This window comes from Sander lucioperca, chromosome 8 (assembly GCF_008315115.2).
Source record: "Sander lucioperca isolate FBNREF2018 chromosome 8, SLUC_FBN_1.2, whole genome shotgun sequence".
In the NCBI taxonomy this organism is placed as follows: domain Eukaryota; kingdom Metazoa; phylum Chordata; class Actinopteri; order Perciformes; family Percidae; genus Sander; species Sander lucioperca.
The window spans coordinates 1,462,052-1,520,935 of record NC_050180.1 but is presented as its reverse complement, the minus strand read 5'-3'; the positions used below and the strand labels follow the sequence as shown (position 1 = coordinate 1,520,935).

The following is a 58,884-nucleotide window of genomic DNA, read 5'->3' as shown; positions in this document are numbered from 1 at the left end:
TCAAGAGCATTAGTGCGGTCTGACAATAAAAATATGTTGGCTGATGAAAGGGTCACACAAAGTTTAGTCTATATCCTTGACATTCCACTTGTCATGTTGAATCAGACAAGGGGCTTCCCCAATTCAATTTTATTTATAGTATCAAATCGTAACAGTTATCTCAATACACTTCACAGATAGAGTAGGTCTAGACCACACTCTATAATTTACAGAGACCCAACAATTCCAAGAGCAAGCATTTAGTGCGACAGTGGGGAGGAAAAACTTCCTTTTAGGCAGAAACCTCAGACAGACCCTGACTCTGTGGGTGGCATCTGCCGCTGCCGCTTTGGACACAGACACTGATACACATATAGAGATATAGAGAAATATAATTCATGATAATCATAGCAGTTGGTATGATAAACAGTGGTAGTTATAGTAACAATAAAGATAACGCAGCTATGGCTAGCAATAATCTCAGCTTGAAGCAGACGGGAGAGGAGAAAGCTTAGCAATTTTTACACAAAAGTATTTAGGAAAAACAGTATGGTAGCTCCTTTATCGCTTCTGGAACTAAGCTCCATTTGGTGCAGAATACTCTTTTACTTTGGACAATGAGTCTTCCTCTTACTGTCATGATTATGATGCTGTAGTTTACTTTTAAGAGGCCAACAATTATAAAAGATGGACTTTGGAGTAATATTTAATAAGTTACACCGAGGAGTGTTGTTATCCATTGCAGTGTAGTATCTTTCCTGATTTCTGGTTATGCACTGAATCTACAGCATAGGCTCTGCGTCGAGCGCTGTGAGAGTCCCGTGAAGGAAAAAAGCTGACTGTTTTCTGCAACAACCTCCAGCACAAAGCACAGTCCCTCTGTCTCTTTTCTTTCTGTCTTTCTCCATGAAATGATGCGGCAATCAAGTGAAGAAGCAGTTAGCTGTAAGCATTACAAGTAAAGCTTTCTGTCCATCAGGAAACTGTAAATCACTGAGAGTCAAGGCAGAGCAGCCGGAGGACATCAAATCTCCATAAAATATGATCCAACTTCACCAAAATCACTGAAAATGTTTAAATGCACACTAATATCCTGAATATGACATAATTCTGTAAATGTGTAAAAGAGTCTCTAAATGCATACTGAGATTTGTGAATGTGTACAGGAATCTGTTAACGTGTATTCAGAATCTGTGTGTGTAATCGGATTTGTAAATGTGTAAAAAACAAACATCTGCAGGCATATAAGAAGTCTTGAAGTGGTTCATGTTGGGCAGACGGAGACTCAAGAGTGAAAGGCCCTGAGCATGCTCAGGAGAAGCTGTTGTGTTGTGGAGGCTTTGAGTGTGATGACACTGAACCCAGGGAAGGGTAAGAGCATGAACAAGACACTCAGCTGTGAGATCGCAACAATTGGCGACCATTATCTTTAATTCTGTTAATATAAAGTACAACTTTTACAATACCTTACTCTAGGTTATAGTTGCTAAAGTTCATTTAGCAAATGTTTTAAAGCAGAGTGGTAATACACTTGGTAATGCATGATGGGAAACATCTAGTCTGCAAAGAAGGATGGAAGTAGAAGGCAAAGACTACGTAGCAGATCAGCAGATGCGGCCATAAAGTTTTTATAGAAGCTAGTAGATAAGGTGTCAAGGTTACATCCTTAAAATCTCATTTTTCTTTTTTTTTTAGCCAGTGGGACAGTTTCCCAAAGGTGTCTTCATTTCCTTATTTCCCAGTGAAGCAGCTTTGTTCAGATTAAAGTATGGACCTATCGGATCAGATTATCTGCAATCAGATCACCTTAGATAATGGCCTTTGCGTGACAGACCTTCACTTATTCACACATCAGGAGCAGAAAGATACTTAAAATTTAATGCGTTTAACCTCAGCCAAGGACAAGTCAGATGAAGAGAAAAAGATAAAAGCTGATGGGACAGATAAAGACTGATAAGAGTCCCTCTGAAGGGCTACCATAAGTATTGAACTGATCTTTCCTCATAGCCCAGCGCTGAGTTAGACATACAGGCAGAACTCTGCACACACCTTCCCTGTTTATGAGAAACGAACAGGAATGTCAATCGCTGCAGAAAGCTTTTCAAGGTGTAGCTTTTTATATATGGTGATGGCGCAGTGGATATGACACGTACCTTTGGTGTGGGAGACCTGGGTTCGACTCCCACTGCGATACATCAACCAATGAGCAAGACACTTAACTCCTAGTTGCTACAGAGGCATGCGACCTCTGATATATATTGCAATTGTAAGTCGCTTTGGATAAAAGCGTCAGCTAAATGACATGTAATGTAATATATCAGTTTAAAATCACAATTTCTTATGGAGGTATCACTGTAGTACTATAAGTGAATAAGAGCTGGGTGTGAGCTACAAATGCCAAGGATTTATTTGTTTTAATTTTGTCATGACAACGCTTCAGTATGTATGGAATTTGAAAATTATCTTTTCAGGACTAAAAAATAATTCGGAATATTTTTAAGTTTAAACTATACTATATATAGGCAGAGTGCTGCTACAGTGCTGTTACAGTCATTCCCCGACTGCAATGACGTGCAGAGACTCGCAGATGCAGAAGACCCAGAAACGCTGACCAATCAGAGAGGTCTTAAAGAGACAGGCGCTAAAACAGAGCGTTTCATACAGAGGGTGAATACAGGTATATTCAGACGGACAGTATGAGAAAAAGAATGCGTTTTTCGAACATGTAAATTGTAAACATGTTCTAGTAGAAACCCAAAATACATAATATAGGACCTGCCTGGAGAAGATCTATGTGCTTAATGTCAAGCACCAGATACACAATGGAGGCTGTCCATTGGTCGTTTGACTGTCCCAAGCAGCATATTACAAGTCATGTTAACGTTTATAGTGACATCGTCCTATGGCGCCATTGCAATGCTAACAAGCACTCACCCCCCCGTTAGCATCCCATTGACTGCCATTCATTTTGACGTCACTTTGACAGTGAATAACTTTACATCTGAAGCGTTTAAAGGCTCTATTTGTCCATTTGTCCATTTATTTCTAAAGAAACACGATAATGTATAAAAGGCTCCATTACCTTGTACCTCACGTTATGGCTCCGTAGCAGACGTTTTTATAAAAATAGGCTAACGATTGTGTCATAACCACGTGACTTACTGTCGTATAGTAGAGGAATTACCGTATAGTACAGGAGAAGCTCTCAGGCAGTGTGGACTTCCATTAGCTGTTTAAGTTTAATTACTAATGTTAACTATCATTTTAGTGATCAATAATTAGCCTGTGTCTATGTTATCTCCTTACATATACCTACGCTCTCCGTCTCTGCAATATTCGGAATGATTGAGATTTCTCTTAACACAGCTACCAGAAGACTTACAACTTTCAGACAGGTTGCTCACGTCACATTTACGTCGTCTCTCTCAGTTGGAGGCTGCTCAGTAACGTTCAGCCATCACCGGAAAAGTGCTTCTAATATCCTTCACTGGTCTCCATCCAGAGACACGGGATCTGTTGGTCCAGTTTATATACAGTCTATGATAAGTAGGCAGGTTGGGGTGGTGGATGGGTCAAACAAACACACCAAGGACTGTTCTTTTTTTTTTTTCATATTTGCGATATGAAAAAAATATAATGGCAGTTTCTCCATGTTGCATTAGCAGAGAGAAGAATAATCTAGTTTTCTCGTTTACATTTTAAATAAAAACTGATAGCCCACAAAGATTGAAACGTATTTGAAATGATTGAATATCAGTTCTTATGTCAGTCTAATGAAAAATAGTTATTTGAAAAAAATGCAGGATCGGGGCCCCAGTCATATTAGTGTCTAATTAGTGCTGGGTAACATGACTTTAACAGAACCATAAACTTCAAAATCCTCATCTTACCAAACCTTGTCTGGCACAGTCTCAACAAAAACATTTTAAGTAGCATAAAGGTTGTGTAAATTGCAGGGTCTGTTAGTGCTGCAGTAAATTATACAGATCACATCATTTCTTTTATCATGTCCATATTATTTTATGGCATATACAGTAAGTCTAAAAATGTATTCATAAAATGTGACTGACGAGTGGAGAGCCTAATGCTCTTTAATCTTTTTTAGTTTAATCTGCAGACACACCATTGTTTCATTGTGCAGCTACATTGTTAAAATACATAACACAAATTAGTTAGTAACTGCTTTTCCTTGGTTGCTCTTTAACTTTACAGTTAAGCTTTACCCCTTCCTCAGGTGGCAGACACACACTCTTCAAGAGGACCCTGGGAAGGTAAGAACAAGCCAATTGTTTCATTATTTTGTTGAACAATTGGGGGGGGAAAAGATTAGGAGTACAGTTTTTTCCTGTTCTGAGTTATTTGTAGTTCTCGTGCAATTCCTGACTTTGGGCAAACGTAATCAAAGCCGCAGTGTTGAACATGATGCACCTGAATCAAGATGTCTTTTATCACACTTCAACTTTTTTATTGTTTCCACACTAAAATGCCTTTTATAGGTTTACAACATTGAATTAGGGATCGTGGATGTCCTGCATCTGCACCTGGATCTCGGCAACAGTTGCTGTGTACGGTTGTGTTTTTCTTTTCTTTTTTAATAGGCCTACATTTTTATTGTTTCATGTTTTACTCAGTGTTTTACGTATTTACAGCTTAGCCCTGATTGGCCTTTCTCTATGAGGGATATGTACTGTAGGCTTTTCAGAACTTTTCTAATAACCATGTTGCAAATGTAAGTAAGTAAAGTTTATTTCTAAAGCATTTAAACACAGCTTAAGCTGACCAAAGTGCTGGGTCTGTCCGAGGTTTCTGCCTAAAAGGAAGTTTTTCCTCGCCACTAAATGCTTGCTCTTGATATTGGTTGTTTATTCATTATTATTTCAAGCGTCCTGAAAAAAACATGGAAGTGGTCAAAGGCTCCAGTCTAGATTGCGGATCGGGCTGCATTTTTCTGTCCGAGCCCGGCCCGCGTCCGACAGAGCAGTAACCGAACCTGGCCCGAGCCCGACAGGCATTAAGATATTTATGTCCGAGCCCGAACCGAGCCCGACACAGTTAAAATCTTGTTTTTTTCTCATACTAATGACACATACGTTTGTTTGTGTGGAAAGCCCGCTTTTATTAAGCAACTGTAGGAAGGCATTCGGAAATGTCAACAGATGAGCATCAGCGCGCACAGGGTAACAAGCGCACGTTAACACAGCACCTACATAATAAGCTTTTTTAAATTTAAAATGTTCAATGCCTTATCGCGCTGATGTGACCAAGCCCGACCCAAACCCAAACATCATTTCTAAATATCTGTCCGAACCCGGCCCGTCGCGTACCGTCGCGTACCGTCGGGTCCCAACGGGCTCGGTTCGGATATCCATCCTCTACTCGAGTCTTTATGCTAAGTTAGGCTAAACATAGTCTCGCATTGTCAGACCTTCCTCCACAGTGCTGCAATACAATCCTTTATATTGTATAATATTGTGTATATTTAACTGAATTTAGATAAATTGTAGAGACTTGGATTTACATTGAAATGTAAGACGTTCTTCTATTGAACAGTGTCAGAAAATCTTTATTACATCGCCTGCGTGATTTAATGGTTTAAAATAATGAATTAAAGAAAACACGAGGCCATGGAACTTTTATGGGACCTGTGGAATAAAAGACCTTGTCCGTAGGGTGTGTGCCCTAGCTGTCTGTGAGAACTACAAGCATCTTCCCTCCTTACTGGCATTGCAGGATGATGATGCTGCATAGCATAGCTGTCCAATAAAGTTTTAAGAGGCCAAAGGGCAGAAAACGTTGGAACTGTGGCGCTTTCACAATTCACATTTCAGAATGATTCTCTTTTTATATGCATGTGCTTCTGAACACTGACCCCATAAAGTATTGGTTAATTTTTGATTTTTTTTCAGCTGATTTTTCCCCTCCCAGTTGTGTCCGGCTGTGGCAGGGTGGGCATAAAGAGCAGTGAGCTGGGCAGTTCTTGCCACTGTCAGCCATCATCTTCTTGGATATCGGAGAAGGAGAAACTGGTGAAGTTTCGTGGAATCTTAAGAACTACCAACCCCTGAGGGAAACTCTCATCTAGTCTTCTCTTTTCTAATTGGCAGCCACCGATTATCCTCTTCTTCTACCGTTGCATTGTCCAAAATGTCCATGTTAAAGGCCACAACTGTGCCTGCTGCCTGCTCCCCTCTCTCCACAGTGTGCTCCGGCCCAAACTGCCTCGTTCCTCCCAGCAACTTCAACGAGACGCTGGGCCTGGTGCTGAGCACCGTGCTCACTGTGATGCTCGCTATGGTCATGTTCTCCATGGGCTGCACCGTGGAGGTCAAAAAGCTGTGGGGCCACATCAAGAAACCCTGGGGCATCCTCATTGGCTTCCTGTGCCAGTTTGGAATCATGCCTTTCACAGCCTTCGCCCTGTCGCTGGCCTTCGGTGTGCTGCCAGTGCAGGCTGTTGTCATTATCATTATGGGCTGCTGTCCCGGAGGCACCGGCTCCAACATCATCTGCTACTGGCTGGATGGAGACATGGACCTAAGGTAAGAAACGTGCTGGGCCTGGCTGTAGAGCTGCAAAAATGAATCGATCGGTTGTCAACTATTTAATTAATCGCCAACTATTTTGATAATCGAATGAGTCATTTATTATGAAAAATACAAGTGACAAATCAGCACAGAAAACCACGCAGCCTCTCTTGATTATTCAATTTGTTGATGTTGGAACTACAGCTGCAAATATAAATCATTCATTCAATCAAGTGATTAGTTGTCAACTATTAAATTAATCACCAACTGTTTTGATAATCAATTAATCAGTTTGAGTCATTTTGTTAGAGAAAAGAAGAACTTCTCTGATTCCAGCTTGTTAAATATGAATATGTTCTAGTTTCGTCTCTCCTCTGTGACAGTAAACTGAATAGCTTGTTGAGTTGTGGACAAAACAAGACATTGGAGGACGTCATCTTGGGCGTTTGGGGAATACTGATCCACATTTTTCACCATTTTCTGACATTTTAGACACCAAAGAACTAATCGAATAATCGAGAAAATAATCAAAAGATGAATCGATTATAAATGAAAATTATGTGAAAATAATCGTTAGTTACAGCCCTAACCACCTGGCTGGTTTGGCAGGCTCATTGGATTATCTAATGTAAGTTAATGAAGTGTTTGGATGACTGCATGCTGTCAAGCTATTTTAAAAAAAACCTGCCAACCTGACCACACTGGATGGTTTAATGGTTAATAACACATATGTTGTGCAACTATATCTCAATCTGTGTGTGAGAAACGAGATTTGTAAATGTGTAAAATAATCTCTAAAATGCGTACTTAGATGTGTGGATGTGTACAGGGATCTGCAAATGTGTATTCAGAATCTGTGAATGCGTAATCAGATTTATAAAGGTGTAAAAACAAACCTCCAGATCTGTATTCAGATTTGTAAATACATATACAAATCTGTAACTGTGTACATAGATATTAAAAGTCAAAGTATTTTGCTTCAAGAGCTGACAGAGATCTGCAAATGTGTGCGGAGATGTGTCTGTTCCGCACTGTAACGGTTACATTTCTCAACCCATTTCAGTCGTTTTCAGGCTTTATGATGTACGTGGAGTAGAAACAAAGTGTTGTCTCTAATTAGAATCTCCATAGTTAGGCTATAATCGCTGCGAGACCAGACACTACTCTTCTCAGAAGCGTCAGCAGCGGCCATGAAGCCAATACGACTTGGTATAATATGTCTACGCAGCCCAGAAATGTCACACGTAACATCTCTGGGCACCGTGACACAAAATGCAGGACAGGCGAGAGAAGTACACTGTTACAGCCCACCTCTTGGGAACACCCAGCCAATGTATCCTTCTACACCCAACATGGGTTAGTAATAGGACAAAATTTAGGTCCCATTTAGGCTGATATGTGTCAAAGGGTTCTGTATTTGACCCAATGCAGGTTGCTAATGAGGCTAACATGGGGTCAGGCACACCATTAGGAAATTATGGACAGGGAGGAACACATATTCCAAATTGGGCCCTTCTTTCACTACCCCGCCAGCACCATATACTTTTGCGTAATTTTACGAAATATGTTATTAAAAGAAGCTTGCTTGACATAATCTCCCCTCCTCAGTATCAGTATGACAGCCTGCTCCTCTATCCTGGCTTTGGGGATGATGCCTCTCTGCCTGCTCATTTACACCACCAGCTGGACTTCCTCCGACACCATCGAGATCCCATATGACAGCATTGGTAAGTAAGAAGCAAGACAAATCTGTAAGAATTGTACAAATTCTTTATACTTTAAGAGCTTCCATGCCTATTGTTTTATCGGGTTGTTTGATCACTTTGTAGTTTTCTACCAACAGCACTGTACAGGGTTATTATCATCCTATAATCATGTGCTGAAATGAAATCTATGTATCCTCCTATGTATCTAGGTATCACTCTGGTGGCCCTTCTTATCCCAATTGGTGCTGGGATTTTTGTTAAACGCAGGTGGCCCCACCTAGCAAAAAAGATCCTCAAGGTAGGAATCTAAATATGACTCAACTTATTTTGTGAATATGATGTTTGATCAAGGTTTTTTTTTACATTTACACACGTGGCTTTATCCATTGAAACAGGTAGGGTCCATCGCAGGCTTCGCTCTCATTATCATCATAGCTGTGGTTGGAGGAATTCTCTACCAGTCCTCCTGGACCATTGCTCCCGCCCTGTGGATTATCGGAACTATCTTCCCCTTCATTGGTTTCGGCCTAGGGTTCTTCTCGGCCCGCTTTGCGGGTCAACCCTGGTACAGGTATGACCAGACAGTGTTTTAGTGATATTGGCATATACCAATTTTGTCAAATAAATCCTGTATCTGCTTGATTTACATTTATATTTGCTTCATAATTTCTTTTCCATTGTTGTCTAAGTTACTAATTAACAAACATCTTTAAAATTGGTTTCAAACAAACCAGAGAGGTGATTGTTGGAGCAGTGTTTAGACGAAACTAGACTGGTTTTGACTTTGAGTGAAGTGTGTTTTATGATGATAAAAGTGATTTCGGGGCTGTTTCATGTTAAACAAAAAGGATCTTACTCTTTTAACAAAAAGGTCTATCTCTGTAGGGATCCTTTCATAATGTTGTCAGACACTTAGAATAATAATTTGAGCCTGTCAGTGGCAAAACAAGCACTTTTAGTGGACGGAAACTGAAGGTGCGCAATTTCGCATTTATGTTGCTGAGTGCGGCAGTTTTGCTCAATACCGGACCGTATTCAAAGATTGTTGTCCCCACGATTCACTCAGACACAAAAAACATGGGAAAACAGGGTCCAGGTCTAAAAAACAAAACAAGTTTCCCTTTAATTAAATTGTATAAATCCTGAAACCACTTCTGCATCAACAAACCCCAAATCCCTGTTTTGTTCAGATGTCGAACCATCGCATTGGAGACGGGTTTCCAGAACTCGCAGCTGTGCAGCACCATTGTCCAGCTGTCCTTCAGCCCTGCTGAGTTGGAAGTCATGTTTGCATTCCCGCTCATCTACAGCATCTTCCAGCTGGTGGTGGCAATCATATGTGTGGGAGGTGAGAGTTTAGCAGGCAGACGCATACACAGTTCAGGACGGCATTTTTTAAACGGTGGAAGCATTTTAGTCAAAACTGGATGTTATCATCTACCACTAAAATAATATGTAGGTAGTAGGGCTGTCAACCGTTTAAAATATTTAATCATGATTAATCATATAATTTTCCAAAGTTAACTGGCGATTAATCGCAAATTAGTCGCACATTTTTTATCTTTTCTAAATGTACTTTTAGGGATCATTTTCAAGTTTTTTAATTCTCTCACCAACATGAGAGCGGAGAAATTGTTTTATGCAAATGTTTATTATTATTGCATCAATCTAAAACAATGACAAATACTGTCTAGAATATTGTCAAGAGTAACCTCAAAGGTAGTGTTTGCTCAAAAATATGCTGAAAGCATAATATGGCAAGATGGCTCTGAATCCATATGGTTTTTCCTCTGCAGCCTACCAGGTGTATAAAAAGAGATGTGGCGGTGGTTCAGCTGATGCAGACAGTGAGGCTCCATCCCTGGAAGCTGGCGACAGTGACTCAGCAAAAAAGAACGGACACGCTGTGGACAACAGTGCCTTTGAGTTTGATAACGATGACCACAGCGGAGAGAAGGACGTCAAAAAGATCACCCAGCTGTGAGATCACAGACCTGCAAATCACAGACTCTGGACTGATCAGTATGAACATCCAGGGCCTCAGCACTACTGCAGACAGCAGCCGAACACACACACTGTGAACACACACTGCACTCTGCAGGCCGGAGCTGTACACCACAGCTCCTGTTCCAAAACATTTTTCAAGAACCGACAAGCCCGAATGTCTTCCCTAGTGTGGCCCACAATTAACTTCAAGGGGGAGCAGTGACTGACACACTGTATTATATTGTGTTGAATTGCATTGTATGAATATACAAGACCCTCCTTTGACTTAATTTATTCATATAGTATCATTTCTGTCAGAAAGCCTTTACGTGTCTGATTCAAACTTGGGGCAGGGTATCATTCGGGAAAATACCTAATACCGATGAATTCTGAAACACTTTAAAACACTTAAAGGTCATAAAAATTCATTCAGATTTGGCAATTTGATGATGCATCCACCTTAATTACTAAAATGTATCTGTATCTTATCGGCTATACTGGACCTATATTTACTTGGTATCGGATCAATACCAAGTATTGCAGTATTGCACACCACTAGTAAGCGGGCATATGGTAACTTAAGAGGTAATATGGCCTTGTGTGCTCTGATGAATGTGGCATGCAGTTAACACACCAGTCCTAACTATAGCTTTTAAAGTTATTTATTTAAAAGTTTTCTTGAAGGGCTGTGTAGTGGATAGAGACTTTAAAGTAGTAAAAAACTTCTTTAAACATTCATCATTTATCTGGTAAGACTCAGAGTTGTGTCAAATGAGAAGTGTGTTTCGCAGTCATCAGACCCACTAACAGAGCATAATGCTGTTAAGTTTAAAATAAAAGGTGATTCTGATGTAGCAGATGAAATCAGTGGTTACTACAGACCACCTTTGGCCCTGGGGCCCAGATGCAAACTTCTGCTCTGTGTTCTCGGCTCATTCAGGTCCTTTCACTTATTCTATGCCTCTTTTAGACTACAGTAGTCAATACATAGAGGTAAGGGTGGGATCGGGTGCAGCTGATTCTTGGCATTTTGAAATGCATGAGCTTGTGGTTATACATATCCATTCAACTGAAGAAACAGGGATATGCGGTATATCCCAGTATATTTATGAAACATATTCACAGCTTATATGTTAGTCCTCTGTATTGTGCAAATGTAAAAAAAAACAAACACAAAATTCTAAATTTCATGGATTAACATCATATTACATTATAACATTGTACATTAACAAAATATTTTACAAAACTCTGCAAGAAACGTGCCTTCTGAAATGATGTTTTTATCAAAACACTTTTACATTGTGGTTGTCTATTTTGTTGTAATGATTCATGTTTTTATGTAAATATGTGAACTATTCAGCTCAATAAACATATTCAAATTTTGTTAACTTAGCCTTTATGTTGTATGTGTATTTAATGTAGAAATGATAATTAGGAGAATATCATGATATATATATGAATATTTTAATTATTAAAATGACAATGACCCCTATGCAGTGTAGGGTGTAGTGGTAATTGATGAGACGGGTGTACTATAGGTAGATGGGCGTGTTGCCGAGGAGGAAGCGGGTAAACTCTAAATAACTAAACTATATATTCCAATGGCTCTTTGGCTGATAGGCGTTAGGTGTTGGGATGGTTACTGTTAAAATGTATTCCACTACTACTAACTAAACTATAAACTAAATACATGCCCTAAAATTTAATTTGTAACATACTTAGAAAATGTATGCGCAAAATACATGCAACAAAATTGAAGGAAAAAAAGGAAACAGAAATGCAAGGGAAGAATGGTACACCACACACTCCGGTAAACTAACAACGGCAGCACAAAGAGACGAGCCCCACCGAACCCCTGCATTTGGTTTGGTTCGTCACGATAGAATCATAAAAAAGTGCGGAGTACTGGCTAGAAAGTATGTTAGGTTAGTATGTTAATTGAGTGTCAGCCATCACTTTTTTTTTTTTATCTCGGCTGTGTGTTGGACAGTTCTGGCCTCGCCATCGTCCATTCATTAATTAATTCTGATAATGAAACACCTCTTCAGCCATTAACCCGCTTGGTCACTTGCCAAATAACATTTTTTAAGACCATTTACATTTCAATGCATTTTACAATCAAAATCTATTTTTTTCAAACAATAACTGTTTGCCTGGTAACACCTGAGGGTTTGACTAATACCTGGCAATCATTGCAACCATCCTATAAGGTTCTTATGCAATGCAAACATTGTTCACTGCTCCAGTAAATAGGACGTGCCTTAGATACGACTTGCCTACCTTAGCAACGGGAGATATTTATAGTCCGCTCAGCTCAAAGAACCCTTCAGCTCAGCTACGAGCCAGAAAGCTAGCGCTATGCTAACAAGGATCAAAGTCGATAACATAGTGTACGGTTGACAATCAGTAAATATAATTTGACAGTATGTTTAACAACAAGACAAGCTAGCTATCCAGCCATGCCATTGTCCCCAAATCAATGCTTTCACGAAGAAATGATGCGCCATGTGTCGGCCACAGCCTAAAGTAGCGAGCTGAACAGCGAAAGGGATGAGAGATGATCGCTGTGAAACAAATCAGTCCAGAGGGGCAGTGTAACTTACTTCCTGCAGCTTGTGTGTTATTGCCATCCTGTGGTGTTCAGAGGACGAGGCACTGAAGGACTAGAAGAAGAAAACATACTTTTATTAATCCCGCAAGGGGTAATTACTTGGTGTTACACATTACACAAAGGCCCGAAATACACACACATGCCCAGGACCTATACATGCACAAATGGAGAGATGTCAGAGTGAGGGGGCTGCCCATTAAAGGTGACCTGAGCAGGTTTGGTGCCTTGCTGAAAAAGCTGAATTGGCCCCTCTCCAGCTACCAGTCCACACTCTGTACTTGAACCAGCGACCCTCGGGTTCTCAGGCAAAGTCCCTATGGTCTGAGGTAATGCCACCCCCAAACTACACTCAAAAATAACATTCAGACTTTTGTTTTCTTTTAATGTAGCGCATTCATTTAAAAGACTCCTTAGTAGGTTTCCTATATCACTTTTTAATGGACACCCTGCAGCCAATCAGAATTGAGTGTTCTCCTAGACCATGGTATAATTTTGTTACTACACACTACTGCCCAGATGTCCTTCTGAAAAACTGGCACACGTAGATTTTGGTCTTCAAAAGTGATGTAGTAAAATGTTCACATGTACAGGCCACGTAGTCCTAGTACAGGGTCAGAAACATATTGCTTTTCAACCATAAAAAAACACATTCTTGCAGTTGTTCAAAGTCCAAGCTGTGACAGCAAAAGCTAGTCAACAGTCACAAAAGGAGAAGTGCTCTCATGTGATGGTAAACGTGTTCAGCTGTGTGGCATAACTTCAGTGCTGAGCCAAAGAACCACTTCAGAGTGGGAGCAAACCCAAAACACCACCCTTTCTTCCTTTCACACACTCGCCCCTCCTCCTGATGAGTGCACTACAGCTGCCTTCACTTACTGATAGAAGTAATGGGAATTCTCACACTTCCACATGGCCGTGATTGCAAAAAGTAGCCTATGTATCGCCCCATTAAGTAGCATGTATATATTTTAGAGGTTTAAGAAAAGAGTCTGTTTTATTAAAAGAGGTCATGCTTTTTTAAACACTATCTCTTAACGGCTAACCCACACAGCTGTTTTATTTAGCCTAATTAGGTTACATTCCTTGCTTGACTTGTAAACACAGGTGTCTCTCTGAACCTCCGTTTCAGGGCTGTTACAAGTGGGACATGTTCTGATTGGTTCTTGTTTGTGGATCTCAAGTAATTCCAGTATAGACTGAATCACTGCGATGTCGAGCTAACACAAAAATCATTTCCGGGTAGACAAACTTGATTTGAAATGCTATGAAGATATGTGAAATAGGCAAACTAGTTTATTTCTGTGGTCATTTTCAGCCGTAAATGTAACATTTAAGGGTATATAGTCAAACACGGAGGTCCGAACTGTCTGTTGTCTCTGCTGTGCTTATTTTCTGTCCTGTGTTGCTTTGCTAGCGTCGTTGATAAACCAAATCTAGCGTTAGGAACAGCAACATGTCACTGCCGGTCGGACTGACTGCTAGTTTGGGTGGTTTCATTTCTTTAGTCTGTGACCCAACAGGCAGACATGTATAAAGTACTAGAGACTTGAGTAAAAGTACAAGTGCTCTATCAAAAAAGTGACTTGAGTAGAAGTTGAAGTGTTCTTTAAGCACCACACTTAAGTGGAAGTACTAAAGTATTCAACATTTTTTGTACTTAAGTATTGCAAGTAGTTTATTTTAAAATGTACTACTCAAGTACTGAAAGTAAAAGTACAAGTATTGTTATGTAGTTATTAAAGAAAGCAGTCAAAAGTTTGAATATCATATTGTTTATATTATTTCAAATGTTAAGCCAAAGGACACTCACAATTCCTTTGGCTGTAGCAGCAGTACAAGGACAGGAATGTACAACACCGCAGCATGTCATGAACCGCGGGTAGCTAGTTAGCTAGCGCTTACTGATAGCTCAAGCTGGTGTGCCATTGGTGTATTATATATTTGTAACTTACCTTGATATGTTTCTTCAAATTCGACTGTGAATTTTTGAAGGCCATTATTTTGCAATCTTTCAGGAGGCAGAGTAGGCACTTCATTCTATATGAATTGTCTTTCACTCCAACAAATGAAAACATGGGGTCTAAGTAGGGCCAGAGGTGGTCTCCTTTCTCACCCTCACTCGAAGTTGAAGCTGTTGAAGGTGGTGTTTCTGGTTCTTCCATCTCGAAACAAACTAACAAAGCTCAAGTGTTCTCAATGCAGGCAGCAGAGGGAAAGGCAGAACGGGAGCACGCGCGGTCTTCTTATAAGACAGCTTGATTCGCTCAATCTGCTGGCAGTCGCAAGTAATCTTCTCCCCCTCCCTGGCATTCGTCACAGTCTGTGCCACTGAGCGAAAAGCAAGAAAGGCGGAGGTATGTCCCTCTTTGGCTAATGTATTTTAAAGATGGAGGTATGTCCCTCTTTGGCTAATGTATTTTAAAGATGGAGGTATGTCCCTCTTTGGCTAATGTATTTTAAAGATTGTCATCAGCCGTCATTAGAGCGACTCGCTCGTATGTATTCTGAATGATTCTAAATGTCAGATTCTACGCTTACGAGAATACTTTGATTAGTTGGTGGAAGTAATTACACATGAATGAGCACATATTTGTGAAAGAACAAAGGGTTTTTGCTAAGAATCAACTAAAAAAATTACACAATGGAGCTTTAAAGTATCCGATATTTACTGTACTTAAGCATCAAAAGTAATTTTCTGATAATAAATATACTTAAGTAAAAGTTAAAAAAAAAACTTTGATTATGAACTTTATGGCCAAAGGTGTGTAACGTTATCTTCATCACCACTGTCGTTGGAGTGGTCATTGTCTGTTACCATGGCAGCAGAGCCTGCACCAGGGGCTTCCATGACACTATTAGTCATTATGCTTCCTCCTCTTCTTCTTTAGTTTTTGTTTAGCCTGACATGGTCATACTCAGATTCTAGTCAGCTCTCGAATGTTGTGGCGGGGCTAAGTTTGGCTGGCATCCAGGCTAGTTTTTTTTACCACTTGGCAACAAACAGGCATTAGGTCACCAACTGGAATGGAGCATGCATTATCTTGGCAATTTAGGATACTGATTTTATTTTGTAGTAACGAGTAACTAAGATGCTTAGGGGAAATGTAGTTGCGTAAAAGTATACATTTTATTTAGGAAATGTAATGGGGTAAAAGTCAAAGTTTCCGGAAATATAAATAACGAAGTACAGATACGTGAAAATTCTACTTAAGTACAGTAGTGAAGTATTTGTACTTTGTTACATTACAACGCTGGTCCTGGCATTGATATAGAAAGTGTGTTTATAATATTCATCAGGTTATGAGTTGAGCTATTATATTCTAGGTGTATAACACGTTAGCTACAACTATATTAGTCTTCATTTAACTTCAACAACAGGTAGCTTACCTTTGCAAACTAGGAAACACAGGAAGGAACACATTGGATATTTCTGGCACATTGACAATAATATTAATGCATTTGCAACGCCCTGTTAATTAAATAGATTTAGTACTTAGTACTTGCAATTTTTTAACTACACGTGGTGAGAAATCAGGGAAATTGGACCAGTATTTTTTCTGCAATCTGACTGACAGACAAACAAATCACCCAACAATCATCGAACCAAAAACAGGCTTTTGTAAGTACGTAGTTTCTTTTGAAAAATAAAATGTAATGTCGATATTTTTGTATCTTTCCAATGTTGTTGTCCAACCAAGCAACACACAGTTCTTCGAACGTCCACAAAAAACTGTCCGCCGCTCTGACCATCCTGCTATGTTGATTTGAATGGGAATGTCCGTTCTACTCTCGTTTATTGTATGGAAACAAGTTATTTTCAGGACTTTTCAATTCCAAATTTACTGAAGACCCTGAATGCAGCACAAGCCCGTTTACAGAGAGACAACAATCAGACGAAGAGGAGCATCTCGTAAGTAACGATTTAGTCATTACAGCGTTTTTTTTCATACATGAAATGCCTGTCACACAATTTTATAAGTATAAAAAGTTTTTAGCACTGGAAAATATGCTGTCGTGTGTCTTATATGCATCGAATAACGTAACTATCTGTAAAGAAGCTCGAGAGAAAGTTCATCTCCTCATTTCCTCTTCGACTTTACCGTTATTAACGTTGACGTTAGCATGTTTGCGCTTTGACTTGTCAGAATGAGACACTGACAGATGTGACTACCAAGTTATAACTTGATGTTATCAAGTTATAACTTAATGTTATCAAGTAGCTAGCTAAACTCCTAAATATACATGGTTGGTGTTCCCCTGGAAACTGAGCCGTAAATTAACGGGCCGTATTCCTCCATTCAGTGGTTGTTATGCCATTGACTGAAAGCGCCTTGTCGACCACAAACGTTACGTCACGTTAGCGTCACGCTCGCATGTATCAAGCCGTTTTAACATTTAAAGGTGCAATATGTAAAACTTTACTGTATTTAATCAGAAAATGACCCCAACGTGTCATCAGATATTAAGGAAACATACTAAACTGAGATACTGTGTTTTCTGACAACAATGCTAAAAGCCAGTATTTCCCCTTTTGAATTTCCGTTCTGTTCAGACGGACTGAGCAGCCTCCAACTGAGCTTGAAGACGTAGATGTGACGTGAGCAACCTGTCTGAAAGTTGGAAGTCTTCTGGTAGCTGTGCCAAGAGAAATCTCAATCATTCCCAATCTAGCAGAGACGGAGAGCGTAGGGATATGTAAGGAGATAACATAGGCACAGGCTAATTATTGATCACTAAAATGATAGTTAACATTAGTAATTCCACTTAAACAGCTAATGTGAGACGAAACTGCCTGCGCGCTTCTCCTGTACTATACGGTAATTCCTCTACTATGAGACAGTAAGTCTCTTACTGATAGCTCAAGCTGGTGTGCCATTTGTGTATTATATTTGTAACTTACCTTGATATGTTTCTTCAAATTCAACGGTGAATTTTTGAAGGCCATTATTTCGCAATCTTTAGGGAGGCAGAGTAGGCACTTCATTCTATATGAATTGTCTTTTACTCCAACAAATGAAAACATGGACTCTGCCAGGGGTGGTCTCCTCTGTTACCCTCACCGCCACGATCACTTGAAGTTGAAGCTGTTGAAGGTGGTGTTTCTGGTTCTTCCATCTCGAAACAAACTAACAAAGCTCAAGTGTTCTCAATGCAGGCAGCAGAGGGAAAGGCAGAACGGGAGCACGCGCGGTCTTCTTATAAGACAGCTTGATCACTTGATTCGCTCAATGATGAGCCACCTTCATCAAACCTGGTGCCAGAGCCATCTACCGCTCTGGCAGTGATAAAGATAGATAGATACTTTATTGATCCCCAAGGGGAAATTCAAGGTAAGATAATGTGGGTTTGGAATGATTCGTAACATTTTTATAATTGTAACGAATAAAGATGCAGCACATAAAAAAGTTATCAGAGTAAAAGTAATAAACAGTAATAATAATAATAATAATAATAGTAACTTATTTATATAGCGCCTTTCATGAAACCATATGAGGGTTTCTGCCACAGAGTCAGAGAGTGATGGCCTGAGTCTGGAGATGTTTTTAAGATGAAAAAAGGCGGATTTGGTGATAGATTTGATGCGAGTATGAAGTACACTGACTGGATCGGAGCGGGAGTTGCTAATGGTGAGAAATTGCTTCCTGTGTATTCAGGATCATTATGGCTGGTAGTGCCATACTCACTGCACTTTAGTCTGCGTTGTGTGTTGCTGTTACTGACTAGAACTAATTACAATTAATATTTAGATGTTAATGTTCAGACAGTGATTACATTTAACTTTGAGTTACCTAAATATTTTCAAAGAGGTACAGGCAGATATTTCTCTCCTTTTATTATTTTATTTTTCTAGTCTAGTAAAGTTCAAAGACAGTGTTTAAAAAGTGCAATCCACATGTTTACATATGTTTATTACAGTAAATAATAATCTAAATACTACTAAGTGTGGTAAAGCCACATACTTGTTTTTATATTTCTGCAATCTGCACTTTAGTTTGTGTGATTTGTTTCTGACTTTCATATGAATGTTTACACCAGGCTTGGTCAGTGCTCAATATACTACTGTGATTGAAGTAGTTAAATAAAAGATGTCATTCATATAAATTCATGCATCCCCTAATTTCATAATCACATCCAGGCCTGGCCTCCAGGAAAGAACAGTTTGTTTAATCTATGTAATCTTGTGTTGTTCATACTATACAATGATTTATTGCTTGTCTTTGTTGAATAATATAGAAGACAGGGTTTCCCGCAGCACTTTGCAGTTTAGGTGGCCCGCCTTAACAACACGCGCATGCCGCCTTAACTGAGTCTTAAAGAAAAAAAATATTTAACTGCCGTGTTACTCTGTCCTGTTTGAGTGGCTGTAATGTAGAAGTTGCATCAACACAGTCTGTAGGAACCAAGGTAACGATGAGTTGTCAAGATACCACCAATCACAACAGAAAGAGCATTTGCTGGCGGTGAGTGTAACTGTCATTTATTCACATTTAAAGGGATAAATCGCCATTTCACCATCGCGTGTGCGTCGGAGTTTGTCAACAAATGTGTGGCAGCTGGGGCATGCCCGGGCAGAGACGGGGTGATGGACTTACTGGAGTGTTGTCATATGGCAGGCAGAGAACATTTATATATGTTTCTCTGTCCTGTTCTTCACATCAGTGAGGCTTTCTTCTCTTGTTTCAACGAAGTGAATATATGAGGAAGTGACTGAACTATCATCACCTCTCACGCATGGATTCTCAACGTCCCGGCTGCTGTTGCCCGGTCTTTGAGACACAGCAGTTGTCTGTTTTTTTTAATCACTACACGCGGTTCACAATACACGGTTAGTTAGCGTAGTTAACAGTGAAGCTATGGGCTGAGCTCTGTTATCTCAGCGCAATTTGTTTTGGAGAAGAGTTGTCAGGCAAAGTGGAAGAGAGCGTGTCACGGAGGATAATGGGAGCAATGCCAGTAAAATTGTTCACACTCAAACTTCTTTTGAAAATAGTTTAATGAGCTTAAAATTGCACATTGCAACTGTTATTTTGAAAAGCTGGTTATTTATTAATTATTTATTATTATTTAAATTTAATATTTAGTGTAGTGTTTAGTATAGAGTCTGCGCTACAGATATGTATTAATTATATATTTAAATTTGATATTTAGTGTGGTGTGTAGTACAGTCCGCACTAGTCTGTACCCCCCCCCCCCCCCGGTCAGATGGCAACCCTACCACCTTAACTAACAAATTTACTGCGGGAAACCCTGGAAGACAAAGAGCTTAAAAAATAATCGCATATCAAATCACAATCGCAATATTGTGTGAAAAAAACAGCAATTAGTCACAATGGTATTTAAAGATATCCACAACAACAGAGAAATTGTTTTCAGAATCAAGATATCTACAACTTGATTGCACTTGTCAAAACTAAATTTAAATCCTTAAAAAGAATAATTGGCCGTTTTAAGGTATTAGCTAGACTGAATAATAATAATAATAACTAGAAAATTCCGCAAGAAATTTTGACAGTGTGCCTACTACTTGGTGCACATCCAAATAACACTGGCTAACAGTAAATCTGCTGTTAGACATGTTCTGAAAAGAGAGGACAACACGGCCTACAGTAAAGAGTCTCCATGATAGGAGGAGGAGTTTGTGTTTGGTTATTCAGAATTTTCAAGAAACTCTATTCAAACTTTAAAATGTTAGGGTATTATTCAACTTTCAAATCACATTAATATTTTTTGAAATATTCAACCTTCTTTGAGGCTTTTAAAAAAAGCCCTTCTGACATTTTTACATTATTGTGTTTTGGATAGAATGTTTAGACTTAGAGTTGGGGATCCAACTGACTGAGTGAGGAGCAGCAGATGCAAATTTATTTTTACTTTGCTATGCCATCCACAGTTTTAACTCTCATACATTTTACATGCAGCAACGGTGCCTCTGCAAAATAGCCTAGGGAAGGAACTTGTTTTGGTGGAACATGTGCATGTAGGGAGGCCAGCTCTGGAATTAAAATGGCTGTCGAGTGTGTGAGTGGATTTTTTCCTCAAAAAAAAGATAAACGTAATTTGATTGTAGCTTGGAGGATGTTTCCCAAATCGACCAGAGTTTAAAATGCCAACACAAAGAAAGCGGAAGGTGACAGATATCTGGCCCTAAATGAGGGACATCCGGCAGAACCTCCGGCGGCACCGGAACAATCCTGGAAATAAAACGTCGTCGAATAGACCAATTCCTTGTAAATCAGTTATGACTTTTTCTTGCAGAGTCAAATGCAGCAACAGAGCAACTGCCTTTCATCACTGTGTTTTAGTAAGGGATGTTTTTATATATACTTTAGAGCTGCAACAATCAGTGGATTAACTAATCTGTTGATTGAGAGAAAATTAACCAGCAACTTTTTATTGATATAATAATTGATTGATTGTTTAAGACATCAATCAAGCAAAAGCACCAAACATTTGATGCTTCCAGCCTTTCAGACGTTAGGACTTGCTGTTTGTCCTCGTTGTAACAAAGTAGTAAACGGAATATCTTTGAGTTTTAGACTGTTGGTTGGACAGAACAAGCGTTTGATGACATCAACAGCATTTTGACTATTTTCATAGTCAGATTTTATAGATCAAATAATTAATCCAAAAAATACAATGTGTACATGTTGCATCATGCACTCCTGCCCCATCAGGGCTATAGATCAAATAACATCCACATCTTTAATCTTTAATATATTTAATGTTTTTCCAAGAAGAAATGTTACCTTCATAAGATGTAATGGAATTAAATCCCAAAATGGGGTGATTTATTTCTGTGTGATCTAGTTTGTAATTATCATTCTTTTTGGTTTCTCTCAAAATGGTTAATACTTAAATTCTTAAGTGAAAAACAGAAAGGGACATTCTGAGTGATGCACAACCAATGATATAACTTAAAGTGTAACTCTCGCCAAAATGCAACCTAGGGTCTTTTTGTAAATGTACCCGAGTCAAACCTTTCTTTTAAAAGCATAATTAGGACGGAAGCGTCACTTTAAGATTTACTGTATTCTCGTTTTTGGGTCAAATGGCCTTTTGAATGGGAGAGCTAGGGACACTTTTATGCTAGCCTCAAAATAGCTATTTTTAAACCACTAAGAAGACTCGACACAACATGAAACTTTGCTCCAAGTATCACCAGGGGCTCTACACCTTAACGACAGCATTGACAACATTGTTTGTGTACCCAGAGTTTACTCTTTAACTTCTCTTCAGGGACATTGTATCCACAACTAATAATGTCACATCATTATTTCACTTAATTTAGAACATCCACTCTAGTTGAGATTAGTCTTAGTGTTGACTCTAGTGATTGCCAAAAGTGTTTTAAAATACAACCCGAAAATGAATAATGATGACTGTGTGGTTAAAGGGGGCCAACTGCATTAGAACATTTTGCCACTAGAGAGCTTCTCCCCCCGAGCCACGCTTCACAGTCTTTCTATGGCAGTGTGTTTCTCCCCACACACCAGGGCCTATGGGCATGGGCCTATGGGTCTATAGCAGTCCCAGCTGAACACCAATAGGAGCCAAGCTCTCTACAACCATAACAGCTAACACTGTCCTATACTATATGTGACACACTATGGCTCGCCATGCCATATGGCAGCCTTGTCATTGTAGGAGGCTACAGCAGCTGGAATAACAGATCATCGTTTTCTTTTATTCCTGTTCTGAGATCCATAACGTCGACTCGCAAGGCACCTGACGGTCATTTTCTCAGTGGGATCATTTTTTATAGAGTGCTGAAGCAGGGTTTCCCCTGGAAGTTGTCTGCTGGTATACATGGTGGATTTCAGCCACAGTATGTTTTGGAGGAGCAGACAGACAGACTGTGCTGTGGTTTTATTGTTACACATCTCCACTGGAATATGACTATTGTATATGGAATATGGCTGTTTGACACTGCTTTTCCCAACTTTTACAATTAGACTAATAACCCCGAACTAATGTACTTTATATGTGATTGATATTTTTATAAAATACTCCAGTGAGAGCAGACGATGCCAGCTATGAGTCACAGTAGTCCTTGCCTGTGGACTCGACTCCTCCAGGGCAGCCAGGCCCCATGTGAACGCTACAAGCACGCCTGCTGCAGCTACGGTGGACATGTCTACATCCTGGGAGGGAGAGACAGCAGCTCTCTGAGGGACTTCTGGAGGTACAGCGTGGGTAAGGGCTAAACACACATTTTAGTGCCAACAAGTAGGGCTTTTACAACCGCATGACAAAACTAAGGATTTGTAGAAATCTGTGGAAGCCTATAGGGGACTTAATTAAAATGTGGAATTTGTGGAAAATTATAATGCTATTGTGAAATTTTCATTTTCACTATAATGTTATTAACCCTTTGAACTACAAACTACAACATATTTCATGACACTGCCTAAGTTATGTTTTTTTTTGTTGGGTATACTCTTTTTGAAAGTTTCATCTGCAATGCACCGGACGTCACCTAACGTGATGACATCAACACAAGCGTACAGCATGATGACGGTAAAGATTGAAGTCTTAGCTTTCTGCTGCAAAAAGAATGACTGCTTAAGCTGTTATTAGGGGTGTGCATGTCTCCCTTATGAGACGATCCGATACGTTCTGGATACATGGGCTACGATACGTTCAGGGGCGATACATTTTAATCTGGAACGATTCAGTGCGATTCAATTTGATGTTGAAATGATTTGGTGCGATACAATATGATTCAATCTGATAGATAGAGCTAATATTCGTTTATTGTACACACATTCATTTCCCATTATAAACTAAAATAAGCCAATTCTATAAAAGAAGCATTGCCTACCTTCAAAGAAGTATGTATTTTGTAAAAGGTATCAGGGAATAGTAAAGCTAGGACATGCTAATACTATACACTGTAACTTCAACTTAATTAGCTAGCCTCTTAAACAAATAACATCCACATCAGCTCCATTTTAAATCAAACAGCCTCCTTGCTGCTACAGTAACTCAAACACAGGTCCACGTTACAGTCATTGTAAGCACTCCAATGATAATCTTACACAGTATTACGTGGGTATACATGTGAGAACAAAAATATTGTTGTGAGCGTTAGCATGCGGCTAGCGGACTTTTGTGGTAATGTAACTGAACATCTTAGAACATATAAACGTCAATATAAATTTAACACACCCAAATACTATATATTTATACCAGTCTACTCGCATGTTTATGACCACACACATGGATGGATGACTCACAATAAGTCATAAAGTAGAATTCACAATATCCACTATGTATTCCTCTCAGCCACTTTCACCGCTAACGCCAAAAACAATCCGAACGTGAATGACCAAGTCCGTAATCACACAAATGGTGAGGCTTTTTGGTCTCAGTCACACATAAATACACACCCGTGTCTTTCAACAGCATTGTGCACACCGCAGCAGCTTCATTGGACTGATAGCTAAGCTTCAGTCAACCGATTCATAACGTTAGACCCGGGCCATTGGCCGAATCTGCAGACCTCTAGTGGCCGCGGGCCCGAGGTCCATTCTCAAAGGGTTAATTAAGTCCCCTATAGGCTTCCATAGTAATCACAGCAACATTGAGAATGTAATCTTGGCATTATTATTAGTTTTAGTTTAGTTTAGTCTATTAGTTTTCTTTTTATTATTACAGTATTTCATATGATGCATGATATATGTAGAAAACTGCCCTGTATGATAAGCTCTTCTAAAAGCCAGAAAAGAAAAAAGAAAACAAAGGTGAGCTGTGTTGCATGACCTCCGGCTAAAATCAAACATGTAATTCTGTGCAACATTTAAGTTTGTGACGAGTGGACAGAGTTAAACTGCACCAGTGACGCTGCACCAGAAGAACTAGAGGGACATTCTATGGTGGCTCATGAGGTACACACTTTTGAACTCTAAATGGCATAAAAACAGGGTTTCCGCAGGGTCTCAAAAAGTCTTAAAAAGTCTAAAATATCAGGCCTTAAAAAGTCTTAAATTCCCTGAAGTGTTGTGTTTTAGGTTTTAAATTTTTAAAAATTTTAAACAGGTCTTATTTTTCCTACGTCTGTGCAACACTACCTCAATATGTTAATTTCTTTTTAATTCCGTGGTGTTGTCTTTTTTTTCTTTGGCTAGTCCAAATATAATTTCGCTGTTTATGATTACAAATGAGCCCAACATGCAACTGTTATTGCAGCCAATCAGCTTTCGTGTTATTGGGCGAGTCTCTTTCGGATTGTACCACAGACATATAACAGATTTTATTCTTGGCTTATACTTAGCTTGAAAAACGCTGAATTTAGGGCTTAGTTGATGTTGTGATAAAGGTCTAAAACTTTATTCATAAAGGTCTCAAAAAAGTCTTGAATTTGACTTGGTGAAACCTGCAGAAACCCTGAAAAAGCATATGAAAGCTTCTATCTCTGCTAACATCGCACAGATTGGTGTGTCAGTGTGTCAGGAACACGTTTAACGGCTCTGACCTTTTCAGGGCTTCCTGTACGTGTTTGGAGGCATGCTGGATTCTGCGTACACCGAGCAGAGATGTCCCCTCTGGGTATTTGACATCGGTGAGTCTCACTGTGGAGGTGCATGCACGATACAACTTAACATGCAAATGCTCGGGCTTGTCAAAAAAGAACTTGTTGTTGCATGTCGACTCCAGAAAAAATCTTAATCCTAATCTTGATCTTAATGTACTGAAAACTGATTTTTGTTTAGCATCAGGATAGACTGATGTGTAAAAGAGTTCCTAAGCCTGTTGTATCTAAACGAAGGGACTCTAAATCGCCAGTAAGTAGGCAGAAGTTGGTATTCCTAATTTTAAACATGCGTGAGTCAGAAGACATGCTGTCAGCAAGTCTAAGCATGCACTTCTTGTTTGAAAGGAGTGTGCAACAGGTTGACCAATGATCTTAGCGCAAACTTTGAGTTGATTGTATAATTTAGTTTTAGGTTTAGCAGATTGTTAAATGCTGACCCAGGCTGTGCTGCAGTACAATATGACAATCTGAATCACTGAGTTATAAAACAGAGAAATAATCTGGCCGCTGGTTCCAAAGAATCTAAGCCTACAGAGAAAGTAAATGCGCTGCTGTATGACAATAACTCATCTGTCAATATCTGTAGTTCCTTACTATCACATGAGCTCTACTTTATTTTCATATTCCTTTGTTGCATGTGTTTCAGCGAAGCAGAAATGGGTGCCCTGCCAGGGAAAGACCAGCTCCCCTCAGGTACAGAGCACCCTTTCATATGAAAATCATTTGAAGTAGTTCCAGATGATATCAAGCCACTCTGGTCTCCCCGTGCCAAGTTTCTGTGTCAGTGTTCTTCCTGACAACACCTGTAAAAAATTAGATCCTGTTTTAAACTGATAAAGCAAAAACATTTTAACAACAAAAAAGAGAAATGAATGACATGTTTTGCACGTGTAGTCATAAAATACTTTTCACATTAGAGTATGTAGTTAGTTGGTGAACGAAAGCAAAACGGTTTTAGTAGGTTTTTCCAGGAAATTAGCATGTTTTACATTTCAGCAGGAATCAGTAGCAGAGCAACTGTCTTGTTATCATCAGCAGTGATAGCTATCAAGGCTAAAACTCAATCAGCAGCAAGAAAAACATCACAGTATTGACCAAAAAGCAAAAAAACATTCATTCATTGATTAGTGCTTTCATGTTTATCTTCAAAAACGTCACGTTTGTATGACAAAGAACTTTAACTGCTCAATGCATGACTTAGAAATATCACTAACACATGTACATCATTGCAGGGAATATGTGTTAGATTTCATAGTGGTAGATGTGCATTTATCTGCAGGCATTGGATGTCATATAGGACACAAAGAGAAACTTGAGCTCTGAGGACGTCCAGAGTTTCTGAAAAGGAATTTCAAGTTTGGAGGCAATTCCAAGTGGTTTTGTTCTCAACATGCAAATCAGAGACTTGTCACCTCCCAGTTGTCTTGAACACAGCATGGCCTGTTCATGAGTACCCTGTGCAGTGTGCACACCGAGAGCCCCTTAATCCACGCTGACATCAGATCTGAAATTCTGGTGGCTCCATGAAACCTCTGAAAGAGAAATATAGAAACATTAAAGGATACTTTCAGGGGTTGTTCAACCTAGACCATATTTTCCCATGTTTTTGTGTCTAAGTGACTGAAGGGAACATCAATTTTTGAAATTGATCGAGTATTAAAGTGCCAAACAAGCTGCAATGCAACATTAATGGGAAAGTGCGCACCGTCAATGTCCTTCCACTAAAACTGCTGTTTTTACTGCTGACAGAATCAGATTATTATTCTAAGTGTCTGACAACATTATGGAAAGAATCCCTACAGAGATAGACCTTTTAGTTAAAGAGTAAGATCCTTTTAGTTTAACATGAAACAGCCCCGAAATCACCATCACCAAACTACACCAGACTCCATTTAAATAAACAGTATTTTTTATCATCTTCAAACACACTTCATTCAAAGTGGACAGAAACAAATCAAATCAATCAAAAGCCGTCTTGGTTCTTCTTTCCACTGTTCCAACAATCACCACTCTGGTTTGGTTGAAAAAAAAAACTTAATTCTCCCATTTACATATAGGCAAAATATGCTGCCTCTATACACGCTAAAAGTACTGTTTATTTAAATAGAGTCTGGTAGGTTTGGCAATGGAGATTTCAGAGCTGTTTCATGTCATGGAGAAAAAAATGATTTTACTCTTTAACAATAAGGTCCATCTCTGTATTAATCTGAGCCTGTCAGTGGCAAAAACGCCATTTTTTAGTGGACGGAAAATTGACGATGCACATTTTTCCCTTTTCAATGATTTTTGTTCACATTAGTCACTTAGACACCAATGCACGGGGAAATAAAGTCCATGTTGAGACTGAGGGAAGTTTCAAGTTTTAGTAAATAGCCTGTCGACTCGTATAGATGTTTGTGTGATCTTGTGTGTGTTTGTGTGTGTAGAGCCGAATGCCAACCAACAGAAAAGGACACAGTGCTGTGGTGCTCGGCTCTGCCATGCTGGTGTATGGAGGGTTAGTGGACATGAAAGGATGCTCGCAGGACTTTTGGAGTTTGGATTTTGGTGAGTTTAAAGTTGCTTTTAGCAACTCATGGATGCACCCAGTGTATTGTTCTTTTTTGTACATATTGTATTATTCATGTTATCAGCCATTTGTGCAGCGTAAACTAAAGAGTTAGTAGAACAAAAGAGACCAATCCACACAAAAACACACGCAGCCTCTCTCCATTTTTTAATTTGTTGATGTTGGAACTAGATCTGCAAATATTAATCACTTAATTGGTTAGTTGTCACCTATTAAATCCAATTATTTTTGAGTCATTTTGTTAAAAAAAGGAAAACATTCCCTTTTTGCAGCTTGTTAAATGTGACTATCTTCTAGTTTCTTCTCTCCTCTGTGACAGTAAACTGAATATCTTTGTGATGTGGACATAACAAGACATTTGAGGACGTCATCTTGGGCTTTTTGGGAAACACTGATCCACCATATCCATCCATTTTTTTTTTTTAGAATTTTCGGACTTTTTATAGACCCAAAAACTAATAGATTAATTGAGAAAATTATCCTCAGATTAATCAACAATGAAAATAATGGTTAGTTGCAGCCCTAATTTGAGCTAAATACTACTTCTTAGTTTTCTGAGACTATGGCAGGTATCAGAACACTTCTACTGATGACAAGACTTTGACAAACAGAAGGGTCGGTGTATCATCAAGTAGAAGTGCCTTTTTTAGCTGAGAAAAACACACAGTAATCAGTTAAGACTTTTAAGATCTTATTGTAATTCATCCCATTTGTACATTTACACCCAATTATATTGGGGGATTTTTTATTTTCACTGCTGCTTAGTGTAACTAGTCTTTCTCAGAAGGGTGGTATCTTTATAAGCCTTTTCACCTCACCTGCACAATGTTTTACCTTGTATCAAGCCTTATTTTAAGTAGTTAGTTAGTTTGTTTTAATTAAGTGTGAATATACTAAACTAAGTTGTCTGCACACAGCAGGTGAGAAATACAGAAGGCTGACTGTTTAATATCTTGATAACATGTTATGGCCATGTTCACACAAAGCAGCCAAGAGCGTTGTTTGTTGCTATAACAACAGCTACTGCTACAGTATCTTAGAGCGCTATGTTACGCTAACGCTAACGTTAGATAAAACAAAGTGGTGGAGTGAGCTAGAGAAAGAACAGAGAGAGAGAGAGAGAGAGAGAGAGAGAGAGAGAGAGAGAGAGAGAGAGAGAGAGAGAGAGAGAGAGAGCGGTGCTACAAATGTTAGATAAAAACAAAACAAATAACTTGCTGTGCTCCGACTCCATTTTTTTCTTGTCGTTATGAAAACGACAGGTCTGGCTTGTCCAAAAAGCGCTTGACGTAGGGCATTTTTCTTCAGAAAAGTTGAACTTTTTTCAACTTCAAAAGTGCCCTGAGCTGCAGAAGAAAAATAAACGTGTTTATTATATTACAAAAATATAGGCAATAGGCTTGTAAAAACTATTGAAAACTGGCTGCTGAAACACTGGCCTGCTGTAGGGGGTCCGGTAAGAACCTGAACCAGAGATGTCTGACTCTGAGATCCAGGAAGATTTATTTACAACTCCAACATGAAGTTAACTATGAAGTTGTGTTTGACGTTACATGTGAAGTTAGATGTGGTTCTAAAATATAAGCAAATAATAATGCACATTAATAAGCATGACTTACTATGAACATGAAACAATACTAAGAATTACATTCATTTCTCTGTAATAATTAACATAAATGTAACATATTGCTCAGTAACACAAACTGAGAATAAGCCACATCTATTACAGCACACATATCCATAACGGAGCAAACAGTGTAATACACCTTTAATAGCTAAGCACGTGGCTCCACAGCGCTAGTCTGTTTACTGGCAATTGCACCTTGCTAGCAAATTGCCCTAACACAACCTGAATATCAACACGTGGCTGCACAAGTAATATTAAAGAATCTGCACATCTTTCAGCTATGCAGTAAGAAGCACAGCAACAGCAATATTATCAAGGCGATAATATCTCTCTCTCTCCAAATAAATGTCATGTCGTAACACGGGCTAAACTTAATCCACATTGTAGCAGTACACTTATTGAAATATGAATAAACGTAGCTTAAGCGTTTACACAGATAACGAGGCAGTGTAACCCATGACAGTTTAGCAAGCTACAGAATAGTTTTAACCTACGTTCTGGGCTACACGCATCGCTTCAACGAAAGTCCGAAAACGGGAAAGGAATGATAAAGAAAAAAGTCCATTTACAGCTGCTGTATCTGTCCCCTTCTCCTGTCTGAGAGCGAGTGATTGGCAGGAGATCAAAGCGATGACTCTCGTCAATGATTGGTCAAGTGTTACTATGGCCTTTTTTACAAGGCTGGTAAATGTCCTGAGCGCTGTCATCTCCTCCTTCCGCCGTGATTCCAACTTCAAGAAACTGAAGGCACTGTAGGCTACGCAGTGCGCCCGCGCGGCAACTTCAGGAGACTCGGATGAAGCTGGGAACACACGGCTTCCACACCGTGGTAATCCACTGTGATAATAATGATATTTTAAATGAGAAACAGTAATTGTTATCGTCAACATTTTTACCGTGGTTTACCGTTACACCGATAATCGTTACATCCATAGTTTACTCCATAGGATTGTAATTTAAAACGACGTTGGCAGCTTAAAAAAAGACGCCGAGTATGAACATAGCCTATGACTAACACTTTGAACATTACAGTAACTGTGCATTAACTGTAGACACACTGTACACACGGTATACTGTGTGTGTGTGCGTGCGTGCATGCATGTGTGTTAAAAATGAATGATGATCCTGCTCCCCACTACATTTAAACATTTTAAATCACCCATTAGTACTGCATGTCTAGTTCAGCTTTTATAATATATTTTAGTCATGTTTCAACTTTGGTCCAGAAAAGTACCAAAAATATGTGAGATAATGATTCAGTGTCATCGTTACACAATCTGCACATAGGAAACTGTTGAAGAACATGTAAATATGTCGCAACTGTGTAGTCATTAAAATTGAAATGTTTTTTGTATTTTGTGTGTGTGACAGATTCCATGGCTTGGTCCCTGCTGAATGGCTCCCAGCAGCAGGGCCCATTAGGCCCCGGCCCCAGACACAGCCACTCAGCCGTGGGCAGCCACAGCTGCATGTACCTGTTCGGGGGCCTGAAAGGCTTACGGGAGCAGAGAGACTTCTGGAAATGGAATTCCACCAGCAACATGTGGAGTTCCCTCAAAAACAAGTGAGAAGTGATTTCATCTCTCAGTTTGTCCTTTTGGGCGTTGCCTTAGCTCCACAGCTAAATACAGTGTTAGTTATTATAGTTATTACAGTTATTATACAGTATACAGATATTGCAAAAGAATAATATGAGAATAGAAATGCTTTAAGAGGGCAAAGAGACCTTGCATCCATTCAATTTGGATGGTTAACTATCCTGACATGATTTTAAAGTTATCTCTAATCTGTGATACAGAGTTTTAAGGTGCAGTGTGACGGGCAACGCACACACACACACACACACACACAGGGCAGGGCTCAACGCTAACTTGTTAAAGTGGGTGTCGGCTTGGCAACCAGGCATCAGCTTTTGGTTGCCGAAACTGACAATACGGTTGCCATGTTTTAAACTGCCTATATTTGGAGCAATTCATTTCTTATGTAACTATACCACATGTTTTAATAATGAAACAATGAGATAATGGCTTGCCATATAATTTCCCATCCCTCTCAAATAGGAGCGCAACGGATCACAAAACTCCTCAAAACTCGGATCACGGTTTTGATTCGCAGATCGAATCAAAACCGTTTTTTGATCCATTTTTGGATCAGCACAAAAAAAGGGGGAAGTTAAATGATTATTACAATAATTACTTCTTTCACCAGTAAAAATTATGGATGGAGGGCGCAAGGCAAGGGTCGGGGTATTGGTAAACATAATGACCGGTCACTGCTGTCAACGTTTTTTGTGCCTCTGATTCATGTCTTCATATCACTCCGCAAGTGGTCCATTAATTTGTCACGATGTAACTTCATTCAAAGCAGAGCTCCACCAAAGAGCCTGCAATCGTTGCGGAAGGTTATTTGAATAAGAATTTTGGAAGTGTGGGGGCGAGCTATCTTCTTAGCTGAAGCCGACAACGGGACTATATTTTTATTTTACGTTGGCAATGCAAGCTGAAGCGACGTAGGAAAAGGTGTTGAGAATGACCAACACCTAATCTTAAACTTAGGGTACTTAATTTACTAAAAAACACAACAAAATATTAATTTCGCCGATTGTGAAGGGCGATATTCACGCCAGCGTCTTCATGTTCCAACATACATTTTTTTTGAAGTGGTAAATACATGTTTCAGAGTATCCTCCAGGCATATGGACTTTTAACCCTGGTGTTGTCCTCGGGTCAAATTTGTTTTATGGATTACATACAACCAGTGGTTAAATTGGGCCGGGGCATAAGCCTGCTCGTTTGTGTCCGGATGTGCCTGCTTTCTGTCAGTTGCCTACTGGAAATATGTCACATACAATTTGATGAAAGTGATGCTTTTGAAAACATGATATCTCTGACAATAAATGATAGATTTTTGAAATGGCATGTCTATTTTGTCTCGGCGGAGCTAAGATGAGAACAATCGGAACACGGCAACAACCCACGCAGCACTGCAGACAATTCACCACTGCGGGCAACTACATAAAGCCTAAGAGTCTACGTCGGTAGGATTAACAGATAAAATGCCTTCTCCTAAAGCTAAAAACCCTGTTCGATTCGGTGGAAGCCCGGTGCTCGGAAACTCCAACGGCCGCTACGAGTTCTGTTGTACGTCCCGCTGTTGGAATCTTCTACAGTGAAATACAGTCACCCTTTTACACCGTTTAGCTGTCAGCATTTTAACCGTGTTAATCCAGTCACAACTGTAGCTAACAGTAGGCTAACATTACCTACTGTGTAACGTGTTTACTAGCGTGAGCGCAGCGATGTTTTTGGGCACATGCGCATCTGGCTGTTCACTTAATGTCGCATCATTCCCTTTGCCCCTATTCTTCCCCTCTGACACTGTTGACTTGGTCAGCCTGTCCAGTATCATGACGTTATGTGACAACTTTACCACTATCTCTTGTGTGCTCCAAGACTCCAATTTTGGACGGAGAAGCAATGAATCGTACAAGAAATCACTTAAGCAAAAATGTTTAATTGCTTTATTACTGTTGATGTCAGGGAATGTGCAGCCCAACCCAGGCCCAGACACCCCTATAAGCTTAAACACCCTGGCAGATTTTAAAGAAAGATCTGGTCTTGGTTTCTTTCACTTGAATGTACGCAGTCTTGTTCCTAAAATGGACATGTTGCGTATCTGGGCTCACTCTACAGATGCTGATGTATTTGTCTTGTCTGAAACCTGGTTAAGTAAATTGGTTTCAGATAAAAAAAATCTATATTAGTGGTTATAATGTTTTCAGGACTGACCACCCTAATAGAGGTGGGGTTGTAGCAATCTACATCAAAAATCAGTATCGAGTTAATGTATTGGTGTCAATATCATTAGTTAAACAGTTTGAATTTTTAGCCTTGGAGCTCGAAGTCTCTAAATCACTTTGTATAACGGTTGTTGGTTGTTACAGGACACCTTCAGCTGTTAGCGGTGCTCTGCCCTCCTTAATGCAACTCCTTTCTGATTTTAACTCTAAGGCAGGGGTCTTCAACGTTTTTTAAGCCAAGGACCCCTTAACTGAAAGAGAGATGGAGTAGGGACCCCCTACTACATATAATGTATAAAATGAAGTTGCATAATAAACTGGGTCTACAATAACGTGTAGGGCGGCCTAAAGCCTTTATACATACCTTTGTTGCATAGAATACTAAGCTATTAAAATAGCCTAATAATTGTTGGCATGGTTTTATAAATCATGTTTTAATGTTAAAACATACATGTGGCACAGTGAATCCTTAGGATTAAATGTATCTGTGGATTGCCTTAGTGACCACTGTGTCATAGCAACAGTTAGGAATACTAAAATACCTAAAACTAAACTACGCATTATAGTCAAGCGTAATATGAAGCATTTCTCAGAACAAGAATTCCTTCATGATTTATCTAACTATGACTGGGAAAAAAATTAATATCAGTGCAGATGTTGAAAGTGCCTGGAACCTCTTTCATGAGGGGTTTACCAATATAATTAATAAGTATGCTCCACTAAAGAAGTACAGAGTCAAAGGCTGAAACAATGCTTGGTTTTCACCTGATTTAACAAATATCCTCCATGAGCGCAACATGGCATGGACAAAAGCCAGAAAATCGAATCAGAACTCTGGCTGGTCTTCAGGCAACTGCGCAATGCATGTACTCTCAAAATTAGAAAAGCCAAAGCTGATCATTTTCTTTCTCAAACCACTTATAACCTGAATAAGCCATCAAAATTTTGGAAAACTATTGAATCATTATCAGAAAACAGTAAAGGCCAGGAGCTTCCCTCAAGCATTGTGATAGACTCAAAAAGTTACTGACAATGCCAAAATGCTTGATTGTTTCAATGAACATTTCATAGCCTCAGGATTTTTATTTGAGTCATTCAATCCTCAACATGAGTGTTCCTCTACAGTTGAGACTGTTGGTCTGGATCCTTCTAGTCAGTCTTTTAGTTTCAGTCCTATCACAGTTTCAGACGTAAATAAAGCCCTCAAGCATTTGGGCACAACAAAATCTGCAGGCCCTGATAAACGGGATCCCTACTTTTTAAAGCTAGCAGCACATGTTATTGCTGTGCCCTTAACTAATATGCATGTTCTGTTGATCAGTTACTGTCAGCTCAACTATTTCATTTCAAGACAGTAACCGTACTAGAAGTAAGAAAGGCCTTGAAAGATCTAGATCCAAAAAAATCATCAGGTCCAGACAAATTGGAACCATATTTTCTGAAAATAGCTGCAGATTTGATAGCATATCCAGTTGCATATCTAATTAACCTTTCTTTAGCCACAAATCAAGTACCAGCCATCTGGAAATCTGCCAATATTCACAAAGGTGGTGAATAAAAGAGTCATCAGCATGCAATTAAAAGACTATTTAATTAATAAAAAATATCCTGAATGAATTCCAATCTGGATTTAGGAAACAACATAGTACAATAACAGCTGTTTCAAAAGTTGTAAATGATCGGGTCAAAATCTTAGACAATGAACAGCACTGTGCAGCACTGTTTATTGATTTGTCAAAAGCTTTTGACACAGTGGACCATAAAATACTTCTTCAAAGACTCACCTCTATTGGACTATCAGAACAAGCAGTGGGATGGTTCAACAGTTATTTATCAGGGAGAACACAATGTGTGCGAGCAGATGGTTTCACTTCTGCCTCCCTAAATATTTCAAATGGGGTGCCTCAAGGCTCAATCTTTGGGCCGCTTCTGTTTAGCATTTATATAAACAACCTCTGTAATAATATAAATAATACAAATTATCATTACTATGCTGATGACACTGTTCTCTATTGTTCTGGGTCCACTTTAGGTCAAGCAATCACAAATTTACAATCCACTTTTAACATCTTGCAACATTGATCAATCACTGTCTTTTACATTGCATGTCCAAGGTTTGGTTAAAAAACTGAAGTTGAAGCTAGGTTTTTTCTTTAGAATCAAGTTCTGTCTATCATTTGAAGCAAAAAAACAACTTGTAAATGCAACATTCTTGTCTGTTTTGGACTATGGTGACATTTTATATATGTATTCAACCTCCCAGTGTCTTCATGCTTTGGACACAGTGTTTCATGGAGCCTTAAGATTCATTACAAACTTAAAATCTCATACTCATCACTGTTTGCTCTATTCTCGGGTCGAGTGGTTCTCCCTCTCAATCAGGCGTTGGATGCACTGGCATCTTTTTATTTATGAAGCAGTATTAGGACTACTTCCTCCTTATCTGAATGCTTACATCCTCCCGAGGTCTGCAGGGACATATCACTTGCGTTCACAGGATCTGTTTTTATTGTCAGTCCCTAAAGCCCGCACTGACTTTAGTAAAAAGTCTTTTAATTTTGCAGCACCATCTGCATGGAATCAGCTTCAGAATGAACTACAGTTGAAGGAGTTGGTCTCATTTTGTTCTTTTAAAGGCTTTCTAAAGGATCTTGCAGAAAGGCAGTCTGTCATTGTTTTTAAATTGTTTTAGGACCCAGATTTCTTTTTATGATGACATTGTTGTTTGAATATGATGAGTGAAAGTGTGTCTATGTTTTTAATTTGTTATTGTCTTTGTATTTATTTTGAAACCACACTGCTGCCACTTGCCAGGACACTCTTGCAAAAGAGATTTGTAATCTCAAGGAGTTTTTATCCTGGTTAAATAAAGGTTTGAATGAAAAAATATTTGTAATCTGTATTTGAACACAAATGCCATTCCTCCCATCTGAAAATCAGCCTTTGTGGTTCCCCTGCTAAAAGGTGGTGACCCTTCCATCTTAAATAACTATAGACCGACCTCTAAACTGTCTGTCCTGGTCAAGGTACTAGAATCCCTTGTCAGTGATCAATTAAAGGATTTTTTTTAACAGTTATAATGTTTTATCGGATTTCCAATCTGGTTTTAGAAAAAGGCATAGTACAACATCGGCAGCTCTTAAGGTTTTAAATCTTTGTTGAATCCATGGACAACAAGCCACATTGTGCAGCCCTTTGTAGCATTTGATACAGTGGACCACAGAGTGCTTAAGCAGAGACTGCATAGGGCTGGACTTTGTGAACAAACTGTCGGCTGGTTTGTTAATTACCTGGTAGCACTTCTTGCCATCTCAGATTAACAAAAGGTGTGCCTCAGGGGTCAGTCTTGGGGCCACTGCTATTCATCCTCTATATCAATAACATTGATAATAACATTTCTAATGTAAAATTTCATTTTTATGCTGATGACACTGTACTGTATTGCTCAGCACCCACCGCAGACCAGGCCCTCTCCCAGTTACAACTTGCTTTTAACACGCTTCAACAGAATCTTTATGATTTAAAACTTGTTTTAAATGCAGAAAAAACTAAAGTCACACTTTTTTCAAATTCAAAATCTAAATCATATCTGCCTTCAATCCTCACTTCCCAGGGTATGAAGATTGAATGTGTTTCTAAGTACAGATACATTGGTATTTTAATCAATGTATCTCTTTCTTTTACCCTTCATATTCAGCAGTTAGCAAAAAGATTAAAACTTAAACTAGGGTTTTTTTTCAGAATCAAATCATGCCTTTCGTTCAAATCTAGAAAGAGGCTGGTCGCTGCCACTTTTATGTCTGTACTTGACTATGGTGATGTTTTATACATGCATGCTTCATCTCAAAGTTCCCATGCACTGGACACTGTATACCATGGATCTCTGAGGTTCATCACTGGTTTGAGAGTCCTCACTCACCATTGTGAACTGTATGAACGTGTTGGATGGCCTTCTTTATCAACACAGAGACTTCAACACTGGCATATCTTCATATACAAGGCTATTTTAGGTCTACTTCCATCCTACCTTCTGACCTATATTAATGTAAATAGTACCGGGACTTACAATCTCTGTTCCCAGTATCTTTTCCTTCTGTCTGTTCCAAAGGTTAGAACTGAGCTGGGGAAAAAGGTGTTTAAATTTGCTGCTCCCTCTACATGGAACAAGTTACAGAAATCCATAAAATTGAATGAGCTAGTCTCATTGGTCACTTTTAAGAGGATGTTGATTGACTTGAAGGTAGCCACATCTGGCTGTAGATGTTTTGCCTGATGTGTTTAGGATTCTGGTTGACTTTGAGGGATTTGCTATTTCAGTTGTTTTATGTTTTTAGTGTTTTTGTGTATTTTGTGTATGTACTGTTTGTGTGGTTGTACTGCTGCCTGTCTTGGCCAGGACACTCTTGAAAAAGAGATTTTTAATCTCAATGATGGTTAAATAAAGGTAAATAAATAAATAAATAGCGTGACAGCAGCGATGTTTCTGTTGCCTCTAACGCCTGTTCTGAGCATCAGAGCGCTGTACAGACATTTAGGTGGCACCATAATGAGGCACCGAAATCCACGTTGCTATTTCATCCGGCAGATACCGGACACTGGTACCACATGAGCACCGGATTTTAACATGTGCCGTTAATGTGAACAGAAAATTGCGTTGCCTGTATCTTTTCAATGCTGTGTTGCACAAGAACGTAGTGTTTAACTTTAAGTTTTAACTTTTTCCAGTTTTGTAAGTTTTGATTTGTTTTTATATATAAAAAAAACACAAATATTGAACAGGTGGTTGCCAAGGGCAACCGGGCAACCGTTACTGTCGAGCCCTGCAGGGTGTGAATGCATCCAAATACAGCTGCAGCTAACCATTATTTTCATGTTTCATTCATCAATTATTCTCTGGGTTAATCGATTAGTTGTTTGGTCTATAAAATGTCAGAAAATTGTGAAAAATGTGGATCAGTGTTTTCCATGATGATGACGTCCTCAAATGTCTTGTTTTGTCCACAACTCAAAGATATTCAGTTTACTGTCACAGAGGAGATAAGAGTAGAACATATTCACATTTAAAGCTGTAGTGCATAGTTTCTGTCTCCCCCATGAGGAATTCTAAGTAATGACATCATAAGTGTCAGCGCGTCCACATGATACAAGCCTAATGGGGTGGCTGTGGCTCAGTGGTAGAGCGGTAGCCTGCCAATCGGAAGGTTGGGAGTTTGATCCCTGGCCCTGCAGTCCCATGTTGAAGTGTCCTTGGGCAAGACACTGAACCCCGAGTTGCCCCCGATGCTGCGCCATCGGAGTGTAAATGTGTGTGTGTGTTTAACTGATAAGCAGGTGGCACCTTGTACGGCAGCCTCGGCCACAGCGTATGAATGTGTGTGAATGGTTCCTGTAAAAGCGCTTTGAGTAGTTAAGACTATAAAAACAGTCCATTTACATTCTGTGATCACGCACCCCTCCTCCACACAGTCGCTAGTAGCCAAGGAGGACACGGAGGATTAAAAAACATGATGGACTCTTCAGAAGAGGTCATTATCTTCACTCAAGCTTCTGCGCCACAATCTTCTGAACATAGTCATACTGAGAAATCCAGAGAGAGTTCTGTGGAGCTGATAGTCTTAATTAGCTTTGTAGCAACTCATTTGGCAATGGCTTGAATGTAACGGACGTTTATTAATGTCAAAGAGTTACGCACTACAGCTTTAACAAGCTGGAATCAGAGAATTTGACCTTTTCTTTCTTAAAATGCATTCAAATTGATTATCATTTACTTTAGCTGTCATGTCTAATAAAGGCCTTAAATGCCCAACAAAAAGTTCATTTCAGACTCATTTAATTTGCTCAGACTCTCTGAAAGCAGAGCAGTATTGTATTTGTTGTATGTGTTCAGTTTCACACCACCTACTCTCTGCTTGTTTCCCTCAGGGCCGGTCCCTCCAGACTGATGGGCCACTCAGCCGTGACCTACCAGGACAGTATGCTTCTTTATGGAGGAGGTGAGAGCCAGAACTCTCCACAGCACTGCCTGTGGAGGTACTACTTCACCACTCAGACCTGGGGGCAGGTTGCCACGCTTCCCGGCTCCAACCCCCCAGGGAAGATCCACCACTGCTGTGTTGGGCTGGGTCCCAGCTACAAGTCCAACACCAGCAGCCCCTGCTTCCCCTCAGCACAACCCAGGCTGCTAGAGGGGAAACTAAGGCTCTTCAAGAACAAGTGCTTCCCCGCCCCACTCACCTTTCTAGGATCAGAGGGAGCTATAGAGCTGGAGACGTTCAGCCCGGACAGATGCTACGGTAGCAAAACTCTCACACAATCTTCCCAACTATTCAACAGCGAAGAGGGCTTAATGGGGAAAGATGCACAGCAGGTTGGAAACTGTTTGACTTTTGAAAACAAGGCTTTTAGGAAACAGTGGTGCTACAGAAGAGATAACCTGCTGGATAAGGAGGAGGAAGAGGATGAAGGTGATACCGCGCATCTGCCTGATCTGCTGCTGGTGCTGGGTGGGAAACCGTGCACCACACACAGCCCTATCTCCATATGGCAAATGACTCTGACGGACTCATAGCAGCTTTTGAGAAAAAGAAACTTTACATTCACATGTTCTCTATATGAGAAATATAAAGAAAAAAAAAACACTGGTGTTATTTTATCACTTTTGTTTTGTTAAATCTTATATGTTGAAAGGGTTTACTGACATGCTGTGAACAAGAGAATAACTCAACTATTTTTATAATACTGTTACTTTTGTTGTGAGTTTTAATGTCGGGAGTTGCATTTATACATTTCCTTTTTGCAGAAGTCAAATAAATTATCAGAAAATGCCATTAAGAAAAGCTGTAAAATGATTGCAGTCATGAACAATGATCTAATTCGTAGTGTCATTGTGAAAAATATACAGCACACACGTGAACATAAAAATGGCAAAATCAGGATCACTGATCCAAAAGATTTCTGTGTACTGCTGTACATGATGAATGGTGCCAGTTCCCGGAGCTCCTCGGTTACCCATCAGTAGTATATATCCACAACGTTCCCCTCCCGGGATTGTTCAGGTGCCACCAGATATTCCGCTTGATGTCCCTCTTTTTTGGCTGGATGTCCGTTACCTTCCTCTTTCTTTGTGTTGGCGTTCTAATCTCCGGTGAATTTGTGAGGACTATGGTTAACTGCTCCTCAGATCTCTGCAGGGTAAATCCAGACAGCTAGCTAGACTATCTGTCCAATCTGAGTTTTCTGTTGCACGACTAAAACTACTTTTGAACGTACACATGTTCCACCAAAACAAGTTCCTTCCTGAGACTATTTTGCAGAGGCACCATGGCTCCGCCCGGCTCTTAGACGATTGTGATTGGTATAAAAAAAAAAAAGCCAATAAACCAGAGCACATTCTCTCATCCCGGAATGCTGTGTGGACTAGCCAGACCCTCCTCCTGCGCTGTGGAGGAAGGTCTGGCAAAGTGAGACTAACCCGTCAGTAAATCTCCACTGGATGACTCGCTTCAGAAGGGTTGAAAAGTTTCTGCTTAGCGCAGCACCATTGCAGCCATAAACAAAACTGACTAGCATTCTCCCCAACTCCAAAATTGTCACGTCCATTTTCAAAAAACCAAGAAGGCAACTGCCTAATTGCCAAACTCAAGGCTTCAAAACAGCAGTCCACAAACCAGTGGGTGACATCACGGATGCTGCATCCAGTATTTTTACAGTTGACCCGGCAATCAGCTAGTCAGCGAGACATGAACAGGATAAACACAGACACCGATGGGAAGGACTCTGAGGTACTCATTCAAAGAAAACTATAACAAACTGACTTCATTCTTTGCTCAAAGTGTTATTACTCCACCAGCTATTTATCTTTGCAGAGCAAATATTAGTTTATTGCTATATTAATGTTCTGAATCTTGAGTACAGAACTCATGAAGAGGCTTCTTAAAGAAGTGTTCAATATGAGAAAGGAATTTGTTGTGGTGCTTTTGTAAATTATAAGGTTATCATTTTTTTTAAGTAGGGAAATTAGTTTGTTCTACTACTCAGTAACTTCGAAATAGTCTCATGAAAAAGAATCGTGATAAGATCATGGGTCTTGATCCTGTCTAAAAAACAAAACGTTATATGATTTTTCTGCCATTTGGCCCACCCTATCTGTGACATATTTCAGACTCACAAGTTGTGTAAGACACATTGCACAACTCATTTAATACAAACTGCCAACAGAGCTGATAATAATGCCTGTAATATAACCTGAGTTACACAAGATGGCGCCAGAGCTCAGCGTCTTCTTTCTGTCTAACCTATAGCTGAAGGAATAAGGCTCAGTTATTGGCCTAGGGAAGGGTTGTTTTTTTACGAATAGGACGATTTATCTTTTCTAATAATATGTTGTTTCAATGTATACTTTCAGACATATTTTAATTTTGGGGGAAAAACACAAGTATTAAACAATAATTTGTGGTCCCCCCTTGCAGTGACTCTGAGGACCCTCTAGGGGCCGCGGACCCCCTGTTGAAGATCTCTACTGTAATGCACAAGCTCCATTGTTTTTTTTTTTGCTTACAAAAAAATGGGCTGTTTAGTTAACCTTTGCAAGTGTAAAGTGTAACTGCATTGTGTTAGTATTATCAAGTAATGTTACATTCAGGTCAATATGGCCATCTGTTGTTGCTTGATGGGCTGGAAATTGCCATATTATTTTTGCATCCCTTCCTGTTTTCCCAAACTATGGAGAAACCAGAGGCTCAAATCACAAAACGCTGTCTTAGACCATAGGAATAGTTTGCATGGACTTTGAAAAGGGGCATAGTTCCACTTTAAATATCTCCTGGAACTATTCCATACTTTCTGACATCATATGTTTGTTATCAACTTATTCCAGCTCTTTATGTAAGCAATAACACATCTACACTGAGTGAAATATTCAAACCCAAGACTTATTTATCGCGACACCGTTTCACCAAATAGATGTGTTGTATGTAATTTAAGACACATTTCCTCATATTTCAGCCGGACATATTTGGGATCTTTGGAAATGTTGGGAGTTTGCCAGACTTCTGCTTGTTAAGGGGATAATAAGGCCCCCTTAAATATTGGGATTAAAATCCCAGTGGGAAAGTTATGAGTAACTGAGTCATTTCTAAATAAACTCTGACTCCACAAGCTCATGTCTAAACATGTCTTTACTTTTTTTTTTCTATATTAGGACATTAGTAAAGTGAACCTAATCTAGGAGTACATGTTGGTTGCCCTCTTCCCTCACTAGAGGAAATTGCCAACTCAAGATTGCTCTCAAAAGCCACCAAACTTGCACATGACTGTTCTCACCCTGGTCACCCACTGTTTGAACTCTTGCCCTCAGGGAGACGTTACAGATATCTAAAAACAAGGACTAGTAGATTTAGGAATAGCTTCTTTCCCAAAGCAATAACAGTCCTAAATGAAGCTAAACTTTTTTAATGATGCAGTTTGCACAGCTACTCAGCACTTTATCACATTAGAATATTTATTATCCACTTAGTGTGAGAGTGGGCAAGTTGTGTTTTTATGTTTTTATGTTGTGCTTGCAGGAAAGATGAGAGAGGGCTATGAATGATGGGTGAGATCTATCTATCTATCTATCTATCTATTATAGATTATCTATCCATCCATCCATTTATCTATCTATCCATCTATCTATCAATCCATCCATATATCTAATTAGATGTCTGTCTTTCTGGCTGTCTGTCAGTCTGGCCTGCCTCTATTTCTAGCCTCTTAGGTGCAGTGTGTAATGACAGGTGTATGTCGATAGATGGCGCTATTAATTAGTTAATCAGCATTATAACCGGCCATGAACTCACCTGACTGAACTTCCAACTTTTATGTATCTGTTCACCCAGATTTTTTTCTTTCCAAATGTATCTATCTTTATTTATCTATTTATATTTTCACTTTGAAATATTGTATTTTTACACTTCATTTAAATAGTTATGTCTATAATTAGAACTAATCAAAACCTGCATGCATGCCTGCTTTAAAGAGACTGAAAGGGTTCCTGTATATACATTTGATTTTTAAGATCAGTCTGGACACTGTGCCCTAACATAACACCAATCCCAGTGACACACACACACACACACACACACACACACACACACACAGTATCCAGACTAAAGCTGTTCCTTCAGGACTGTGATCTAAAGTTGGATGATCACATCATGATTCACTCTATAAGTCAAATAACGTAAGCTTTAGGGGAGGGGGGGACAATTATGCAACGTGTCGTGGGCCGGCGTGTAACCATAATAAACCCTTGTTTCATCAGTGGGGGACGTAGTAGTCTACTAATCCCTGCGCCCAGTTGGTGGAAATCCCCACGTGGTTTCCACTGGTGTATAAAAACTTTGGGTGCGCGGAGCCCCTGTTGTCGTGATTGCAAAGGGAGAAAAGGGTCTAAGTGAACAACAGCATCTTGCAGGACGCACAGAGCTGCCCGGTACCCAGGCGCACACAAACACACACACACACACACACACACACACACACACACACACACAAAAGACACGGGACTCCGCGAGCTTTGTTATTCTCTGTGGGACTGCAGCTGTTGGACTTTCTGCATGTTGTTTGAATGGGAAAGAGCGGGCTGGACGCTTTTGGAGTCCGAGGTTTTTTTTATTTAGACTTATCGGCGAGGTGGTGTACTTGTCTCCGTTTGTTTTGGTAGATTACACATCTGAAGTGAACATTCCGTATGCCAGAAGCGCGTCAACGACTCCAAACTTGCGAGTGCGCCTGGCAATCAGAGAGATGAACTACTGTGTGCAGAGAAAAGACGTATTGCTGGATAACCAACCTGAAGGCACAGTGACTGGAGTTCATTAGCCCCACACACTATTTTCAGCAGCACTCTTGTATGTTTGGGAATACAACGATTGCACTGGCTTCTGTGGATATCTTGTAGCGTCTCACTTTTGGAGCACGAGTGGATGTTCTCGCGGAACTTGCAGAATTGTAAATTAAGAATCAGCTTTAAGCTCAGAGTGTGTGTCTAACATACATATGCACCCTTCTCTTCCATAGCATTTAGACTGGAATCTTAAGTTTAAAAAAAATGAGCATCTACAGTGTGGCTTTGTCATGTTTGGTGGCGTGCGTTCTGTCCGTGCGCTGCAGCTCGGTGGCCGGGACAGAGACTCAGAGTTCGCCCCAGGAGTCGTGCGCGTCCTGCGGCCTCAGGGCGTCGGATCAGTCGGAGCGCGTGGACATAGACTTTTTGGAAGCGGTGAAGAGGCACATACTGAACCGGCTGCAGATGAGAGACAGACCCAACATCACCCATCCCATCCCGAAGGCTGCGATGGTGACGGCGCTGAGGAGGCTGCACGCCGGGAAGGTGCGCGAGGACGGCCGGATGGAGATCCCCAGCTTTGACGGGCAGGCTGCGTACAACAACGAGGTTCAGGCGGAGAACTCGGAGATTATCAGCTTCGCAGAATCAGGTAATTATCAATAATTCATTGCATCGAAATCGACCTCTCCGTGAACCCATTCATCCACCCTTTTGACTTTACGTAACAGGTAGAAGCAGGTGAGTTCATAACTTAATAATATCACTCTCATTCACACATGAAATGTGCTGATCTGACCAAGCAGCAGAGATAGACTAGATTATATGCATATCAGCTGTTTTTGTGATAAACTAAGTGGATCCAGTGCAGTCATCATTCTTTTAAATCATTTTATTACATCACTATTCCCTCCTGCCAGTGGTTGGTGTTAAATCCTCCTGTTAATCTTGATGAAATTTCAAAAAGAAATGAAACTAAAGAGAGAGTCCTTAAATTACCCCCATGTGTTGTCTAGGGGATAAAAAGAACCTCTGAGTCCAATTTCATCACTAAAGCTGTGCTCACACTCAATACTCCAATGTATAAAGCCCTCTTTTAAACACGGACAAAGTCCCTCAATTGGCCATTTATCCCTTCCTCTAAGAATGTGTATCTAACTAATTCTCACAAGTCCAAAGAGAACACCCTTTCCTCTCTCTCTCTCTCTCTCTCTCTGTCTCTCTCTCACACACACACACACACACACACACACACACACACACACACACACACACACACACACACACACACACACACACACCTAAATTCATCTGTGCTTGACATAATCCAATAATTGTCAGTTAGCGCTGTGAGAACCACGTCTTTGACACAAACTGTTAGTTTACCAAGAAGAAAACATACAATTAAAGACGCCGAAATAGGATATCTTAAACATACACACACACACACACACACACACACACACACACACACACACACACACACACACCATCCTGTCTTTTCCCATTGGCCCTGCCGGTACAATTAGCCTGAATGGTATAGGTCCCGCCTTCCAATGGGAATGATCTGATCACCCTCATGACAAGGGAACAAAAGCCAGGCAATTATTATAAGAGCACTATGTGTTCCTGCTGAACCCAACATGTCAACGTTGAGCTGGAAAAAAAGCAGGGAAAACAAAAGAAATTGCTCAGAATAATGCATGAGACATTTGAGTTTGTGGGGTTGGATTGGGGGAGTGTGGGTGGAGGGGTATGGTGTTGGCGATGGCAAAGGGAGGAGGGGATGGGGGGGGGGCTTATATTGTGTGTGTGTGTGTATGTGTGTGTGTGTGTGTGTGCCCATATTGCAGTGTTGTAAAGAATGCTTTTTGTCGTTCTAAAAGGTTCGCTGGGCTCCTTCTTCTACTTCTGTTTTTTTCTGGTTCTATTCTTCCTCACACCTTTGAGCCTTTGTGTGGCATTGTACCATGGAGCTGGCTTGGGTCCCTGCTCCCTAGACCCCGTCTGCATCCTGGCCAGCTGGCTCACGCCCCCCCAGATCGGATGCTGCCAGCCGGGGCATGGCTCAGAGGCAAGGTCTCCAGAAAGCTCTGAAGCCAGGGGAGCATGAGGGAGTTGAATTATTGTTGTCACAGTTTTTGGACAAGGCGGGTTGGTGTGTGTGTGTGTGTGTGTGTGTGTGTGTGTGTGTGTGTGTGTGTGTGTGTGTGTGTGTGTGTGTGTGTGTGTGTATTTGTGTGTGTGTGGGGGGGTGAGGTTGGCATATGTTCAGCCAACAGTATCCAGCAAATAGAGTGGATAGGTGTTTATGTGCCTTGTGTTCTGTGTGGAGCAGTGAGGTCAGCTTGGGTCCTCTGCCTCCCCCTCAGCACAGGGTTAACTGTGTGTTTGTTCGCCAGGGAGCTGGGTCCTTATCTCCAGTTGCAGTAGCGCAGGGGTAAGAGGTCTGCCAAGCGGCCCCCGGGCAGGTGAAGGAAGACGATGCCAATCTCCTTTCTCTCCTGACATGGTCCCGTGGGTCCTCACTGAGGGATTCGGTGTCCCGTGTCCACGAGAGCGGAGCGGGGAACACAGGCAGGGAAGGAGGGAGGGCGAAAGAGGGAGGGCGAAAGAGAGAGGGCTCGATGGAGAGGTTTAGATCAGCGCTTCTTGATTGCTCAGTATAGCCGTTCGGATCCAGTGAACTCGCGGCGAGTGGTCCAAGACACGGAATTAAGACTTCATTATGGGAGGTCATTAACTCCAGCCTGGTTCCTCCACAGGGTGGGGTTGGCAGGTTTACTTCAGGGCACATATCTTTCATGAGGAGCTGTCAGTCAAGGCCCTCCTGGACCTGGTCCAGACATTTTCCACATCCGCCCACAAGTGTGTGTTTCAGTCCTCAATGGGCCTGGCTGCCTCTTTATAGCTTGGGAATACATTTTTTATTATTATTATTATAAATAAACATAGAACAAAATAGGGCTAGGACATGACAATAAGTAGGTGCAAATATGACAATAGGATAAGCACAGGTACAGAACAAAATGTATACAGATACATATTGCCATACAGAAATAGAGTGGAATAGAATTAAGAGTCTGGTAGCAATCCCATTTAAAAAAAAATGCCTCTCTAGTAGAGCTTGGCGATATGGAGAAAATCAGATATCACAATATTTTTGACCAAATACCTTGACGTCCATATTGCACTGATATTGTAGGCTTGACAGTTAGTGCTTTTACAATTTTTTTACGCAATGAGATTTTAGATAAATAATCATCAGTTAGGTATGTGAATATAATGACTAAGTGGGTAAAGGTAAATGATACAACAGCACAGTCTGGTAATGCAGCCTGTAAAACACTTGTGTCATATCACAGTATTACAATATTTAAAATTGAAGACGATATCAAGCCTCATATATCGATATCGATATAATATTGATATATTTCCCAGCCCTACCCTGTAATAAAGCTTCAACAACAACAGAGTCAGTGCCGCAGCGTCTTTAACCTCTCGCTGTGAGTCCAGCGACTCAACCCCACCTCTCCATCCTCCCGATCGCCCTCCCTCACCCTGTGTGGAATTCCTGGAGTGCTGAGACTCGGGCCTGATGGATGGCTGCTGTGTGCACGCACGCCTCTGCTCATGTTAGAGCTGCGAATGCTCTGCGCCTCTGTCCCTCAACGGCGTGTGGTCTTGTCGACAGCAGCTTTGAGTAATGATGTCTGGAGCTGCCTGCCTGCCTGCCTGCCTACCTGCCTGCCTGCCTGCTTCCATGGCCTCTTCCCTGGCTTGGTGGCGCAGGTGGGGACATGCTGGAACAGCTCTTTATCCCGCACAAGCCCACCCAGGTGTCCTGCCTGCTGAGACTTACTAAGAAGTTCTCCAGTGCAGGGTCTAGCAAGGCGTGTCGGGGCCAGCTCCAGATTGTTTGAAACACTGGATGAAAAGAACAGTTTGTTTCTCGAAAGGAGCTCAGTGGAAATAAGTCACGTATGCATGTTGTTAGGGCTGTGCTCGATTGAAGAAATTGTTAGTCGACTAACACTCATTCAATTGTATCGACTAATCGATTAGTTGATTTAATCGACAGATCTGTAAATCTGAGTTTCTCCACAAAGAGTGATGCAAAAGCACCACTTTAATTCTTGTGTTTACCAGAGATGTGCTCGTACGTTTCTTGGAAATAAGTCATTCAGCATGAAAAAAACATCAAACATGACTAATCGACTAAAGAAATCTAAGTTGACTAAGACCAAAACGACCGATTAGTCGACTAATCGACTAAGAGGGAGCAGCCCTACATGTTGTTATATGCTCTCAGTACTAAGGAAGCCAAGAAATCCAACTATGTATGTGATGCTGAGGGAGGCTAAAACATGTCTACTGAGTGATCCTCAGTGCGCTGCTCAGTGATTGCTTCAAATCCTCAAGTAGCAGCTGGGTAAAGTGTTGACGTTTTTCATTTATTTAACCGACAGTTCTTTTCTTTTTTTACCTAGGAAACAGTAGTTGACAACTTATGGTTTATTTAGTCAAAGCATTCTCATGAACGGGATCGTAACGATATTGCACGAAAACTTTTGCACAAGTCGTATGATATCCTACGAAATTATGGCAACCGCCTGCCAGTCACATGACAACCGGTCACATGACAGTTAAATTTAGTTGTGTTTACAGTTCAATTTAGCCGACAAAAGGTGACCTACAGCCGGCTACAGAGCACCGTGATGTTACAGTTACCTGGGTGAAAGTGTATTTATAGCTTCTAGTTACAAAGTATTTCCTTTTCATAACTGTGTGGTTCATAAGAATGCTGTCAAATAGGCCTATGAATTAAAGCTAGAAAACAAGTGATCATTATCATCATCATCAATAATAATAATCAAATAATTGCGTCATTTGTTTCAGCAAGAATGCTCATCATTTACTCGTTCTAGCTTCTCATTAGTGAGGACTTGCTGCTTTTCTTTGTCTTACATGACTGTAAAGTTAATGTCTTAAGGTTTTGGAGCAGAACAAGCTAATTTATTTCTTTTTTATTTATTTAAACATTTAAATCAGAGGATGAACCCCCTTGAGATGCACCATCTCAATCATTTAGGAATTTGTGATGGGGATTGTACACTATTTTATGACATTGAATGAATCAATTCATTGGACAAAATAAATGGCAGATTAATTGACAATGAAATTAAGAGTTAGCTGAAGTCCTACTACAAATGGTAAGCAGCTATAAGAGCATCTCTGGAGTCCCTGACACATTAAACTGCCACCCCTGCGCCAGTTATACCCCCCAGCTCTGCACACGGAAGCTTTTTACTAGGATTTGGCATCGTGAACCAGTTCCAACATGGAATCGTTTCAAAAATCACTATACTAATGCAATTGTTTTGGAAATCGTTTGGGAAATTTGGTTTCAAATCAGATTATTGGTTCCAAATTTACCAAACGCAAGTTTTGGTTTCCGCAGAGGCCTCCGTACTTCCAGGCTCTTGTTGTGTTGCAGCCATGGTGCACAGTAAGCAGCGCTCTAAAGTGTGGCTTTATTTTACGTTGAAAAAGCCTGGTAAAACTGTAAATCACTATTCAATGAAATAAAATGTCTCTTATCTGTGAAATAAGCATGCGACCCATTTCAACTCCATCCCTCAAAGATTTGGAATCAAGAATCGATAAGAACCGGAATCGAAAGGAAGAATCGGAATTGGTAATCAGAATTGTTGAAACCCTAACCCAACCCTACTTTTAACTGCACATGATTTGGGGATCCGATCCTGAAGACTAATGCAGATATCTTGAATGGGAACCAATCACCTTATAAACAAACAAAGTCCCAACCAACTTTTCTGAACAAACAACAGCGGAGTTATTAGATTCATGCTCAGTTTTATAGTTGGACTTCCTTCCCTGTCTGTTTATGCCGCTGTCACTGTGTGCCCGCTGCTGTGCTATCCCCCTTTTTTTTTCGAAGCTGAGAGCTGTCAGGGCAAGTAAGAATGCACGGTGCTGAATGAGGTGAGGTTAGTTACTTGTAGCCCTGAGGGGCCTTTACGGCAGTCGCAGGCAAAAGCTGCTATTCCGCTGATTCCTTTATATCATTCCCTTCAGATGGATTTCAATATGTTCTCACTGTGCACTTGATACTTAACCCACAGGCTTTGGTATTGAGAAGGCTGATAGTTGATGTATTGCTTACCATGGGGTTGTGTGTGTGTGTGTGTGTGTGTGTGTGTGGATGCGTGTAACGTGTGTATGAAGTGTTTGAGCTCCCAGCTGACATGCTACAGAGTGGAGAGCCGGTCTCAACAGGTCCCTGTGTGAATGTAAAGCCCCGGTTTACAGGAGGAAGAGGCGTGAGGCCCCTTGAAGAGGGGGGCCCCCGTCTTTGGTGGCCACCTGTTGACACTGACACACACTAATCAGTCGGCAAACAAAGTAATTTAGCCTCTTTCAAAGGCATCGCTCCGCTTGAGCACATTGTACCAAATTCTCCTGAAATAGAAACCTTTCATGTTACCTCAGGGTAATTTGGAAGACATCATTAGGCTTAGGAAAAGGAAAAAAAACATTGCCAGGGAGAGCCCATCGCCACCTTTTAGACTCCCGGGATCTCTTTATTGTGCTGCTGTAGAAAGTGGCCAGTGTCATGTAAATGGCTTTTATTTTTGCCTCATCATGCTTTTTGCTGGAAAGCCACGCGTTTGAAAGGCGGGCTGCAGCGCGGCTGTCTCCCAGTGCCTCACAGGGGGCTTTGTGCTGTCACTCTCAGGGTGCTCACACTGGAAGGACAGGGGGGAGGGTTGGGGAAGGTTGGGGGTGGGGTTCAGGGGGGGGGGGCTCTAACAGCGAACTCAATGAACCCCCCGCGGGCCTTGGCCGTGTCGGCCACCCTCCCACCTTTTCCACTTGCATGCTTCCTCCTTTCCTTCATCTTCCTCTTCTCTGTTCTACGTCTTGTCCCTCTCCCTCTCTCTCTCTTTTTTTGGCCCCGACACTTACAAAGCCGGACTTGAGGCCAACTGGGCCTGATCCCAGAACTGGCCTGTCACAGCCGGCCTATCAGGAGTTGCCACAGAGGTCATCTGACACTGTGATTGAGGGTAAAACGAGAAAACAAGGGGAAAACAGTCCTTAAAAGACAGAGTGGTGCCCCTTTTGGGAGGGTTTCTGCTTTCTATGTGGGCAACTATGTGCAACACTAGGTGTGTGTGTGTGTGTGTGTGTGTGTGTGTGTGAAAAAAGGAAACAGTCTTTAGCCCTTTCCCTTGAGATAATATCAATGTATTTGACAAAAAAATTATTATCACAAGGTCCACTTACTGGAAATCCAGCCACATTTCATGGCCCTCATCAGCAAATACAGCTTGCTCAGTAGTCATGGAGATGGTTTCAGTTGTCATCACATGACCTACAGAAAGTATGGTTAGGGTAACGTGTTACCAGAGATCATCCTTGCCCGCCATAAGACCACCTCTTATCGCGTGATAACGGAACCATTCTTTGGATAAGGATTCTTTCTCAAAGTCCATAATGAACCATCCAGCTCAACTTAAACATGAACTGACTGTTAGGTATATACCATTTTCATCTTTATTATAAAAAAACAAACATTTTATGTTTATGTTCCTTTGTATCACACACATCACATTGAGGGAAAATAAAATTAATGTGAGGGTGTGGTAGAAACCTGTAATTTCTTATATAAAAAAACAGCCAGAGGTGGTACAGGTAAAATGTAAAAATACAAAATCACCAGTACATCTTAAGTATTAGTGTTCAAAAGTTTCATATAAAATACGTGTAAAAAAGAAAAATGCATGCAGAGAAACCAAAATAATTGCCATATTTACAGTATAAACTCTTTTTTCCCCCAAATCAATTGTTTTAAAACAACAGGGCATTTATAAGGTTTTATTTTTATACATAGAATATGACTCAGAGGAGTCCATGACATGTACATTTTCATTCCAAAAAATAACTCATGGAATTTAATAGAAAACTGACCATGTGATGTTTTATACAAGGGAAGATGAAGGTTCTTAGCCTAGGCTAGTTTGGTTTTAAATCATGCTATCTATTCAGATGACCAATGCGTTGTGTTTTTCTACATTTACATTGAATGGTTAATGTTGTAAAAATGGCAAATAAAAAGAAAAAATATTCCTGTTTTTTCCTGTCTCCAACAGATGATCATACATCCAAGTCTGGCCTGTACTTCCACGTCTCCAACGAGGGCAACCAGAACCTGTTTGTGACCCAGGCCAACCTGTGGCTCTACTTCCGCGTGCTGCCAGCCGGCCCTGAGAAGGGCCTCCGGAGGAAGGTGACAGTCAAGATCCATTACCAGGAGGCTGCGGCTGCCGGCGGTGCGGAGGGAGGGCTGGGAGGCGGCGGCGGTGGAGGGGTAACAGGCCGTTGGGCTCTGGTGGAGAAGCGGGTGGATCTGAAACGCAGCGGCTGGCATACTTTCCCCCTGTCGGAGGCGGTGCGGGCTGTGTTCGAAAAAGGCGGCCGGCGTCAGGACCTGGAGGTCCACTGTGACGGTTGCGAGACGGCTGGCGTGGCTCCGGTGCTAGTGGACCCAGGCGACCCATCCCACCGGCCCTTCCTGGTAATGCGGGCGCGACAGGTGGATGGAAAGCACCGCATTCGCAAGCGGGGGCTCGAGTGCGACGGCACCAGCGGGGGCCTTTGCTGCCGGCAGCAGTTTTACATAGACTTCCGCCTTATTGGCTGGAACGACTGGATCATTGCGCCAGCTGGTTATTACGGCAACTATTGCGAGGGCAGCTGCCCGGCCTACATGGCTGGCGTGCCCGGTTCGGCTTCATCCTTCCACACGGCAGTAGTTAACCAGTACCGCATGAGAGGCATGAGCCCCGGCTCGGTCAACTCCTGCTGCATCCCCACCAAGCTCAGTACTATGTCCATGCTCTACTTTGACGATGAATACAACATCGTAAAGAGGGATGTGCCCAACATGATCGTGGAGGAGTGTGGCTGTGCTTGAGTCCACACCGACATTCATTATCTTTGGACTATGGAACAGTCAGAAAGGCCTTTTATACAAACGGGACGTTATTGTACGGTACACATATACAATATATCTATACCTACTGTTTGTGCAAGCATCACGCACACTGGCGCGTCTGGTGCATCTCGCAAATGCAAAAGTACCAGTGTTGTGTCCATGTGTGTTACGTGTGTGTTTGCACATGTCTGTGTGTGTGTGTATTTATCAGACTGAGTGACTGAGTGCTTGCTGTCCGCGCCGACGACCGCTCAGCGACGGGACGAGAAGGGAACGATTATCACCAAATGATACTTTGCTCTAGTTTGCCATTTCTAGTCAAAAAATAATGGCTCATCATCTCCTCTCGAATGAAGATAACAAGCGCTTAAGGAAAAGTGACAGGATCAGCCGGCGACACGATTGGCTTCGCCCCCAACGCTCCCAAACTCCAACCCTCTTAAGTACTTAAGCACACGACAGACTTTTGTTTTTTTTTATAAAGCACTGACAATTCATCCGCTTATACAATTCAGAAACACCAGCACTTCCCTACGACGCCGACAGACAAAGTCTGACTGTCCTCTCTGGTGAAATCAGACCGCCAGCGCTTAACGCCTTGCAGGATTATAAACGCTCCACAAAAAGGTAAAAGAAAGTCCTCCACGTAGCTGCTGCTGCGGCTCTTGCCATTCTTGCTGTTGACCACGGGCCTCAACTTCCTGCCTGTCAAGAGAGAGCTGCAGGCCCTGCTACCATGACAACCAGGTGAAGATAGATCTCATAAGTGCATTCACTTGTGGACTGGGAGCAACAGAGAGAGAGAACCGCTTCCGCCCCCCCCAGAAACTGAAATGCACACCCTGAATAGCACTTGTATAAAGAACTGCCTTCCAAGGGGTACTGAGTAGGGGTGTAAATCATAGGTTTTTAATCACGGTACCAACATCGATTCCTTGGACAACAATACAATATTTGGCTGAAAGTCACAATGCGATCACGATTGGATTCAATTCAGGGGCCTGCGATCGATTTGAGACGGCTAAATGAGCCCATTTAACACAGTTACATTTATGTCAACTCAAAAAGGCAACTTACATATGATTTGACAACTTTATAACTGAGCTCTTCAAGATATTTAAATGAACAACAAACTACTCTTTTTAATAAAAAGATCAAATATAAAGTGGGAATATAAAATAAGGAGGCATCTTACCGATGATATGTATCGATAATATCGAATCATGGATCATTGAATCGATACGCCGATCCAGATCGACGTATCATTACACCCCTAGTACTGAGTGTCCTGTCCTATCGCTAAATAAGTGCCACATGAGCTATGCAATGTATAGTAACCTATACCCATACTCAACATGCTCTGTTAGACTGGATTCTCTTTCCATCTTTCTCTCTTCTCTCTCCTCTCTCTCTCCTTCTTTCTCGCTTCACTCCTCGACTCTTTATCAATACTTGAAATGTAATCTTTCGCTTCCTTTCCAAAGCGAATGATTGTTGTGACGTTTGCACTGAAAAGTTGCGGGATTAGTGAGACAAAAACTGCCATTGAAAAGTTATTTTTATAGAAGTAAATTGAATTTTGTTTCAAATGTATTTTACCTAATTAATGGAACCAAAGAGGCCAAGATTTTAGCTATTGTACTAAGATGGCAAGGCCATTGAGTTACTGTGTACAATACTGTTTTTGATCATTTGCAATAGGCCTACCACTGTATCAGGGTACGATATATGATTTCATTTCTTAGCTCTATTTTCATTCCGTTTTGTACAATAAGCAACACTTCATTTTTTTCATCTTTAATTCTGTTTTTGTTTTAAGTTTTCTATTTAATAAAAAAGTTATTTTTAGTTCCTTTCTAAGAATCATTTAGTCAAATAAATGTCATCTGTACAGTTTATGTAAAATAAAATGTTTTCTTAAATATTCAGTAACTTTAAAATTCCTTGTTTGTTGAGACGTTGTGTGTTTCTGCTGATGGAAAATGGGTTGGGCCTACAGTATCTCTGGAAGTGTCCTTTTTATCTGATGGAAGGTGCTTTGGGCTGATTCCTGACCAAACAAGAAGGTGGGGCTGAAATAGTTGTGTACTACAATACACGCACACTTCAGTCTTCTTCCATACTGGTTGAAACATAAATATCTCTTTCTGGGCTGTCTGTCAGGACTGAGTGTCTCCCATAAGCTGGAACCGTAGAACAGTAATTACAACTATGATTAACCGCATAGCGCCTGCCAGCATACAGACCTTCACATACCTGCTTGATTCCTTTTTGGCTGCAGTGTCTGTTGATGTGTGTTTGTGTGTGCATGCAGATAATTGTGTATTATGCCGTGTTTCCACTGCATGGTACGGCCCTGCTCCACTCGACTCATTGTTTTGGTACCAGTACTACTACTACTACTACTACTACTACTACTACTGCGGATAGTACCCAGGCCCCCAGGACGTGCGCCGGGCTCTGACTTTTTCCAATAGACTTGCATCGCGAAAGACGCGTCTGTAAACCAGTGGATACTTTTTTTTTGACTGTCACAACCCCCTGTGAAATGACTCGTTCCACTATCAGAATTTGATCCATTTGGTCTGTTAACATTTGGAAAGACTGGAAGAGCCGCACGATTAAATCATTTAATTCCCATTCAAGTTAGCGGAGCACTAAACAGCAAGTATAGCCGGCTCGGCTGGCGGAGGTCTCTGGTGCGCCTTCTCTATGGGCAGTGCGGAAGCAGCGCCGATCCTCCGGGTCATTTTGTACTAGAAAGTTGAACTTTTTTGGCTTCATGCACCACTGAGCAACTCCCAAAGGAATGATCAGGGCTCCGCCTCGAACATTGTATCTAGGTCTTAACATAGTAGCAGTGTTTTAACTCCATCTTCTAGTATATGCTCAACCTCGACTACCAGGTACTATCCGACACTTTTGCTAATGAAAAACCAAAAGAGAGCGAGTCGAGTCGAGCCGCAGCATGCAGTGCAGGAAGATCGGCATCAGTATCTGTATTTGTGCAGATACCTGTACCTGTGTTGGGAAACTGGCAGCGTTCCTGGGGCATGTGTGCAGCCATGCAATCTGTTACATCAGAGCAATTTCCCCCTGCAACACTCACAATATTTGTGTTTCTCAAGGTAGGTTTACAGGTGCCATAATGTCCGGGGCAGTGTGTCAACACTTTGTGCAACAGCACAAGGCTTGCCCGACTAATTGCCCGCCTGTGCCAACACCTACCAACGCCTAGAATTCATGTAATGTTTCTGCAGGGCTCCATCAAAACACATCACGTGTCTTTTGTAAAAATATGTGCAGGATGATTGCTCAAAATGATGTATCTATTAGGATCTGCCAGGGAGCGCAGTGAGATTTGTTTGCCTGCGGGGCAAATAGCATGTTAGGGAGGGATCAGTGTAATTACCGCTTTACCAAGTCAGCAGCAGAGCGTCTCTCGAGGGAAAACAAAGAAACAAAAACAAATCAATACTACGCTGCACAAGCAGAGTAAAAGACAAATGATCTGTCAGAGATGATCTGAAGCGACTCAGGTTGTTTTGAATCTCTGCACCTCTCCAGACGAGAGAGCTGTGTAGCTGTGTTGTCATGCTTCCTAATGCATGCCAAGATCTCTACAGCTGGAATGTTAATGACGCTGAGCAGAAGCTGAAGGCCGTTAAGCATGCTGCTGTTCATGGCTTCACTCAGGGCCACACACTCACATCCATACTCTTTGTATTACAGTTTTTTTTTTTTTTTTACTAACTAAAGTTTTAATACTAAAACTACTTTTCCAAAACATATTCATACAGTCTGTATTACCAACATGCAACAAGCATCTTGGCCAAACAATTCAACAAATGTTGAAAGACAAAAACAACCACCAGATGGGAAAAGGATATTTAATAACTTCAAATGCACCACAAGGCTGTAGTGTACCAGTTTCATTGTCTGTGTTTTTCTGACAACAGCAGCTGCAGATTGTTACATCCTGGTGTTGAATCCTCTACAGTAAAACACAGTCAAACTTTACACCGTTTAGCGTTAGCTGTCAGCATTTTAACCGTGTTTAATCCAGCTACTAGCTAGCGGTAGGCTAACGTTAGCTGCTGTCAAGTATAGTGTTAACTAGCTAGCGGTAGGCTAACATTAGCTGCTGTCGAGTATAGTGTTAACTAGCTAGCGGTAGGCTAACGTTAGCTGCTTTCAAGTATAGTGTTAACTAGCTAGCGGTAGGCTAACGTTAGCTGCTGTCGAGTATAGTGTTAACTAGCTAGCGGTAGGCTAACGTTAGCTGCTGTCGAGTATAGTGTTAACTAGCTAGCGGTAGGCTAACGTTAGCTGCTGTCGAGTATAGTGTTAACTAGAGTCACGTGCAGCGGTGTTTGTGTTGCCTGTATCGTCTGTTTCAGAGCATCAGAGAGAAGAGCAGACATATCAGTGGCACCAGATTTCGGTAGCCAGGGTTGGCAGGAAGAAGATTTTTACAAGTAAATGTTCCAATGAATGATCCAGGCAGCACATTCTCGTCTCCCTCCTTCATTTTACAGTCCAATGATGGCTAGAACGGCTCCGGGTTAAACGTCAATATGGAATGGATTAATCTGCGTTATTTTTTCTCAGATTAATTAATCGAAATGAACGCGTTATTTTGACACCCCTATTTATTTTATATATATATGTGCATATAGTAATTAACTTGTGTAAAATAAAAAGTTGAAACAAAAATAAAAATAATTCCTGAAATTCCAGGGCTGCATTACGATAATCACACGAGCACGCGGATCCATCGCTAAGCATGCTCTCGTGTAGACTTGTATACACAATCATGCACTCTCACATGGGCTCACCTAACACATACGCACTATAAACAAGACATATACACACACACACACACACACACACACACACACACACACACACCCCCAACCTCCACAACCCCTAGTTATCAGCTTAAACAAATATTGTCCCTCTGCCCTCCCTCGTCTAATACCGCCACAGGTTGAGGTCATGACAGCTGCCAAGTTGATGGGGTCAACTGGTTTATCAGCGCAATAGCATTCATTCTCCCAAATCTGCCCGGCCCTCATTCACTGATGAATTTATGACTATTCATGGCCCAGGGCCAGGCATTCCTCTGCTTCACCTCGTTTGTGTTTGGCCCTGTGGCCTGGAGAAATGCACTGCAGCACGTGTTGATGAGGATTTTAACTGATCACTCACGTATCCTCCACCTATGGAATTGTGGAGATGTATCTAACATATTCTTACAGTAATGGCAGTGGTGGTGTTTTATTATAAATGAAACTAGCCAACAACACAACGGCTTGATAATGATTAGCCGATTAAACCCTCAATGCAGGACTTTTACTTGGTACAGTATTTTTACAGTGTGGTATTAGTACTTTTACGTAATGTAAGTAAAGGATCTGAGTTTTTTCACCACTGATTTATGTAATAGTAGATTTTTTTCAGCAACCTCTGATCTCAGCCCTGCGCTAATAACTGACTTGACTGAGCTAACACAACAGGATTTCTATAAGCGGCGATTAAAGGCTGACCCTTTGTCTTCACTTCTAGAGAGCATGTAAAGGCACTCTTGTTCTAAGGGTTTATGGTGTGGGCCCCCTTATTCCAGCCCTGTTTACTTCTCCCTACAACCCAAAGTGACATTCTGACCTCTGGAGCGACGTGGCCTGAGGTCCCTGTGAGC

At 40.8% G+C, this 58,884-nt stretch overlaps 3 protein-coding genes across 8 annotated transcripts; all 3 read left to right on the top strand.

The window, feature by feature from the left end:
• Positions 1–5,440: 5,440 nt before the first annotated feature.
• Positions 5,441–11,587, top strand: slc10a2 (solute carrier family 10 member 2). The gene is made up of 6 exons (XM_031279207.2): positions 5,441–6,518; positions 8,112–8,230; positions 8,419–8,507; positions 8,605–8,780; positions 9,400–9,557; positions 10,006–11,587. Exons 1-6 carry the CDS (start codon positions 6,124–6,126, stop codon positions 10,191–10,193), a joined length of 1,125 nt encoding a protein of 374 aa, XP_031135067.1. The 5' UTR covers positions 5,441–6,123; the 3' UTR covers positions 10,194–11,587.
• A 4,962-nt stretch (positions 11,588–16,549) lies between these two features.
• Positions 16,550–40,544, top strand: si:dkey-3d4.3 (kelch domain-containing protein 3). Of its 6 annotated transcripts, XM_031278889.2 has the most exons (9): positions 16,595–16,716; positions 22,760–22,780; positions 22,817–23,000; positions 24,612–24,694; positions 25,290–25,368; positions 25,988–26,034; positions 27,768–27,888; positions 30,909–31,101; positions 39,259–40,543. In XM_031278889.2, exons 3-9 carry the CDS (start codon positions 22,832–22,834, stop codon positions 39,902–39,904), a joined length of 1,338 nt encoding a protein of 445 aa, XP_031134749.1. In that variant the 5' UTR covers positions 16,595–16,716; positions 22,760–22,780; positions 22,817–22,831; the 3' UTR covers positions 39,905–40,543. The 6 variants fall into 6 exon arrangements, with proteins under 6 accessions (XP_031134746.1, XP_035860229.1, XP_031134749.1 ...); XM_031278886.2 differs by lacking the exon at positions 22,760–22,780 and having other exon boundaries at positions 16,550–16,716; positions 22,808–23,000; XM_031278888.2 differs by lacking the exon at positions 22,760–22,780 and having other exon boundaries at positions 22,820–23,000.
• A 3,100-nt stretch (positions 40,545–43,644) lies between these two features.
• On the top strand, positions 43,645–55,111 carry inhbb (inhibin subunit beta B). The gene is made up of 2 exons (XM_031278892.2): positions 43,645–44,813; positions 52,339–55,111. Exons 1-2 carry the CDS (start codon positions 44,426–44,428, stop codon positions 53,160–53,162), a joined length of 1,212 nt encoding a protein of 403 aa, XP_031134752.1. The 5' UTR covers positions 43,645–44,425; the 3' UTR covers positions 53,163–55,111.
• The last annotated feature ends 3,773 nt before the right edge of the window (positions 55,112–58,884 follow it).

What these genes read in the sequence shown, in the direction of transcription:
- inhbb (XM_031278892.2), top strand. Translation starts at nt 44,426, where the DNA reads ATGAGCATCTACAGTGTGGCTTTGTCATGTTTGGTGGCGTGCGTTCTG. An exon ending in TATCAGCTTCGCAGAATCAG is followed by an intron (nt 44,814 to 52,338) that starts GTAATTATCAAT and finishes TGTCTCCAACAG; the next exon opens with ATGATCATACATCCAAGTCT.
- slc10a2 (XM_031279207.2), top strand. Translation starts at nt 6,124, where the DNA reads ATGTCCATGTTAAAGGCCACAACTGTGCCTGCTGCCTGCTCCCCTCTC. An exon ending in GCGGGTCAACCCTGGTACAG is followed by an intron (nt 8,781 to 9,399) that starts GTATGACCAGAC and finishes TGTTTTGTTCAG; the next exon opens with ATGTCGAACCATCGCATTGG. An exon ending in GGCAATCATATGTGTGGGAG is followed by an intron (nt 9,558 to 10,005) that starts GTGAGAGTTTAG and finishes TTTCCTCTGCAG; the next exon opens with CCTACCAGGTGTATAAAAAG.
- si:dkey-3d4.3 (XM_031278886.2), top strand. Translation starts at nt 22,832, where the DNA reads ATGCCAGCTATGAGTCACAGTAGTCCTTGCCTGTGGACTCGACTCCTC. An exon ending in CTTCTGGAGGTACAGCGTGG is followed by an intron (nt 23,001 to 24,611) that starts GTAAGGGCTAAA and finishes GCAACATTTAAG; the next exon opens with TTTGTGACGAGTGGACAGAG. An exon ending in TGGAGTTCCCTCAAAAACAA is followed by an intron (nt 31,102 to 39,258) that starts GTGAGAAGTGAT and finishes TGTTTCCCTCAG; the next exon opens with GGCCGGTCCCTCCAGACTGA.